At 41.7% G+C, this 51,152-nt stretch overlaps 2 protein-coding genes and 1 pseudogene across 6 annotated transcripts; 1 reads left to right on the top strand and 2 right to left on the bottom strand.

Moving 5' to 3' along the window:
* Positions 1–20,938: 20,938 nt before the first annotated feature.
* On the bottom strand, positions 20,939–22,225 carry LOC308624317 (translation machinery-associated protein 7-like; annotated as a pseudogene). Its single transcript has 3 exons — positions 22,150–22,225; positions 21,364–21,440; positions 20,939–21,135 (listed from the first exon to the last, which is right to left on the bottom strand). The product of its transcript is annotated as a translation machinery-associated protein 7-like (transcript).
* Positions 22,226–24,851: 2,626 nt separating this feature from the next.
* ZNF311 (zinc finger protein 311) lies at positions 24,852–37,708 on the bottom strand. 4 transcript variants are annotated; one of them, XM_081245905.1, is made up of 7 exons: positions 36,106–37,708; positions 35,726–35,801; positions 32,185–32,276; positions 31,719–31,845; positions 30,979–31,083; positions 27,041–28,345; positions 24,852–24,960 (listed from the first exon to the last, which is right to left on the bottom strand). In XM_081245905.1, exons 1-7 carry the CDS (start codon positions 36,154–36,156, stop codon positions 24,911–24,913), a joined length of 1,806 nt encoding a protein of 601 aa, XP_081102031.1. In that variant the 5' UTR covers positions 36,157–37,708; the 3' UTR covers positions 24,852–24,910. The 4 variants fall into 4 exon arrangements, with proteins under 4 accessions (XP_081102031.1, XP_081102029.1, XP_081102030.1 ...); XM_081245903.1 differs by lacking the exon at positions 24,852–24,960 and having other exon boundaries at positions 26,081–28,345; XM_081245904.1 differs by lacking the exon at positions 24,852–24,960 and having other exon boundaries at positions 26,081–28,345; positions 36,148–37,708.
* A 5,241-nt stretch (positions 37,709–42,949) lies between these two features.
* On the top strand, positions 42,950–47,700 carry LOC308623492 (olfactory receptor 2H1-like). Its single transcript, XM_081245958.1, is given in 7 exon segments — positions 42,950–43,159; positions 43,795–44,106; positions 44,438–44,614; positions 46,018–46,119; positions 46,200–46,336; positions 46,339–47,002; positions 47,004–47,700. Coding segments are annotated over 3 exon segments (933 nt in total). The 5' UTR covers positions 42,950–43,159; positions 43,795–44,106; positions 44,438–44,614; positions 46,018–46,119; positions 46,200–46,218; the 3' UTR covers positions 47,155–47,700.
* The last annotated feature ends 3,452 nt before the right edge of the window (positions 47,701–51,152 follow it).

The following is a 51,152-nucleotide window of genomic DNA, read 5'->3' as shown; positions in this document are numbered from 1 at the left end:
TAAGAGGAACCAGAAGGAGATGGGAAGGCAGGAGAAGAGAAGAGGAACTGTTTTCTGAATTTTGCTATTCCAGTCAGGGTTGCTCCAACAATGGTAGTTGATTCCAACCACCATTCTCTTTGTGCTCTTCCTCAGAGGCCCAACCCCTATCCTTTTTTCCCCTCCGCCCTAGAAGGTGGTAACTACTTTCCATAGTTATTATCTCTGGGTTACCACAGTGTTCTCAGTTGAAATACCTGGTGTTGTTTCTGAACTAGACCTTGACTGATACACAGGGGCTAGTGATACCACACTGTACACAACAGAAATTGCTCCTGATCTCATGGAGTTTACTATGTTTGAGTGGGACATGGCAGACTGCAAATTTGAATTTTTAACAGCAACCTCAGGAGATCAGATCTGAATGCAATCAGCTGAACAAGTTTTTGGAATCCCTCTGCACATATCCAGTTATCTCATGTTGACTATTGCGGGGAAGGTCACTTCCACCCAAGATTCTCCTTTTTTTGTCTGATCACTCACGGCTTGCCTGCTGATCAGAACTGGCAGCAGTACCCTCAGGTATCCACAAGTCAGATCAAGAACAGAGCAAACACTCCATGCTTTCCAGAGAATTCTCAAAATATTCAAAGTGCCCTTTCTTATTCTGCTTTATTGCTGCCTTTCCAAGTAAAGGGTTTATTAAGGCAATGCCCTACTGAGAGAAATGAATTGTTTTGACACCTCTTCCTCTCTAGGTGCCCAGGAAGAGCCTGGGCCCAAGTCTTCTGCTTCTTTCCAAATGTTCCCAGTCTCTGCACCATTCCCCAACACTGCCACATAGTCAGTAGGCCAAGTCTACATGGCTACACAGTAACCTAATTTGTGTTTTCCTATCATCTCTTGCCTCACACTGACACATTCTTTACATGAAACCAACATAATCTTTTTGAAATCATCTCTGACCACGTTGTTCCTCTCTGCTTAAAATCCCCAGTGACTTTATATTGCTGCAAGGATGAAGTCTGTACTCTGCACTCCTAGCCATAACCTCTGAGCCTGTCTGTCTCTCATCTGTCCCTGCCTTTCTGTTTACCCTGCCCCCCCACCTCCATCAGTATTGTCCCAAGATATCTGCACTCAAGCACCTCAGGCCTTCTTTAAGTTCTCTGAAAGTATTCTGCTTTTTTGTTCTTCCTAAAATGCTGGAGCCATGTGTTTGTCTAATCTATTACTATGAAGCTGTTGGTTCTCAGTTTAAACATCATGTCCTGGGAAAAGTCTTCTCTTACCCCCTAGAAGAGGTCACCTCCCTTTATAATCCACTGTCTTGGAGATATGGGGTGGGGGACACCTATAGCTTGCATACGTTTATCTTAATTTCCTACCTCTATGCTCCCTTTATCCCTACTTAAGTCTACTATCATTTTCCATTTTATCTTATTACAGTGAAGTTGTGTAGACCACCTCAAATCTATTTTGAATAGTGGCATGAATAAATACATAAGTTAGAAATGTACTATGTACCATTGTGGTAAACCCAACCTTTGAGGAAGAAATTTCTGTTGCAGGATTTAAGGGAGGAAAGTGGATGAGAGATTAAGTAATTTGTCTAAGGTGGCACAACCAACCAATTAAATATGATGTTCTAATTCATCTATTTTATAATAAAAATAATAATGATGATAACACCTAACTTTCATTGAAATGTTAGCATGTCCCAGACATTATTCCAAAAGTTTACTTGTATTATCTCATTTAATTTGGAAACTCTGGTCATGAGATTATACTTGTTTGTTTCTCTACACACCTCAGTAACCTGTACTTTTTCCTAAGAGCATTTATCACAATGGTTGTTTAAAATTTATGGTGTAATTCATTGTTTAAAAGGCTGACTCTCCCTTCTAAACGGTAAACTCCATGAAGGCTGAGGTGGTGGCTTTCCACTGCTGTAAACCAGGGGCAAAGCAGAGCTCCTTGCTCAGAATAAGTTCTCAAAACCTAGTTGTTAAGAGCTTTTTCTGTTAGGCATTCTTAAGGTCTGGGGGGAGACTGGAACACAAATTGTGAAGATGAAGGACAAGACGGTCCAGGTGATTACATCTCTAGTAACATACAACTTTTAGAAGTAATTGTTTATATTACTCAAATATGAGCGTTATCTTTTTCTTATGACCTGGGGACAGAAGTAGTTGTGAGCCATATTCAAAGAGGCAAGAATGGAATTAGGAATAAAGAAAAGGAACATGAGCAGAATTGGAACTTTGTCCGTGTACTTTTCTTCCCATTAGGATGTACAGGAAAAAAATTGTGACGAAAGAGGCCCGGGTAGCTCAGTCGGTAGAGCATCAGACTTTTAATCTGAGGGTCCAGGGTTCAAGTCCCTGTTCGGGCGTCACTTTCAATTTTTACCATCCAGTTCTGACTCCACCCTTGCAAAGCATGCATCTCTTTACACGGTATGTGTAAGTGACTCAGGCAAATGCAAACGCCGAGGTGACTAGATGGGACCTTTACTGTAAGATGAAGGAAGCTAGCATTTAAGGAGAGCCTTAGAGTACATGGCTTTGTACCAGAACCAAATAATTTCCTAAGAGTGAAGTAAGAGTTGGTAAATGAGTGGCTGAGGAGGCTTTTCTGGACATCAAATCTCCATAAAGGTAACAAGAATATCTAACCAATGATAATGTAACCTTATTTAGAAATATACTATGATCAGAATTCCATCTCTTCCCAGGGGCAGCCAACCCACAGCTTGGCTTGGCTTTTTGGTGGTGAATGCACCAGACCATCATTACCTAATATCATAGCCATTAATATTTTATTACTTCCTTACTCTGATTATAGGTTCACAGAGCAATCTTCTAATGTTCTTTGCTTTCCACTATAGAGTTTATTTTACAAGGGAAAGAATATGCTGATCAACCATCAGTATGGCTATAATATGTTCATACTCTGGCTTGGAACGTTTCTGACATTTGGTTATTGCGAGTCAGTTCTGTAAGCCTGAAAAAATCTGGGTGAATTAAAAAATAGTTTCTGATTCTACAAAGAGGAGGAACAGATTCAGAATAGTGACTCCAACAAGAATCAAGATTCTCTAAGGAACTGCCTGAACAGCCAGACAATCCAGCTATTTGGCCTCTCTACAATCCTTAACTGCACCTCTTAAACTGTAGCAGATGTAGGCTCCTGGAATCAGAGGCTGAGGGTCTAGAAGACACTGTTAAGATGTTCCTTAGTATATACCTTTTTCATTCTGCACCAGAATGAACTGTTGAGAGGACTATCCTGAAATACACGTCCAGATATGTAGCAGGAGCAGCCTAAGTATTGCCCTCTCTTTTTCCAGCACGGACTGGGCCAGAGAAGTATGCCTGCAGGATGAACTTCAGTAGGTGTGACTCCTATGGGGATTACTGCAAAAATCCAAATTTGAGATGTTGATCGCCTGGAGTAATATAGTGGTAGGGAATATGGCAAAAAAAAAAAAAAAAACCCAAAACAAAAACAAAGTAACGTTTAATATGCTAATTAATTCACTGACTTATTTGACAAGTGTTTATTGTTTGTCAGATACTGTGCTAGGCACTGGAAATACAGGAGTGGATAAAACAGACATACTTCTTAGGACACAAGCCACTGAATTTAAGCCTCACCCCCACCCCCATCCAGTATGATCTCATGTAAATTTAACTAATTACATCTTCAAAGACTCTATTTCCAAATAAGGTCGCATTCTGAGGTTCTGGGTGGGCATACATTTTTGTGGAACAATATTCAGTGTAGTACAGATGGGAAACCAGTTAGGACCAGATTAGATAGGGAGGCCAGGGCAAGGAGATGGCATGTATATATGAAGAGGAAACAAGAAGACTTACTGAGAAAACTGAATGTCAGATTTTCATATATCTGTCCATTCATTTTTTTCCCCAATAAATTAGATTGTGCCAATAGGATACTGTTCCAAGAAGAAATAGCAATCAGAGGAACTTGGTCAAGAGGTTGTCCACTGGAAGGAGATGAAGATAACAAGTCATTATACATAAACAACATGTTTCTATATTTTTGCACCTACCAATCAGGAGGAAGAGAGCTTAGCCTTAAGCTCTTTGACCAGCACACAACTGGCTCAGACGCTAGGAGGTTGACTTTTGCCAAACGAAGGCGGTAACAGTTTGACAAAGGGCGAAGGCAAAAACCAAACTGCCCCCTCTGAGGTTCGAACTCAGGACCTTCAGATTATGAGACTGACGCGCTGCCTACTGCGCTAAGGAGGCAGATGGCCGAAGTTTCGCATCAAATATCTTTAACACTGGAATTTACCTTGCTTAAACTTCGGTCTTGCTCTATATAGTCCCTTTACTTTAAAATCTGAAAATGAAATGCTCTCCTGCAACGTCTTAAAAGTGCAACAACTTCTATAACCTGAATCAGATGAGGAAAGTCGTTGTCGATGCCACTGCCTTTGCTCTCCTCGTTCTGAACTGATGACCCTCACCTCTCACAACAGAAGGAGAGTTTCCTTAACTTCTTGCCCAGATACCTGCACTTAACCTACACCGGCGTGCGTCCCTGTGGTCTCTAGGGAAGAGGAAAACGGCCCGCTTCCTCTCTCACTCTCCCTCTCTCCTTCCATACCCGATTCTTCTCATCAGTACTTTAAACACGTTAAAGTGTTTACTACCTTAAAAAACAAAACACTTCCTTTGACTCGGCGCCTCTGTCTCAGGCTGTCGCTCTATTTCGTTTATGCCCCTTCGCAGGCAAATTTCCCATAAAGCAGTCTGTCCTCATTTTAAGAAAACACCTCCCCAAGTCCCATCAGTTTCTTAACAGACTACAGTCAGCCCGACCACTGCTCCGTCCCGAAGAAGTCCAAAGGGGGTTTCTGGACATATGGGACTTGATGCTTTAAAGAATAAGGTGTCCCTGGTGCAAACTCTTGGGAATCTGCTGGTATGAGAGAGCTGTAGTTACAGAAACAGGAACAGGTGAAAAGCTTGGTTTACCCAGTCTCTTGGTTTGCCCCGGGAATGTCTCGGGAAAGCCCCACCTCCTGGGAAACCTCTTCCTGGGCTGAGAAAAGTCAGGGTTTCAGAGATGGGTTGCGGACGGCTGGGCAAAGTCCCAAAAAAACCCTATGACAGCTTTACCTCTGCTGACACCCCCCGCCCCGCCCCTGGAGGGCTGAGAGGAACACTGATTTTATTGCCAAATGGAGGCGGCACATATTATTCGACTTCTGTAGTTGCAATCTCTGTTTTTCCCCTGGCCGCTGATGAGGGCAACCGGAATTTTTGGTTCGCAATAATGGGCAGTCCAGTGTTGCATCCGTCTGAGTGCTGTAACTTAAATACGTGAAATAGGTGTTTTGTAGTTGTGAGCGTTAACAGTTTGGCTCTGCCTGTAGATTAACCGTTGTGCTTTTTATCGAAATAATGTTTGCTTAATTTTTAACATTGTGGATATTTCGACCATATGTCCTGAGTCTAGATAATGAAAATGAGAACAAACGACTACCATGTGAATGCCAGCATGACCCAGACCTCACCGAAAAAGTCTAAATGGCAGATGGAAGAACACATATAACTGGATTAGGGAGGTAAATTACCAAAACAGAGTACTGCACAATATGTAGAAAAGGATTTGGATTTGGGCATAGTGGAGAGGGAGGTGTGACAGTACAAGGGGAGACTGAATCTCCCAAGTCTGGGTTAAGACGGGCGAGAACTTTCGAATCAGAGGTTTTTCTTCGTCTCTAAATGACGCCAATGTTCAGTCAAAAATACTGTTGGGTATAATACTTGAAAAGAACTCGCATTCTCTTTTTCCTTATTCAAAGGTTGCATCCCGAGGGCAAACAAAAAGGGAAATTTCGATACCATGTATTGGCCTCTTGTACTGTGAAGCCGATTCTGTCGGATGACCTTGTCCTCTACAATATAACAACTTCAAATGATGTGTCAAGTTAGGCAACCAAAAAATGTTTCCCCTAGCTCCTACGACTTTAATTTGAAACATGGTGTCGAAAAATCGTCTTCTTGATTTGTATGTAGATTTAATAAAACCACTAGATACATAAAACAGAAGATTGTTGATATTTTGTTTAAAGACAAACTAGGCCGTGCTCATCTATCTGCACATTTGGCAACAGTGCAAATGTAAATTTTGGCAAATTCCATTTAGCCTTAGCAAAGAAAATAAAAAGATCTTATCTGCTAAATGTCCTGCACTCCTTGTACACATACATTGCTTTAAAAGATTGTGGTTTGCTTACTCATGATATTGAGGCTTTCATGGTTTTTTGAGGCTTATGGTCAGGTTTTACTTTCTTCAAAATGTGCAGAAGCACTTACTGAGATTTTTTTACTTCACAGAAATGGAATGAGACAGCCTCTTTAGGCATGTGCCTACAAGGTGGCTATTACTGTTGCTGGCCATAGAAAATACTCTAAAATATTGGCCTGCTGTAAAATCTTTATTTTCAAAGTGTGGGGTAAAAAGAATGTCCTTATCTAATTTGGAAATACTTTGAGGATGGGAATGGAGAAAAGTACTATGGTAAAACAGAAATGTATATATGCTCTTTCTCCAATATTGTTTGATGTTATGTAGATTGGGATAAAAACTCATACACTAAAAAAATGATTTATTTTGGGGAAAATATGACTGCTTCAGAACAAAATAATAATCATAATAACAACTATAATAATAATTAATAATACTACCAGAAAGGGACAGCCAAGTAGTCAAGTTAAACAGGACTTTCTTAACTTATTTGCTGAAAGTATAACTTATTTGGAATCCAAGTTTTATTCCACAAGTTTAAACTACTGCTGTGCTTTTTATCAAGATGAGAACCGGGCAAGGAGCAGGTTTGGGGGATGGGTAGGAAATCAAGAGATCTTTGAACATGTTAAGTTTGCGATGCCTTTTAGACATTCAGTGGAGATGTCAGTCATGTAATTTGATCTGCTCAATGGAGAGATGGGATTGAAAGTTTAAGTCTGGGACTTCCCAGGGTATACATGGTATTTAAAGCCAGGTGATCAGGTGAGCTCAGTTAGGGAGAGGGTGTATGTAGGGAATACATGAGGACTCAGGTCAGGACCCTAGAGAACTCCAAAATTTAGAGACTGGGAAGAGGAGGAAATAAAGAAGGAACTACATTTAAGTGGAAAACAAACAAACAAACAAACAGACAAACAAACAAAAAAAACAAGAGAGAGTGGTGTTCCAGAAATCAAGTGAATGTGTTTCCATAAAGAGAGGATATCAGCTGGGCCAAGTGTTACTGAGAAGCTGAGCAAATTGAATGCTGAGAGTTGACCATTGGATTTTGCAAGATGGAGGTTGCTGAGACTCGACAAGGGAGTTTCAGTGGAGTTAGAGGGGATAAAGATTTGGTTTAGAGTCGGTTAAATGGAGGAGCACAGTTGGGGGTATGCTCTATCCATTCAGCTATTCAGATTCAGGTTTGGAGAAAGTGGTGGTGTGTTTGATTTGACCTAGGGTGGGGAGTGGGGCACAGGAGATGAAGGTTATACAAGCTAGTAATGCTGGCAATTAATCATGAAATCTAAGCTGTGGAAAGAGGGAAGTAAAGACGTGAGGAGGAAGGGGATACATTTTCTCCTGTTTTTCTCCCCATTCTCCTATCCCCATCCTCCTCAGTTTCTGAGATCTCTAAATTCTGAGTCAATTCTCTTCAAGTATGAGAAGATTCTCATTAAAATATCCTCATCAGCTCTGTAGCCTTCGTTTCATTCAACTCCATCCAGTCTTGCTGACCTTGAGGGCTTCAAAATATTTTAGCATGCAATAGCATCTCTTCATCTACGTGAACAACTGTGTTAAAGCACCAGACTCAAGGCCTGTCATTCTCATTGTTTTCTCCCTGGTTTTCAAATCCCACTTCTCCGTAAGAAAAGTATCACCTTGGCAAAGACCTGCTTCTCCTCCAACAGCAGGTGAATAGCATCATCACATCTGCATCCTTTTTAATCCCTTCATCTCTTTTACTCACATTCTACCAGCTTCCAAGTCCTGTGAATTCTACCTCCTTGGTACTTCCTGAATCAGTCTCCTTTATTCCATACCAGATTACTACCATTGTTTTACTTTTTCTTTCTCCTCATCATCCCTCCGTGTCTTTCCTCTGCTACTGCAGTGGCCTCCAATCTGGTTTCTGGGCTTCTAACCTTGCTTGTCTCCCATTGTTTGTCTACACAGGGCTGTCATACACAGATGCCCTATGAAAGACACTTGTGAAGAAGGTAAATAGGAGCTGAAGTCTGACCTGAGTTCTGAGAGTCAAGCCATGAGCCTTGGATAGAGGTGGCATTTTCCTTTTTTTGTACTTTATCAGCCCCGAGGGTTGCCTTTCTGTTATTCATCCACCAACATGAGTCGTTATTACATAATTTGCACAAAGGCACTCTGTGTGCTAGCTGAGGCCCCACTTCTGCAGTACAGTCAGGACAAGCTTGCAAAAAATACCAGTTACACTGGCCTTTCTGTTCAGAAGGGCACTTCTTTGTCTTTCCAAAGCCTTTGAGGTAAAGTTCAAAGTCATTGAAGATACAGCTCGTAATGTGTTCTCATTATCTACTAATATGTAACAGAATTCCAAAGCACAGTGACATGTGGTACACAGAATAATGGACATTCCAAAAGATTCTCTAATCCCTGGAAACTGTGAATGTTTCCTTACATGGTAAAAGGGACTTCACAGATGTGATTAAGATTGAGGACCATGAGATGGGGAGATGACCCTAATCACAAGAGTCCTTAAAAGTGGCAGAGGAAGCAGAAGAGTAGGTAAAGGGATGTGATTTGAGGACTTGACCCATCATTCATGGCTTTGAAGAACCAAGGAATGTAGCGGTCTTTAGAAGCCAGGAGTGGCCATTAGCTCAAGCCAGCAGAAAACAGAGACTTCAGTCATACAACTACAAAGAAACAAACTCTATAAACAGTGTGAAGCGGGAAACAGATTCTCCCCTAGAGCCTCCAGAAAGGCATGCAGGCTGTGAATACCTTGCTTTCAGCATGGTGAGACCATACCCATCACTTCTTCTTTTTTTTTTTTTTTTTTTTTTTGCGGTACGCGGGCCTCTCACTGTTGTGGCCTCTCCCGTTGCGGAGCACAGGCTCCAGACGCGCAGGCTCAGCGGCCATGGCTCACGGGCCTAGCCGCTCCGCGGCACGTGGCATCCTCCTGGACAGGGGCACGAACACCTGTCCCCTACATCGGCAGGCGGACTCTCAACCACTGCGCCACCAGGGAAGCCCCTGTCACTTCTGACCTGAAAAATTCTGAGATAATAAATTTGTGTTTTTTTAAAGCCACTAAGGTTGCTGTGATAGCAATAGAAAACCATTTTGTTGTCTCTCTTGATTCTGTGGGTTCACTGGGCTCACCTGGGCAATTTTGCTCCGTGTGGTGTCAGCAAGAACTCCAGACCTCTGAGGACCTGATTGGGCTGAGCTCTCCAAGATGGCTTGCTCACGTGATTGGTGGTGGCAGTTAGTGTTTGTGACCTGCTAGGAGCTCTACTGAGGCTGTTGTCCAGAGTGCCTGGCTGTGACCTTCCCATGTGGCTTGGACTTCTCACAGTATAGTGACTGGGTTCTGAGAGAGAGAGCTTCCCAGACTGAGCATTCCAAGGAACCCAGTCAGAAGCTGCCAGGGTTCTTATGACTCAGGCAGGCCTGGAACTGGCAAAGTGTCACTTCAATGAAATTCTACTTGGTCAGCCAAGATTCACTGTGGGAACGTGCTACACAAAGGTGTGATTACTGAGAGACCTGCTACACTGGGGTCAGTTCTGGGAGACTAGCTACCACACAAGGTAACTCTTTTTTCATCTGTAGCTTCATCTTAATCTTATTCCTCTTGGCCCATGCACCGTTGATACTCTGCTCATGCCTAATGGAACTAGGAACTAGGGATTTTCACACCTTTTCAGCTTTGCACCTGTTGATGCTTCATGGAGAGAATCTTCCCATGCCCTATAAAACTGACACAAGTCCAACATCTGGGGTTTCCCCCACACCACCAAGCAATTCTTTACACCAGCTGGGTGTGCTACAGTTCAACTCAGTTCTGACACTACCTACCCAGAGGTGGCATCAGATTTTACCACTTAAGGGCTCAGCTCCACAAGACTGCCCACAGACCCCAAACATGAGTCCAGGTCGTCAGCTGTGCATCTGATCGACTGACTAGAGATGGGAACTTTCACAGACTCCACTCCTTGGGTTCAATTAATTTGCTAGAGCAGCTCACAGAGCTCAGAGAAACATCTTATGTACTAGATTACTGGTTTATTGTAAGAGGCTATCACTCAGGAACAGCTAGATGGAAGAGATGCAAAGGGCAAGGTATGGGTAAAGGGGGGATGGAATTTCCATGTCTTCTCTGAGCTGGTCACTGTCCCCACATCTCCAAGTATTCACCAGCCCAGAAACTCTTCAAACCCTGTCCTTTTTGGGTTTTATGGAGGCTTCATTGTATAGGCACAATTCATTAAACTTAGGCCATCGGTAATTTAACTTAATCTCCAGCTCCTCTCCCCTCCCAGGAGGTAGGAGGTGGGACTGAAAATTTTCAACCCTCCAATCACATGGTTAGTGCCCCTGGCAACCTGTGCCCGTCCTTAGGAGACCTCTGGGGCTTTCCCAAAGTCTCCTCATTAACATAACAAAAGGCACCTTTAGGGCTCTCAACAATTAGGAAAGTCTCAGTGTTTTAGGAACTGTGTGCCAGAAGTGTGAGGAAGACCAAATAATATTTATTATAAATCACAACGATCACATCTTCCTTACCTGCCTAATTATAGCTCATCTTTAAGACACTTTTCCGCTATCATCTCCTCCAGTAAACCATCCCCATCTTAGGTTAGGTGCCCGTAATGATGATTTTCTCTACACAACATCCTGCCCTTACATCTATGGAAGAATACGAGTGTGTCTTAATTCTCACTGATTTACTTGTCTGTATTTTTTAAAAATCAGGCCGTAAGCTCCTCAGAAGAGTGCATTTTGTACTCTCCGATTCCCCAGACGGACCTAGTATAGATGGCACAAAGCAGGGTCTCAGTAAATGTTGGCTGACAGAGTAGTAATTGAACAATTCTCTGCATATATTTATTACTTACCACAAAACGAAAATGCACCCAACATGACATTGTACAAATGTCCTGATTTCAACCATGCACAAAATTATGTATGCATGAGGGCGGGAACTAAAAAGGAAGAAGGGAAATGCCCATCATCAGTTGGGAAGGCAGAACTGTGGGTATCTTTTTATTTTTCTCTTTAATGTTCTAATATCATAACGCTGCCACTGTTAAAATAAATGAAAATGTGTAGACATCTGGTTCCAAAGCGTCAACAGCCTTGTCACTTGCAGCACCGCTGATTGGCTTAACCTGGTAGTTTCTTAGAAATGCAGACTCTCAGACCTCACCCCAGACCTACAGCATTAGAACCTGCATTTTAGCGAACCACACCCCCCCCCGCCCGTGATTTTGTATGCGCATTGAAGTTTGCGAAGAACACAACCCTCAATACAGCCCTTCACCCTTTCCTTTATTAAATTTACGGCCATTTGTTTAACAGATCTTTTTGCAAAGATCCCGAGGACAACACGATAAACCGAGGTTATTCACATCTCTGCCAGGGCTTTCTGCGTCTCCTGAGCTCGGTTCTATCAACCCCTTCTAGCAATCTAGAGTGGGTAGTGGGCTGCGCACAGGGGAGTCGCCGCGCGGGTCGCGCCGTGCAGCACGGCAGGGCCGCCGGCCTCAGCCTCCAGGCCCGCCGGCCTCAGCCTCCAGGCCCGCGGCGCCGCATCTCTCCGCGCCGGGCACGGTGGCGCGCGCCTGTAATCCCAGCTTCCCGGGAGGCTGAGGTCGGCGGATCGTGGGTTCCCGGGGGTTCGGGACTACCGCGCTGTGTAGAGCGGGCGTCCGCACCGGGCCTGGCACCAACATGGGGCTCCCGGGGGAGCCCGGGGGTACCAGGTTGTCTAAGGAGGGGGGGACCCGGCCCAGGCCGGACACGGAGCAGGTCAAACTCCCCGTGCTGGGCGGCGGTGGGACCGCGCCTGCGAGCAGTGCCTGCAGTTCTGCCCGGACATCCGACGAGACCCGGTCTCTTTTGTTTAATCTTCCCTGGATTCTCTTTTTGAAGAATCGTTTTTCCCCAGCATTATTTTTGCACACAGCAGACCACCTAACTTTACGGAGTACACGGAGCGGCGTACATACTACTGTTAAAAGATAAACCGAGGCATATTAAAAATTTTGATTTTACTTGAGCAAAAATCGATTCCAATCGAGCAGCATCCAATCTAGCAGGTAGGAAGGAGCTCCAAGGAGCTGTACAAAATGAAAGACTTTAGCAGGCAGGAGGGAGCTGGAACAAGGAAGTTATACTAGGCAAAAAAGCTGGTTGGCTACTTCTAGGTTACTTTCCTTTAGGGGATGGCAGGAGTCTATCAGGCAGATAACATAACTAGTAGTGCTGATCAGGTGATTCCTGATTGAATGGTTTTAGATTACATTTCTAGGGGGCAGAGGCCCTAGTTAGATCTAGGTTTGGTGACAATGAGACAGCATAAATGACTCCATTTGGGGCCTGTCTTTTTTTTTTTTTTTTTTTTAACACGACTGTATACTTTATCTTTAGGTTTTGCACACAGGGGAAGGGTGGTGTAGTCAGTCCACACTGGAAGAAGCTCTTCTTAGTGACTTATTATCCTGGGGATTTCTCCACCCTGCAATCAGCCTTTCCCAAAACCATAAGACTGTACTGCATTTCGTAAATACTGCTGCATTATGTTGCATTGCATGATAATTGTATAATCCAAGACAGATTTGCCACAGGTCTGAACTTCCAAGTTTTTTCAGGAACTTCTCACTCAAAAACCTGTACACAAATGTTCTTCCTGGATTGGACAAAAGACCTAAAGAGACATTTCATCAAAGCAGATACACGGATGGCAAATAAGCACATGAAAAGGTTTTCAACATCATTAGCCACTGAGGAAATGCAAATTACAGCCACAATGAGATGTCACTGTATACCTATCAGAAAGGCTAAACTAAAACTAATAACAATGCCAAGTGTTGATGAGGCTATATACATTGCTGGTGGGAATGTAAAATGGTGCAGCCACTCTGGGAAACACTTTGGCAGTTTCTTTAAAAACTAAACATGCAAGTACCATGCCACCCAGAAGTTGCACTCCTGGACATTTAACCCAGAGAAATGAAGACTGATGTTTACACCAAAACCTATCCTCAAATATTTATAGCAGATTTATTCATAATAGTAAAAAGCTGGAAACAACCCAAGTGTCCTTTAATGGAGAATGTTCAAACTGTGGTGAGCTCATACCACAGAACAGTATTCAGTAATAAAAAGGAATGAACTATTGAAGCACTCAACAACCTGGATGAATTTCCAAAGAATTACAGTGAGTGCAAAAAGCCAATCCCAATAGGTTACATACTATATGTTTCCATTTATATAACATTGTTGAAATTACAAAATTATAGAAATGGACAACAGATTAGTGGCGGCCAGATGTTGGGGGGGGCAGGAGGAAAGTGGGTGTGGCTATAAAAGGGCAACATGAGGATCCTAGTGGTGATGGAAATGTTCTGTATCTTGACTTTAACAATATCAATACCCTGCTCCTGATATTGCATTATAGTTTTGCAAGATGTCACCATTGGGGGCAACTCAGTAAAGGGTACATGAGATATTTCTGTATTATTTCTTATAATTGCAGGTGAATCTACAATTATGTATAATTTTAAAATTGAATTAAAAAAAGACAGAGGTCAGGACACTGAGACGCAGCCATTTCTAAAGAGTCCTTAGAAGTGGGGGAGAGGGAAGATGGAAACAGAGCAGCTGGAGAGTACAGAGAAGAAAACGTCCAAGGAAGACTGATTCATGAAGGATGAGTTGTCAATAGTTTGTGTCCTGCACAGAATTAAGTTTAGGGCCAAAAAAAGAGACAAAGCATTAGAAACTTGGGAAGTTGATGGTAATGGTTTCCTAGGTTTGGAAGGCAGACCTCAGCTGACAAGCAACTGATGAGGCAAGGAAGTGGAGGCAAATACTGTTCCTGTAACAAGTTTGGTGGTGGTTGGAAGGAAAGATTCTGGGGAAGAAGCACGAGGGCCGGACAGGAGGGCATGTGTTCTCTTTTTTGTTGTCTGAAGATGGACATGCAGGCATTCTGTAGTTTGAAGAGAGGCAGGTAAGAGGGAGAGAGATCAAAGACATGAGGGCAGAATGGAATTGGGAGAAGGGTCAAAAGCTCAGATGGCATATCTATTAGCCTTGGAAATGAGGGAAAATTTTCCTCTGAGTAGGAAGGAAGAGGTTGGGATATGTGAAGAACTACCAAATTAGGAGGTAGGGAAAAAGAGAGCTACAGGAATATCATGACTCTCTTGTCTCCTTCAAGGCTCAGGCTCAGTTTACCACGCACCCCGCACGCCGCCCCTCCACCGCCCTTCCAGCCAGGAGCCACCTCTTCAATTCAACTCAGATGACTTCATTTTCCAGGAACATTTCCTTCAGTTCTCCTGCCTTGCCTCTCTCTTTCTCTTCAGAGTTGCATAGGAGTCCACTTAATAAATATTTATTGAAGGAACATGACGTCGAGAATAAAATGCAGTTGGTATTCCTCATATTAAACTTCTCTTTTCCATATCTATCTGGATGACCTGTCTCCTTTGCATTAGAAGCTGGCAAAGAATAAGATTAGGGGGAAAGGGAGATCATGAAGTAGAAATGAACAGGAGAAAGAGGAGTACTTTGGGGTCTCTTGACTTTGGCTTACGGTTGTTGGAATAATTCCATGGGAATGAAGAAGGGATAGGTTTGAAGAAAGAGGAACATAGCATAAGTGGAACAGAGCCCGAACCAAGAAAGAAGATACACACTAAATATTACAAAGAAGGGAAAGTAGTTTTCCTTCTGCACGTTTGGATCTACCTCTTTTATTTTGTGAGATGTAGAAGCCCATCCCTAGGCTACTCTGACTAGAAGAATCGTTTTATTGCACAACCCTCTGTCTTCCTTCATGAATTTGAGAAAAAAGTTGCCTAGTATTTCGGTATGCTGTTGTTAAGAGTCCGTTCACTCAGTATTTTAATGTAGCTCCGAAAAGAAACTTGCCGAAACCCGGGATCGAACCAGGGACCTTTAGATCTTCAGTCTAACGCTCTCCCAACTGAGCTATTTCGGCTCCGCCCACTCGTTCTTCAAGCAGTATCTTATGACTTTATCCTCTGTCTTTTTATTCACTAAATATAAATAATTTGATAAACATCATCATAAACACTTTGAGGAAACCAAAGATAAATTTAAAAACGGTTTTCATCTTCGAATGGCTCACCAATTTGTGAGGAGAAAGATAAGACAGTTACAAATTAATGTCATAAGAACTGCCGTAACGACTTAGTTAAATCTACAATTTATTCCTGAGTAAATCCACACGTCTGGAGCAGGGAAGGAGACTCTATGCAGCTACGTGGCCCCGATTACTCCTTCTTGGGCATTGCCACATCTTCTCCTTGTCCAGATTTTATTGGTTGGTGCGGAACAGGAGGTTCATGTATGAAACGAATGTGATCTTGCATTGCCTTATTGAATATTCAGAAAAGGAGTGACGCATGCGTACTATGGAGCATTAGCCTTGTAGGTTTATTTTGAGAGCTTTTTGTCAGCTTCCCTGGTGGTCTAGTGGTTAGGATTCGGCGCTCTCACCGCCGCGGCCCGGGTTCGATTCCCGGTCAGGGAAAAGCTCCTTTTTCCTCACCTACTCGGCTTTCGCGAAACTAAGGGGGAAACTTGTAAATAAGACTAAAAGTTGAAATGTATACAAGTTAACTTTTAATTTTCATACGAGGCATTTTCTGCCTAGAAACTCTGCAACGTTTTTGATATTCCAACCGCAAAATCACAAGTGATGTAAGTTTCAGTTATTTACAAAATTTTGTTAATGAGCACGTTACCTGACATTGACCAAAAAGCTCGCCACTATCCTGAATGCTTCAAATTTTTAATTATTCAGTTGGATGGTCCAGTGAGCAGGAAATTTTGGAGGCAACTGATTAGCTTTAGGAGTTGGCTGAGATTAGCATAACACTTTGTAAAGAGAGTTACGAATGAAGATGAGAGGGAAGAAATCGGGAAGTTATTTCCTGGAAGTTTGCCTTGGCTGGTTGTGGGCGAGTTTCTGAATTCCCGAGAGCGTCTGGAATTGTGAAACGCACTCTCTCCGGCGGGTTTTCTAGTTTCACTGATCCAGCTGGGAGAAGGGGGATCGGCCTAGAAATACTGACACGGTAACTTAATCTTGGATCAAGGCGGTCTCCGGACTGCCTGATCTCCCCAGCGCCTCCACCTGTTTTCCGCTCTGAATTTACAATTTGTCTGGGGTTTCCTAAGAGAGGAAATAGGGGAAGGCCATATTATTAAAGGAAAACTGCTGTCAAAAAACTAAGAAACAGGCAAACGATGTATTCAGCATCTCTGAATGGGCACCTGAGAAATTTACTGACAGCTACTTGAGAAAAAGCAGATTCTGTTATCCTTCTGACTTTTGACAAGGTTTGATGCCTTTGTGATAATTCGCTCCTGTCTGACAGTATTGGGGCACGAATCTTTGTTACTTAGTTTGTCTAAATAGCAGCCACAGAAGTATTGCTTATTATTTCCTTCTCATTTCTTATAAAAGTTCGATGCACATATGAACTCTCCACAAACTTCCAAACAAAGATCATGGTGACCCTGATCTTACTCTACCAACAGATGGGGACACGATGTTTTTATGATCATGTTAAATGAAGCAGTAATACTCTTTTTCTAACTAATTGCACATTCCCTGCTCTCACCCAACCCCCATATATAAATTCACAAATTCCAAAACCTCTTTGAGATGGGACACTCCTTTGTCATCTTGCCAATACTCTCCTTGAGTTAATACACTTTGACGCCTATGTAAGATCAATTTGTCTAAGAAATTTTGTTTTGCCATAAGTATAAAAGTGGTATAGTTTGTCAAATTTCTGTATATACTGAAGCTGTTCTGTTTCTTTCTGCTTAGTGTTTCACAGGAAATCAACCCTAGAGGGCTGATGGCAATCACTCCTGAACAACAGCCTCTTTTAATGATGTCGTATTTTGTCTCCTCTATATGCAGCAAGAATCCTTTGCTTCATTTAGTTTTATATGTCTGTTTTTAGGGAGGAGTCTGGGTAGAACCCCTGAATGTGTTTAATGGTTTTCTAAATTTTAAAACTATCTTACATAAACCTAATTGGATTAGAGACAAAGGATTCTTCTTTGAAAGTGATGTGACTTCTTTTTTTATGCTTCTGTTATGAGCTATTTCTTATTCTCCATGGGGGGGAATCTCTAATCTGTATTTTAGCACAGTAGGTTCTGTGCTCATGATACTGCTACCTAATTACTTGTCAACTCAGAGAGAAAATGGCAAAAATATAACAAAACCAAAATCCACATAAGTACAAGAGGAAGGAGGGAGAACTTTAATGACTATAAGAAAAAGGACAACAGTTGGGGGTCAGTAAATCAATCTTAAGGGCCAAGGTAGGTTTGCACTACACTAGTCCCTATGGAAGATGAAAAATGAGCAAGACACGCTCCTATCTCTCAATTAACATCCCTAAACCCCAGTTTCCCCATCTGTAAAAAGGGAATAAAAAATCTACCTCATAGATTTGCTATGGGGAGTAATGCACAAAAACTGCTCAGCCATACTATTAGCCTAATCCATATGATTTTATTGTTATTATTATTTTTATTACATTTGTGGTGCTTAGGATGAGTGGAGGAGACATATTGTGAACAAGTTTTCCACTGGGCAGAAAGAGTAATCTGCTAAGAAAAAAAAGTGTGGAAAATCACGGTGGTGTGTGTGTGTGTGTGTGAGAGAGAGAGACAGAGACAGAGAGAGAGAGAGAGATTCGGAGGCAGGGTGGAGAACTGACTTATTTAAAGTGGACTTTGAAGAATGAGCAAGATTTCTGTGAGGGAATGAGGAGGAGACCGGCATTCCAGGACAAGGGATCAGGGGAAGCAAAGCGCGGAATTGTGAAAGCGCCTGGATCGTTCAGGACTTTGAAATCCGACCTCTTTGAATTCTGAACTAAAATTTGGAAAATCTCTGCTACTGATGGGATGGCATACGTTTTCAATGTCAAGCTTTCTGGCCATACCCAGTGAAGCTAGAATTACACTTCTGTGTATGTTCCGATGGCAATTGCTGACAAACCCACGTCCTAAAGGTGCATAGTTGCCACCCAGAAATTTTCTCAAGTCGGTCGGTCCTGAGGAACTAATTTTAAATGCTTTACAATCAGTTTAGTCTCTAAAGAGAAGATCATCAGAGTTCCCTGTTCGACTTCTAGGAACCTGTGAGGGTGGTTCCAAATCTCACTCTGACGCCCGGCCTACCCAGCTGTCGGACTGAAGCTGTGGGTTCCCCAAGACTGAACTAGAACCAGCGAGAGAGGCAGTCCTCCCCGCTTCCTAGAGAGTACACACTGAGCTGACAGTTGGATAGAGGGTACTAGAAAGTGCCTCTCTAGGGAACAGGAAGAGGGAAATATTTGTATACCGTTTAAATTCTTTGTTCTGTGTGGCGTAGGCCTTTAGTCCTTGCAGGGGTTGTCTCCTGAGGAGCACGATTGGGCTCATTATTTCTCGGAATGTTAGAATCATAGATCCGGAAACGGTCAGGTAGCGGCAGCTGACGGGGGCCTCCCCACCATCACCCGGAGCGGACCGTGGGGGCTTTGGGAGAAGCCCTCCTCTTCTTTTCATTCTCCTTCTCCTTTTTCTCCTTTCTTCCACTTTTCACCCCTGGCTCCTTCAGGAATCTGTGCCTTCCCTCCGGGAGCGAGCCTGTGGGGTGGGGAAGGGGTTGCAGGTGCAATCCCGACCCCAGCCGCCCTCCACCCAAACTTTTCCTTGTTGTGCTTCTCGCCAGGCTTGTCTCACTCCAGCCCCCAGCTCCACCGCATTCCTCCGCGTATTCCTCCAATCAGGCCTTTCCAAAACTACACTAAGTTAGCTCCTTCAACCAAGTGTGAACCCAGCCCTCCTTCATTCACAACACTGAGTTGTAATAACTAGATGAATGTTTGCTTTCCCTGGTAGCTCTGAGGGTGAGGACAGCAATGGTCAAGTGTTTCTGCTGAATATTCAGTGCACAGCTTAGTGCCCAGGTACCCAGTAGGCACTTGGTCAATACTTGTTGAATGAATGAGTGGACTCCTGATGCCCACTCCTTGATATAGTCACTTTATCTCAATTTATTTCTTCATTTTTCTGTTTCTCCGTCTTCGTTTATCATGTAGGAATGTGAGCACTAGAAAGAAAATTGGTCTCTGAATTGATGCCTTCGATGGATCAAGATGACGCGGATGAAGCATTGAACCAGTTAGCACCTAGTGGGAGGGTACCATTCTGTGTCTCTGAGGGTTAAAGTTGTCACAAAATGGTCAGTTTCCATCAAACTCTGTCCATCTTGCCCTCAGAGATCCAGAACTGGTGGGAGTACATAGTCTCATAGTGGGGAGGAGACGACTGCTGTTGTGAGGGACTGAGAGAACCAGGGAGAGGCTCAGAATGACACAGCGGGTGAGAAAAGAGGCTCCTAGCTTGAGATATATGGAGAAACTGGGGAAAGTGAGGCTTTAGCAAGAGTAGGGGTAACTATGTTGCTCCTACTCTCTTGAGAATCCTTTTTCTTAGTGATTTTCCTAAGGTAATCTCCTTAGGAAATAACACTGGTAATTGCTAAAGTATTGCAGCTAAGGATAATGAGATACTACTAAATCAATTTTTTACTTTTTATTTTCTTAGAAAGAGAAGGCCATAGAAGACAAAGCAGAGAGAGAGATTTGTAGATGCCTACTTTGAAGATTGGAGAGATGTGGCCACAAACCAAGGAATGCCAGCAGCCACCTGAAGTTGAAAGAGTCAAGGAAACAGATTTTTCCCTAGAGCCTCCAGAGGAAGGTTGACTCTGAGGACACCTTGGTCTGGGAGGTGATACAGATTGGACTTCTGGCCTCCAGAATTGTGAGAGAATAAATTTCTGTTGTTTTTAAGTCACACAGTTTGTGCTAATTTGTTACAGTAGGCACAGGAAATGAACACCCATGCACTATGCAATAAACTCCATATGAGCAACTCTAGTATAGGAATTTGTAAGAAAGCCTAGTTTTCATTGGAATAGTGGATAAATACACTATCAGCATTGACTTTCTTGGAGATGAATGCCAAAACAAACAGAAACTCCAGCGTTAGCTAACTTTCTCTATCGAGATATTATTTTTGACATAATCCGCACAATGTGTTCTTGTTTTATGACACCCTTGTCTGAGCCAAAACTTTTAGGTCAGGGAGACCCACGCCCCACCGTCTGCCCTAAGAAGAGAAATGCAGACAGCAACTTTATCAATGTATTGCATTATATTATGACAGCAACTATGTATATATTATTTTGCCATTTCAAATGAGTTGATTTAATTCCAGGTGGAACAGAATTCAGGGTAGAACAAAGACTTAACACACTTTGGCAACTATACTCCAGTAAAAAATTTTTTAACAACAACAAAAAAAAGAGAACACACTTTGGCAGGATTCTGGGCTGGGTTTATGCAGATCTCATAGCTAAGGCAGAAATGGCTGAGAAGAACTAAAGACAAGATGAGCCACTGTATGATATATATATATTTTTTTTACAAAAGTTTATTCTTAAATGTACAGTAGGTTCCAAGACAACGCTTCATTCTAGCTATAGGTGGCAACAGATGTTATGGCAGGGAATCCAGATGTTTAAACAGGAATGGAATTAAGGATCATCGTAGCCTCAGACACAAGGAACAGCTTACTTTTTGCCAGACCTCTTAATTCCACCTGGGGCCAGGGGGCTTTCCCCGCGGCCTTCGCTTTCAGCTCCTCGAGTTTCTTCTGCTCCTCCTCTTGTTTCTGCTTGAATGCCTTATCTTCCTCGTCCACCTCTTTAGCTTGCTTCTTGGGCTGCTTCAGGGGCTGCTTCTTGCCACCTTCGCGGCCCGACCACAACTATATTTTTAAATGATTCGAATCTAGGCGTTTCAAAATGAACCGCCCAACGCCTTTGGTCCTGGGGGCACTTCTGCAGAGACCGTGGTCCTCCTGAGCACTGTGCTCCCTGCTCCTTTCGTCGGGTTGCCTTTCTTTCCTAGAGTACCCTCGGGAGGAGCCCAAACCACTCCCGGACTCACTCAGCTGTGTCGCGGCTCGGGCTGGACATCCCCATCCACGGTGGACCTGAAACCCACCCGGGCCCCGCGGCCCAAAGGGGCGGGAGTCTCGGATGCCCTGGTTTCCTCCCGCCCTACTCCCAGCTGTGGGGAAGCAGGGTGTCAGGGGTCAGGATGGGTGGTGGCTGAACACCAGGCAGAAGTTCTATGGAAGTATTAGTGGGAAGAACGCCAGGAAAGGGTCCTGGGTGGGAAACGTGTGTGGGAGTCGGAAAGGGGAGGACTTTCACTCCTAGGGGAAGTGTGGAAAAGGGAGCAAGCCGGAAGTGGTAGCGTGGCCGAGCGGTCTAAGGCGCTGGATTAAGGCTCCAGTCTCTTCGGGGGCGTGGGTTCGAATCCCACCGCTGCCAAGCATGTTTTTCTTTCCTGGTATTAGACGTCCTTTCTTCATGCCCAATGTGGACAGTTCTAACATACTACAAAGTCGGTCCCTATCTTCCCCTCTTTTGATTTCTGTTTACCCAGGGGCCATAGATAACTGCCCTAGAACAATGCTCAACCGAAAATAACCGCTCAAATAATCTATTTGTCCATTTGAGCAGCCAGTATATTCTAGGCACAGTTCTAGGCCCTGCGGATGCAGCAATCAAGTAACACGAACAAAAAGTGCTTTTATGCATACAGTCTTTATTACAAACAAATGAATAGATGTCAGATTCCTGGGAAAGCCCTTGTAATTCAATACAAATCCTTCCAGTTCCTCCGAAGGAATAATTTATGTTCAAAATAATCACTGTTCTTCCTCCAGCCTCTCTGCAGCGCACTTTGTGTCTGGAACCCTAGTTATTCAGACCTGAGAAGAGGCTCTGGAAAGCGCCAGCGCCTCGTCCCGCAGCTGCCAGACACATCGCACCAGCGCTAGGTGCCATCGTCCCTCTGGGCGCTTTCGAGTTCAGCTGCATCCAACACCTCTGTGGCTTGGGGTGGGTGCTCTCTTTGCTCTGAGCAGATCCTCTTGTCTCTTTCTCATCCTCCAGGACTTAGCTTGGAAATTGTTTCCGCCCGATCTCCCCCTCTCCCTCCTGCCAGCTCCAAGTTCCTTGCCTTCATGGAACTTAACGTGTAGTGAGGTTCATGTAATAGATAAGTTATTGCCCAAATATGGTTGAGTCTCTACCAAAAAATAAAATAAAATAGTTCTCTATGTGAGGACTTTGAATGAAGTTCCCGATTTAAGAAAATTTGTCAACCTAGTAGGTATCTCACAGCATATCATGGTGGTCAAAACTCCTTAATTACTGAGATTGGACACTTTTTCTGTTTGGTCATCATCGTTTTTCAGTTTTCTGTGAAATACTTCATGCTTTTTGCCTATTTCTGGGTTGTCCTTTGCTTACTGACTCATAAGAGTGTTTATATTAAGTTGAAACATGTTAAATTGCCACTATTCAACCTCTTTGGCAATTCATGGGATTCAACATAAAATATTTTAGATAATAATTTGCCAAGTATATTTGTTCCAAGTATCTTTTTTCATTTCATGAGAAAATTGTATTTTCACTTTCCTTATGGTGATTTTGAAAAAATAATTCTTCATTTTAATCTAGTTGAATTTATCAGAAAATTAAATTACTTTCCTTAAAATTAACCTTTTTTTTGGTGTCTTGCTTGAGAAATCTTTTCTTGACCTGAGGGCATACAAATATTTTCCAAAACTTACTTGTAAAAGACAAAATTTTACCTTTTATAGTCTTGGGTATTCTTGGCCAAGAATTACATATATATATTTTAAAATTAAACTTTTAATTTTATATTGGAGCATAGTTGATTAACAATCTTGTGATGGTTTCTGGTGTACAGCAAAGTGATTCAGTTATACATTTTTCCATTTAGGTTGTTACATAATACTGAGCAGAGTTCCCTGTGCTACATAGTAGGTCCTTGTTATCCATTTTAAATATAGCAGTGTGTACATGTCAATCCCAAACTCCCTAACTATCCCTTTCCCCCACTCTTCCTGCCTTGGCCAAGAATTATATTGCATTTCAACATAAATTTTATAATCAATTTGTCAATTATCATAAAACTCACCCTTGGGATTTTTTACTTAGGTTGCAATGAATGTATAGATCAATTTTGGGGAGAAATAACATCTTTATAACACTGAGCCAATCCATGAAGAAGTATGGTCTTAGACAAAAATAGCCAAGCCAGTCTTGAAAAATAATAACAAAGCAGTAGGATTTACCCTACCAGATGTCAAGATACTTTAAACCTATAGTAATTAAGCAGTTTTGCATTGGTGTAGGGCTAGACAACAGACCAATGGAACAAAGGCCAAGATGTCTAGACTCCACTCTCACCAACCCATCTTCAATATGATCATTGTCTTCCTGTTGCTATAATCCTGACACCAGCTTTAAAAGCTCTCAATTAACTCTCAATCCCATAGTAAGAAACCCTAAATTGGACTCCAGGAATCTTATGATATTTCCTGAACATTTAGAATGAACATTGTGAAAAGGCAATGAAGAAATTTCAGATATTTTACCTGGTGGAAAGAGAAGCTTTTGTCTTGAAATTTTTGAAGGACTACCTTGTGAGCAATGGGTTAATCTTACTCTGCAATTATCCCAGGGCATGGAACTACAGTCCATGGGTAGGAGCTAAGACATTTCTGTACATTTGTGGTTCTAATTCTGAAATCTGATTTTATCACCCTTTTAAAAACTGAGTGAAATGGGCATTCTTTACTTCTTCTGTATAGGTAAAGAGAAAACAATCTCATGGTATCAATGTTCATGGTGAAATTTTTCTGTCCTTGCATTTAGAATTAATTAGGTTTAAAAAAGTGAGTTTTATCTGGTGATTTTTCTAAGAAACAACTAAATCAACATCTTTTGTTTTGGTAACTTCACAATTAGAACTACAAGCATCTTAGGGTTTCAAGAAACACTAACATGTTTGATTATTCAACTATGCATCAGATCTTTGAATTCCTTCTACATTATGCCTGTCTACCAAACTTACAACTGTATAGCAGAGTCTATTCCACCTTAGGATTCCTTCTAAATGACTTTTTCCACAGGTAAAATATCTGAAACTCCTTCAGTGTTTTTTTTCATAATGTTCACTTTAAGTGTCCAGGAAGTATCAGAAGATTCCTGGAGTTCAAGATAGTAATTTGGGATTTCTTACTGCAGGACTGAGAGTCAGTTGGGAGTTTTAAAAGCAGCTGTACACCTAAAACAACCAAAATACTGCAAATCAACTATACTTCAATAAAAATAAATAACATTTTTTAAAAAGCAGGTGTCAAGATCATAGGAATATTTTAGGGAGACAATGGTCATGTTGAAGATGGACTGGTGAGGATGAAGTTTAAAAGTGTTCTATTTGGGCTCAGTACAGAGGCTTCTCCACTTTCACAGAGGGATATCAGGCTTGCCACCCCCTCCAGTTACCTGGTGTCTGAAGAACATGACTCTCTGATCAATAACACAAAACATCAACACTCCAGGACTGTCCAGAGTTTAAAATGGAATTGAAACCTTGCCAGATTCTGTCAAAAGACTGACGGAAGAAGTGACTTGAAAGGATGCACTGGAGGGTTCTCATGATGGGCTAAGGATTTTGAGTCCAAAATCCAAATGAACCTCATGGCCTGTGGGTAAAAAAAACATCCTGACATGTGTATACATTTTCCAAAAGCATATACATGCTGTTGTAATTAACAAAACCTCAGATTTTCTAGGAGAACATGACAACATTTTGCCATCAAGCATTAAAGTACAACTACTTGTAGTGTGTGTATGTATGGGGGAGAGAGTGTTGGTAAAATTTACTGATCATCAAATAAGGGGTCCTTGCAGTCAAAAAAGATTGGAAAAGCACTGCCAATTCTCCAGACATATCCTAAACTCTGTCCTTAAGTCACGTTATATCATCCAAAAGCCACATATACAGAGTGTCATCCTCCACAGAGACAATTTTAGGGTCATATCCTAAATGTTTTCATCTTGGTTTTCTTCAACAAACTATATAAGAAATGGCCATATAAAGGACATGCTCTAATTTCCTGTAGAAACTGAACATAAGAAACAATGTTTAATCTGTCTTTTGTATAATGAGCCATGTAATTCCCTTTGGAATTTGTTACTAGAAAATTGTGTATCTTGGACTCCTTGTCCATATTAGATAATGTGTAACCATTTCCCAAGATGTTTTCTGTGAAACAAGAGTCCATGAAGGTGCTCCTCCAAACAGAATTCTTTCCTCCATCACTTTGGGAAAGCAATGCTTCTTACAGTTCCTTTGTTTAAGACTCAGAAAGGACATTAGCATAGTATAAACCCTGAGAAGTCTTTAAGGGAATAAAAACCTCCACCTAGCCAGCATTTCTCAAACTTATTATTTTTTAAAAACATTAGCTTGTAAAACACTTTTGACAAATGCTGGGGAACCCACTGCTCATCTCTTTACCAGTCAGGGAACTTTGAACTAAATTTAATTCTCAGTTATGGTCATTATGTTAATTAAGTTGACACACATTTGCATCCTCTTCTAGGATTTTCAATTTCTATTTTAACAGCCTTATTGCATGTGGGTATTTAATTTAATTCTGTCTGCAGTAAGGACCTATAACATTTGCAAGAGAAAGGATAGATGTTAGACACTGAAAGGCTTGAAAAGATATAAATTTACTCATCTATTTGAAAGAGCATTTCATATGTCATGCAAACAGATATAGCAAATATTTAAGAAATCAACATCTTGCAGATCTTTTAGTGTATTTATAACAAAGTGGGTCAGGCTTCATGCTTTTTCCATACGTACACTGCTGCTTGAGCAGTGTATACCTGACTTCTACTTATCTGTAATTTCAAAATCTGCCCTTGCCCTGCCTCCGTTCCCCCACTGAATCTCAGCAATTCTGATCCATTAAGGAGAAGTACCATTCAGGCTTTAAGTTAAAGCAAAACTTGCTAAAGATGATCAATGTTTATCAATTAAAAAAATGTTCTGTGCTGAACTGACGTATAGCTTCATATCCAAGAGATGTGGTGCAGGATAATGGAAATTGCTCAGGTAAGTCTAAGCATTCAGTGGGCGTTTGTTCAGAATTTACTAGCTAAGTGATCTACAGCAGGTTTCTTCATCTTTTTATGCCTCAATTTCCTAATCGCATAGGGATGTTGTACGGATTAAATGATTAAAAATTGTAAAGAATAATGCCTGGCATGTGTCAAACACTAGTATTTAATATTACAGTACTATTATTGATAGACAAAGCCTTGGAAGTGAATGTGCTCACTGAAGAGACACTGAATAGGAAGGTCAAGGACAAAGGCTTGGTGGGGTCTCACAATTAGGGGGTCAGGGAACCAGGAAGAACCAATACAGGAGACAAGAGGGACCAGTGTAAGAAGTAGAAGGAGAAATGAGAAAGTGTAAACACCAGAATCACTACCCTCAAGTGTTGGTGGTCAAAATATTGATGAATGAAAAGGTCTGAGAACCGGTTACTGGAGAGAGGGATTTCCCATTCTCATCAAGTTTGTGGGTTCCCCACACTCTATGTTTTCTCTTCTTATGTCCAGTAAGATTTGAGCTCACTCTGAAAGCTTTTCCACACTCCTCACATTCATAAGGTTTCTCCCCAGTATGAACTCGCTTGTGTCCAATCAGAGCTGAGCTCTGACGGAAAGACGTGCCACACTCACTGCAGGTATATGGTTTCTCACCAGTGTGGATTCTTCTGTGCTGCCTCAGGACTGAACTATGATGAAAGGCCTTTCCACACACCTCACATCTGTAAGGCTTCTCTCCGGTGTGGATTCTTTGATGATTGGTCAAGTTTGATTTCCCACTGAAAGCTCTACCACACTCTGAACATTTATACGGTTTCTCTCCAGTGTGGATTCTCTGATGGATGGTAAGGCAGTGCCGATCCTGGAAAGTTTTCCCACAATCCCCACATCGATAGGGCTTCTCCCCAGTGTGTTCTCGTTCATGAGCCCTGCGCTTACAGTTATGACGAAAGGCTTTCCCACACTCCTTACACTTGTAAGGCTTCTCTTCAGTGTGGATTCTTCTATGTTTGGTGAGCTCTGCCTTGCTGCTGAAGGCTTTTCCACACTGAGGGCACCCACAGTGTTTCTCCTGAGTGTGGATTCTTGTGTGTTTGCTTCGGTCTGAGCTCCGGCTGAAGGCCCTCCCACACTCACTGCACTCATAAGGTCGCTCCCCAGTGTGGATTCTTGTGTGTTTGATGAGGTCTGAACTCCCGCTGAAGGCCTTCCCGCATTCCTCACACTCATAGGGTTTCTCCCCAGTGTGGCTTCTGCCATGGATGATAAGGGAATGCTTAAACTGAAAGGCCTTCCCACAGCCACTGCACTCATAAGGCTTCTCCCCAGTGTGGATGATCTGATGCATCCTGAGACGGTTCCTGGTCTTGAAGGCCTTCCCACAGTCACTGCATTGGTGAGGCTTCTCCCCACTGTGCGTTTTTTTGTGTCGGCAAAGGGCTGACCTACTGTTGAAGGCCTTCCCACACTGGCTACAGTTAAAGGGTTTCTCCCCTGTGTGGATTATCTGGTGCATAGAAAGCTGATTTTTGGTCTTGAATGCTTTCCCACACTCATTACACACATAGGGTTTCTCGCAAGAGTGAATTCGCTCATGGAGAATTAAGTCAGAATGCCAGCTGAAGTTTTTGCCACACCTGGCACATTCATGGAGTTTCTTTTCTGTAAGAACTCTATATGGAATACATTTTGAGTTTTTTCTAAGTACCTTCTGGTTCTTTCCTTTCTTGAAGGTCACTTTCTCACAGCGTTCTTTCTCTTCTCTCAGTTTCTCCCTCATAGGCATTTCCCATTGATTCTCTAATTTGACACCTTGTACACAAACTTCTCCAACCTCTGGATCCTGGGAAACAACTTTTAGGAGACTTTTAAATTTCACCCAGCAGACTTCTCCATTTTCAAAAACCGCCTGTTCTGAACTTGCCTTCTCATTCTCAGGCCGTGTCTTGGCAGCTGATACTTAAACAAGAAAATAAAAATGTCAGATGTTCAGAGGAAAGGAAATAAGTGGGCTGGAAGAGGTGAAGCAATGGTTAAGCTGTTGGAAGAGTAACTGACTTTCCCATGCTTGAAAAATTGCTAACATTATGGCAAGGTCAAAATAGGCTGAACTACTGAAAAGTACTAAGATATTTAAAACTGAGTAAACTTTACAAAAATCCTTCCAAATCTACTCATGTTCTAGAATCTCCTAGTTTAGTGAATGACAACTTCATTCACCTAGTCACCTAAGACAGGACACCGGAAATCATCTTCAACTTCCATATATACTCACTAACATTGTATAAATGTTACCTGTGAAGGGAGCTGCAAAGCGGGGGCTGAAGTGCCAGCGCAGCCTCCTTTTTAGGGGTCTGTCTGCTTTGCTCCTGAGAGTGGGCCCTGGAGAGCCATATTTCTGTGGTGTAACTCCACCGATATGGGTAGGGCAAATTAGATCTGGGCAAGACCTGACCCAAACCAGGACAGATTCTCTCTTCATGAACTTTGGAATCATGATGTGAAAGCAGGTAAGGCCAGGCTCTGAAGAGAGCTAGAGCTTTAGCACTTAAATTTGAGAACCAGTGGTGGTGGGATGGTATGTCGTGTAGGGGAGAAAATGCTCTGCCATCGGGACTGAGAAGCAGAGAAGATCCATCTGCCAAGAAAGGAGAATGAAGCAGACCCACAGAGTAGCAGAGAAGACAGCTGGAGAGTGGGGCCTGATGGCATTCCAATCCCTTCTTGAGCCTCATGTATACCTGCCCTTAAGTCCCCTGACACACCCTGAATAATAAATTATTTTTCTTTTGGTTAAGCTAGCTGGAGTTACTTTTTACAGTTGGTAACCAGAGTCCAAATCAATCTCTTATTATCTCTTAACTCTATCCCATCTCCTTCACTTCTACTGCCAGTGCATTCTCACCAGCTAACTTTAATAACCCTCAAATGTCCTTTAGTCTGCCTCCCCTCTAATCCATCCTCTACACTGCTTCCAGATTATTCCTTCTAAAAATCAAATCTAATCACATCACTCCTTAGCTTTAAACACTTCAATGGCACTCCATAGTTAACCAGACAGAAAGGAAGTAAAGTGTACAGTCAAGAGCCCCAGCTCACTGTCTGGGTTCAAATCTTAGTTCTGACACCTAATACCTGTGCAAACTTGGGAGGATGTTGTAACTTCTCTCAGTTGCTATATCTATAAAATGGGATCTAGATTATCCACAATAATTAAATGAGTCAATGTATGCAAAGCACTTCCAACACCAAAATAAGTACTTAATCAATCTTAGCTGTTATTACAAGAATAAAGTTAAAGGTCTGCAGTTTATCAAAAGCTCATCCAATTATGATCTTGCCCCTGTCTACTGCTCCTGTACTTTCCCCACTGGCTACTCCAAGTCCTTGGCTCTGGTCACACTGAACTATTCACAGTTCACATTCTTTTACTCCTCAATACTTTCCTACTTGTTATTCCCCTCTGCCCCTCCTTCAACTAAATGACCTCACTTATCCTACATAACTTAATTCAGTTGTCATTCCTTCTGCAGTCTTCTGGTCCTCAGGTCAGATTTAGGTGCTTCTCCTCTATGTTTGTATATACCAGGTACATATCCCTATCTGCATATGCCAAGAACTCCCACCATACTGTCCTATATAATTACTTATTTACTTACCTGCCTTCCCCACTAGAAAATAAGCTTCCGTAAGTCAGGGCTCGCCCATATCTTATCTGATTGCATATCTCTAGAACCTTTTATAGTACCTGGCATTTAATAGTTGCTCAATAAATGTTTTTTAGATGGAAGGAAGGGAGGAAGGAAGAGTAGGCATTGTGGACACAGCAGCTGGAGTTGGCCTAGAAACAAAGGACAAGGTTTTTTTTGAATGACAAATACAGAAAATAGTTTGAATGAAGAGCTGGTAATATTTCATGACTGACTAGATAAGAGGTTCAGGGAATGGAAAGACAAAGTAAGAAAGAGGTAGAACCAGATATAGAAATAGGGAGAGCTTAATGAAGAGACAGCCTTGGAGGGGGAGATGAATTTGACTTTAGATAGGTTGCTTTCCAGATGACAATGGGATATTCAAATAAAAACCAGGAGTTAGAAACATGAGACTGCTGCCCAGGAAAGAGGTAAAGGTTAGCATTATCAATGTGGCAGGCATCTGCATCAGAGCTAAGAGCTGAAGCCATGAAAGAAACTAACTAACTTCACAATAAGAGAGAATAGAAAAGGCAAGGGTCAAAGGCTCAGGTCTCCAAATGGGGGAAGGTCCTAAAAAAAAAAAAAAAAGAAAACAACTGGAGGCAGAAAGGCAATGCTCTCTGAGCACTGGAGTAAATGATACACAGAGGGGAGATGAATTGTCTGAGCCTTTTTGGAGGACTAAATTGCAAAAAGCCTATATTAGATAGGTTGCAAACAGCCAATTAGATGACAGAATAATTATCCAAACAGTTTGTTTGTTTTCTCTGCCTTAAGATTTCCTAAATAGATTTCCTTCTGGGCCCTTCAGGATGGATGACCCACCACTAAGAACATTCTATAACCATTTTGTCACATGGAACACAGAAGGGGACTGACAGCTTCTCTGGCACTCACCCGGGTAGGAGCAGCTCAGGAACTCCCTGTCCTGTCGATCCTGAACACGGAGCTCTGCCTCTTGCTCCAGATGGGAGATCAAAGGAGGTTTAGGAAATGGAAATCCTGGTTGTAGAGAAGGAAGAAGACAGTGTGTAGAGCAACAGAGAACTGTCCTAACGCTTACCTTGACCCCTCTGTTTGCATATGGAAACAGGAAAGAAATGTCCATTTGGGTAGAGAAAAGGGTTTATTCAGGGGTCTGGTAACATGTAAATGAACAGGTCTAGGAAATTGCTCAGAAAAGTCAATACTCAGAAGGGCAAAGAAGGAGATTCTGGGAAATAGTCGGTTGGTTGTATTTTCCCTGTTCTTTTTAGGAGGATGGGAGTCTGTAGAGGGAGGTTAATCTGTTTTCAGCCACTAGGAAGGAGTTCATGACTAGGAGCTGAATACAGAGCATTTAATGGAAAATGAGAGGCCTGAGGAGGTGAGAATCCAGGGAGAACAGAGGTTAAGTGTCTCCTTTTTACCCAGGGAGAGTTTCATTGCAAAGAATCAGAAAACAACAACTAGGTTAGCCAGAAAATTATCTTGCTATGTAACAGGGGCAACTCAAAACTAATTTGGGGGAAGATATTGATGATATGGAATGAGAGCTCTGATTTTCAATATGAGACCCCATAAACATCAATAAATAAAGCAATTAAAAGAAAAAGAAAGGGAGAAAGTACTAAGCCAAGTGCAGGGAAAGTCCTTACCAAGTGATACCACGTTCCCATAATTTTCCAACATCACATCTTTATAGAGGTGCCTTTGAGCATGGGTCAGACACTGCCACTCCTCATTACTGAAGTTCACAGCTACATCCTCAAATGTCACTGCCTCCTGAAACAATATGTCCCTGCTGTTCTGGAGAAAACTCCACAGTTCCCTCAGGAAACAGAGGCAGAAGAAAGGAATTTGTAGGGAGGTTTACAGAAGTGAAAGGCTGTTACTGTTTCATGTATATTTGGGGATGAGGTGAAAGGTAGCATCAGCTTTCAATAGCAAAAAATAACGAAAGAGGAAACAATCCACAAATGGTTTGTCACCCAACAAAGTATCCCTTATGAGAGGGAGCACCTGGACTTGGGAGGTGCATAGCCAGGGAAGGCAGTGAAAATAAGGCCACATTTAGGAGGCAGTGACATATTTCCAGGAGGGAAGGAAGGGGCCTTAGCTCACGTGAGGCTGGCTCATCAGTGTGATTTTTGCTCCTGGCAGGTTTCCTTGGCTTCCATCTTCGGCAAAGGCAGGACAATGAGGAGATGGCAGAGCTGAGAGAAGAGAAATAAGCCAAGAGTCAATTCAGCACAGTGTTGAAACCCTCTGCTTTCATCCTCTCCTCCCCAAATGTAGAAGCTTCCGAAGCTCTAATCTAGGGATTAAGTCTACTGCATTACAGTATCCTCCTTCCCCATTATTCCTCTAGTCTCAGTTTCCAGTTTGGGGTATCAGGCCCTGGCCAGCAGCCAAGCCGACTGTAAGTGCATTCTTCTTCTCTCTCACCTACTACACCTTTTTCTCTGGTGTCTCTTCATCCTAGAATACCTTACACCCTCCCCAAAAGGCCCAAATCACTGACTCCCAGCTTATACGATAACCTGGCTTTCTATATTAGAACACTGAAGTCATTTTGTCCAAAAAGACTTGGGGTGGAGGTGGAGGGAAACGAATGAAAGAGAGGTATGGATCAGAAATATCCAGGGATAGGCCCAAACCTTTTTTCTTTAGGTAACTTAATGGCTGGTCAAACTCAAGTTAGTTTACTAGAAAAAATTTTTCCCTTGCTCTTCTTAGAGAAAATCACTTTCTCCCTTTGATTCTGAGTCTCTTTCCTGTTAATTCCCTAGTATTAAGTGATTCCACTTCCCCCCAACTGCCCTCCCAGTATAGCATAGCACACACAGCTTTTAAAATGCAAAAGAAACTTTCTCAGAGTGTACATGTGACTAGGTATAATTCATATGGATTGGGCAAGAAGTATAGTTTCACATTACTGATTAATGGGGCCCTGTTTTATTCCTTGCAATCCAGCTCAGCCTCTCTGTTGCTTCAGTGTTTATGGTGGTTTATCTTTCTTGATAGTCATCAACATATTCCCAAGTCCAAGACCATTCCTTTCTGGTCTGAAATCATCTACTGGTAAGTCTCTAGGATAACCCCTTGGCCTCAGGACCCCAAAACTATCATTTCAATTTTACCAAAACCTCAATTTAGGAGTAAACTGGCTTCTTTCCACAGAAATAGGCCAAGAAGACTTTTCTTTGGTCTAGGCCACCCTTAGAAAGCTTTTGACCAAGAACAGGCCTGTGTTCAATCATTGTGGGTTCCATACAGTTTTCCCACTATCTCCTCTGAAAGCCTGTTACTTTATAACTCTTTGTCTCAAAAAGTTCCCAAACCACCTGGAAGGCACAGAGCTCACAGGAGATACATGTTTTGCTCTCAAATGTTCCATAACAGTTTTTTTCCTTATAACATCAATAAACTTAAACCTCCTAATTGGGTTTTTTTCAATCAATACTTTATAATGAACATTTTCAAATATACAGAAAAGTTGAAAGAATTGTAGAGGAAACATCCATATATTCACCACTTACATTCTACAATTAACATTTTGCAATATTTGCTTTATCACATATCTGTCCATCTAACTATCCCTGTCTCTGTCCATAAATTCATTTTATATTTTGTTGCATTTCAAAGTAAGTTGAAGACATCAGCATACTTCACCCCTAACACTTTATGATACATATCATTAACTAGAGTTCAATATTTGTTTACATTCCTGCTTTTGAAGTAAAATTTACATACTGTAAAATGTACAAGCCTTAAATTTTTGACAAAGCACACCCTATTTAACCCAAACTTTCCTCCATATACATCCAGTTGGATTTTTACCATATCTTCTTCATAAATTAGGAAAGTTTTGTTACCTTGTCATGGCTTTTTCCCCCCTAAGTGTTCATTACATTAAAAACTGTTTTTAATTGTGGTAAAAAACATATAATATGAAATTTACCATTTTAACCATTTTTAAGTGTACAGTTCAATAGTGTTAAAAATTTTCACAATGTTGCATAATAGATCTCCAGAACTTTTTCATCTTGCAAAACTGAAACTCTATACCCATTAAACAACAACTCCTTATTTTTCCCTCTCCCAAGCCCCTGCTAAGTAACTACTGCAGTGATTTTTTTTCCTAGCTTCACTGAGGCTTGTGGGATCCTAGTTCCCCAAGCAAACCTGGCCACGGCAGCGAAAGTCCTAACCACTGGACCGCCAGGGAATTCCCCCCACTGTAGTGATTCTTAAACTTTATTTTTTAGCCTCAGAATTTGAAAGGTCAGTTTCTGCCCTCAAGTTAAAAATGAACTTGGGGGAATTCCCTAGCGGGAATTCACATGTGGGAGAGAGTGAAAGCTCTGGTCTCTTCCTTTTCTGAGGACACTAATCTCATCACTGGGTCCCCACCCTTATGACTTCATCTAAACATGATTACTTCCCAAAGGCCTCACCTCTAAATATCACTCTGGGGGGTGGGTTAGAGCTTCAACATACAAGTTTTGAGGGTACACAAACATTCAGCCCATAACAAAACTATTTGTTAAAGCAGTGTATAGATATTATCCAGGGTGAGATTAACTCATTTACATTTTATGTTAAGTGATTGTAAACCTTATGGCCCTGAAAATCACCTATAGGAAGAGAATTCAAGATCTTTTGAGAAAAAGAGGACTTGGATACTCAGGTCAGATGTGAACCATAAAATTATATATATTTTAAAAAATGAAATAAAATGAACAACAAAGTTAAGCAATATTCATTATTTTCTACCTCTCCGAAATTTGTGACAAATATGTTCTATATTATTAATTTTCATTTATGATTACCTATACAGTGGAAATTTCAAGATTTCTCTTCTGGAAGTTCCAATAATATGCTTAGAAATTCATTTTACGTTTTTTTTCTTTGTAGGTAATATATACTAAAAGCCTATTTTTGGGGTGTCCAGGGGCCTAGTCCTCTAAAAGTTTGTGCCTTTCAGGGTCTGATTTTATGACTCCAGAACTGTTAAATACCATCAGCAACTTCTATACAAATCTTATCCACTTTTCTCTTCATATATGCCACCAAAGAACATTTTTAAAGCCCAGCCCCACATTTCCCCATCTTCCTTTATTCTTCTCAAAGCTTCATGAAAATACTTTGCTCCTTCTTTTGCCATGGCTTTATCTTCTATTTCCCAGGTATACCTATACTATAATTTAAAAATCTCAGGGTTAACACATGTACAGAAATAAAATTACCTACACTCAAATTTTACATGTTGGTAAAATTGTGGTTGGGAGGAGTTACTGTATTATACCACAAGTTTTATATGTGCAAATATTCATGTACACATATGTAAGCTACTTACCATACATAAAGTTGTACATATAATAAGCGAATGAATACATTCAATATATTTCATAAATTGCTTTGAAGAATCTTTTTTTATGAATCTTTATTTTTTACAAATTTGGTTTAAGATGAGGGCAGAAACCTAATAATGTAGCTCCTCTCAATACCGAGCCAAGCCTAGTATAGAAATAACAGATTTCCTATAAATACTCAATAATGAGCATATTTCCAGGCCCCAGGAAGCATCTCCCACTTAGTCTGTGTCCCTGCCCCATTTTCAGCTGTCATAAATCCTGCCACAATACCCTGTGTGCATTACCTCTTTCCTGCAGGAGCTTGGTATCATGGATACAAAGCTGGTTTGATGGTCCTGGAGTCTCATCTGATACCACCACCTATTGCAAGGAAAAGAATACATTTGGAGAGGTTATGGAGGGATGGAAAATGTATGGGAAGCTGCAACCAACTGTGAAGTTCTGTTCATGGAAATCAACTCCCAGAACTACCAAGACGAGTGAGAAAATCAGGGACTCAGTCCTTGATATACCTTATGAAAAACAGAAATGGCATCCAATTGTCCTATAACGTAAAATGATCACCAGGCCATCCAGGAATAAAAGTATTTTGAAGGAGAAAACTTCCACAAGGTCAATCCAGGCCCACCACACTCCCACTGCTTTCCTCCTTTCTTGGACTCACTTCTTCCTCCTTGTGATATACTGCAGACACTCCTCTTTTTACCTGCTGCATCTTTTTACCCGTCTTTCTTTTCCAGTCTTCTAACACTGTCCCAGTTTCTTCTCTGCTGGTTGGATCCAGCTCCCAAAGTCAATCGTGGCTTTGTCTGGACAACCAGTTTTGAAGTGGCTCCAGTGGATACCAGCCTCCTTTCAGGGATTTAAGCTTTGGTGGTGCCAGCCAAAGGGCCTCTCCTGACCCACAGGGCAGCTGCTTTCTGGCTTGATGTGTCAAATACTGCCCTGGATTTGGGGTTCATCAGCAGTACTAAGCTAGTGGTGACCCCATACCTTATTTTCCCGCATATTCGATGAAGGGAGGAGAAAAGAGAGGAATGTGACCAAAGCAAAAAGAAGGAATCACTGAGAATCTGAGGTATCTATGGGAGATGAGGGAGCAGGGGAAGACAAACTGAAAATGATAATATATCCAGAATACAACCTCCACTGCCACTATCTTGTCCCAAGCCACCATTGTCTGCATTGCCCTACAATATTACGTTAGCCATCCAGCTGGTCTCCTGTTTCTATCCTTGCCTTCCGCCTGCCTCTTCTCAATACAACAGAGTAGGCCATTTAAAACTTAAGTTGGATTATTTCATCTCTCTGCTTAAAACCCCTCAATGGGTCCATCTTACTCAAAATAAAGAGTAGCATAAAAGGCCCTAAAGAATGTGCCTTTTGAATCTCTGTTGTTCATTCAAAATAAAAGCTTAAGCCCTTACAATGGCATATAAGTCTATAGGGTGTGCTATTACCTCTCCTACTATTCTCCCCCTCATTCAACACTCTTCAGTCACACAGAACTTTCTCTTCCTTTTTAGGCACATTTCCATTTTAGGGCCTTTGTACTGGCTGTCCCCTCCACCTCAAGCTACACTCACGATGAATAATCTTGCTTCCTTCAACTGTTTGCTTGTACGTAATCCTCCCAAGGAAACCTACTCTAGGTCCCCTATTTAAAATTACAGCCTACCCTCTCCTTCCAATCCTGACATGCCTTACCTTCCTATATAGCACTTTATCACTTTCCAACATGGTGCATAAGTTACTTATATTCTTTCTTTGTTTATTGTAGATCTCCCCTTCACTAAAATGTAGGCTCCCAGGCTTTTGAGGGCAGGGATTTTTGTCTATTTTGTTCACTGCTGTATTCCCAACTTCTAAAACAGTGCCTGCACCAGTAGGCGCTCAGCTAGAAATTGGCTGAATGAATGAATGTACGAATGGATGCTGGGGAGGAAAGTAAATGAAAAACAAAAGGGGGCGGGGGAGGTAAGAGGCTGCTGAGAGCAAGAAGAGCGGGAGGGAGTTAGGAATGCAGGAGTAAAAGGCCCTTGTTTGGCAGGAACCCGCGGCGGACCCCAGCTCCCGGCGGACCGGGCTCCAAAGGCCCGCCCCGTCCCCGCCAGCCGTCCCGGGCCCCAGGGTGTATTTAAGTGAACCAGGTAGTGGTGCCAGGATCCTCCCAGCCGCACCTCGGCGGGTTCGGAGACCCCAGTGGCAGCTTGGGAGCCCCTCGGCTAAAGTCCCGTCCCACGCTGGCTGAAGACACAGGCCCTCCTGCCGACATTCTCCTCTAAAAATGAGAAATCTATTCTAGCTCCACTTCCTAGTCCTTCAATAATCATTTCCGGTGACTTTCTAGGAAACCTCAACTCGCTGGTCGAGGAATTTCCCTAGAAAGCCTCCGTAGACTCCAAACGTGTTATTTCATGTTCTTCAGAATGCATCTCTTAAAACAGAACCACAATGTCATTATCCCACCTAACAAAATTAATTCCTGGGTACCATCTAATACTGAGTCCATATTAAAATCTCCCAAATATATAAAATACTCTGGTTTTTTGAATCAAGATCTAAAGTCTACATACTTTATTTGGTTATTTCTCTTAATCCTCTTTTAATTTAGATCTAGAATAGCTCCTCCATCTTTCACTTTTCCCCGCACTGAGTAAATTGGGTCATTTGTCCTGAATGTTCCACATGCTGGCTTTGTCTGTTTGCATCCTCATTTAATTTGTTTCTCTAGCCTTGTATTTGTTAACTAGATGTTAGTTCTAAAGGTTTAGAGTTTGGTTTACCTTTATGGGTAAGCATTCTTACGTGGTGCTACGTACTTCTTTTTGCTTTATATCAGGAGGCATATAATGTCTGATTATTTCACTCTTTGTGATGCTAAGATTGATCAATGAATCAGCACTTGCTAGTGGGATCCCTCCATGTAAAGCTCCTCATCAACCTTTCATCTGGTGGTTTCATCCACTGATGATCTTTGCCTGAATCAACCATTTTATTGCAGAACTGGGATTTTCTAATTCAATATTTTTTTCACATTTATGAGTTGGAATTCCTTTTTAAACAAGGATTTTATCTCATTAACCTATCAATTCAGGGTTATTTGGTTATCCTGAAATGTCAGTTCAAACAGGAAAGACAAAATAAATGTTTACTTTTCTATTTAATTGCTAATTTTCAGGGTAAAAAGTTGTGCCCTAGGTGCCAGGCCACTGATACATTAGCCTTTCTTCAAAATGGCCATCAATGAGCACTGCCTTCGAGTATTCATACTCTTGTGTATCTCCTTCCTACATTTTACCAGTGTTGGTTTGTGTGACCAATTGAGTATGGCAGAAATGATGTTATGTTACTTCTAATATTAGGTAATAAAAGAAACTGTGGCACCCCAGTGTTCATTGAAGCACTGTTTACAATAGCCAAGACATGGAAGCAACCCAAATATCCATCAACAGAAGAATGCATAAAGAAGATGTGGTACATATATACAATGGAATATTACTCAGCCATAAAAAAGAATGAAATTGTGCCATTTGCAGAGACGTGGATGGACCTAGAGACTGTCATACAGAGTGAAGTAAGTCAGAAAACCAGATATCGTATATTAATGCACATATGTGGAATCTAGAAAAATGGTACAGACAAACCTATGTGCAAAGCAGAAATAGAGACACAGACGTATGGACATCAAGGGGGGAAAGGAGGGGTGGGATGAATTGGGAGATTGGGATTGACATATCTACACTATTGATACTATGTATAAACTAGATAACTAATGACAACCTACTGTATAGCACAGGGAACTCTACTCAATGCTCTGTGGTGACCTAAATGGGAAGGAAATCCAAAAAAGAGGTGATATATATATATATACACAGTTGATTCGCTTTGTTGTACAGCAGAAACTAACACAACATTGTAAAGCAACTGTATCCCAATAAAAAAAAAGAAAAGAAAAAGAAACTGTGGCTTCTATCTTGGTCTCTCTTTTTTTCCCTTTCTCTCAGATCACTCACTCTAGGGGAAGCCAGCTGCCAGGCTGAAAAGTGAGACCCAGGTGGTGAGGAACTAAAGCCTCCTGCCAACAGCCATACGAGTGAGTCTAGAAGTGGATCCATCAGCTCCCTGTCAAGCCTTCAGGTGACTGCAGCCTGGGTCAACATCTTGGCTGCAACCTTAAGACAGAACTAGAACCAACCCCTAAACTGCTCTCAGATTCCTGACCTGTAGAGACTGTGAGAGAATATTCAATATTTGATTCTAAATTTGGGGATAATTTATTATGCAGCAATTGGTAACTAATATTTTTTGTTGTTTTCTCTTTTTGAGCATCATTAACTCATGGATTTTTTAAAAATATTCAAGGAATCTTAATCAATTGCATTTTTTTTTCTTTTTCTTCTTGATGTTCAAATGATTCCATCTTTGGCCAGAGGGAGTCCCTTTATTTTGTTTCCTGTGTCCTTTTCATCTAACTCTAAGAGTCTTTGATGGTTTTCTTGCCTTCTGGCAGCACAAGATATTTCAGGCTCATTTTGTATATTTCCTGCTCCAGACCTGGAATCAGCCATTTCTCCAAGGAGTCTTGGTTCCTTTCAGAGGGTAGAGTGATTGCATAGCTTTGTGAACGGTCATAACTTCTTTTAAAGCTTATCAAAATGAAATAAAATTAATTATGGGATTGAATCCAGGCTAAACCACTTGGTACCTGTGTGCATGAGAACCTAAGCAAGGTATACATCGTGCCCCAGTTTCCCCAACTGTAAAATAGGTCCAGGGTGAATACCTAAGTTTCAGAGTTGTTATGAGGATTAAATGAGACAATATACAGAAATCATTTAACACATCACCTGGCACCAAATTTCATCATTAGAATAATAGAATTGCAAGTCTGAAAGGTACCGCAGTGATGACCAAGTACAATTCGTTCATTTCACACTTGAGAAACCTGAGGCCCAAGAGATTAAAATTTTGTCTAAAACTACAAAGGAGGATAAAATTAGAAGAGAAACTAATGACTCCAGATTCTTGGATCTCATACTTGGGCTATTTTGATAAAAAGCAGTCTCTCCAGCCCGATCAGGGCTTTTATTTATTCAAAAACAAAAGAGGTTAGAAAGTACTAGGCACATTAGTTATAAAATGGTATTATGGAAAGTTCATCAATTTTATGTTCTGAAGACCTGATTCCTGGCTCTGCCACTCACTAGCTTGATATTTTGGTCAAGTCATTTAACTCCTTTGCATCTCAATTGCTGCATCTGTAAAACAGTAACAATAAATCCTTTAATCTCAGCTCATTGTGAGAGTGAAAATACAATATATGGTATATGAAAGTGCCTGGCTCATAATAATTGCTAAATAATGATCATTATATAAAAAAAAATTCCTTCAATCCTCCAATTTAATACAAATGTATCCTTCTCCTCTAAAGGAAATTGGGTTCTGATTAGACTGATCCCTAAGTCCCTAATTCTGAAACTGAGTTCAGTGAATACTGCACAAAGGCACTGAGCAAGACGCTGCAGGAAAGATGCTATGCATGGTCACCCATCTTCAGACTGTAGTCTTTCTTCCTGATATCAATCTACTTAACAGTACTAACGTCCAGTACACATGTACTCACAGGGTATATTTATGAGAGACTTTGCTATAACCTTTGCTGATATGAAGATACTTTACTTCCACAGCAGATCCTTAGTATATGACTTTAATAATCTAGTCCAATTGAGATATAATTTATTTACATTTTTCTTGGTTAAACCCAATCTCATAAAATCTCCTAAATAATGTCCTAAAATAATTAATGCTGGAATTTTGCCAGGGATCCATGTCAAGCTTTTCAGCCTAATTCCACGGTTAATCTTTTTTCAGTTTTTGAATATTTGGATATTTGCCAGTCTTAGGCATGACTCACACTCCTTAAAAATGGCCTCCAGGGGCCCTGTGGCTAATCTGCCTGAAATTCAGGATCCTTCAAGCAATTTTATCTGGGTATGAAGATTTGCACTCATTAAGGCAAGTAGTTACTCTTTTACTATCTCCTGGTATGTCCTGAAATTTAATTTCCTCATATTAATGTTTGTCCTACGATTCCCAATTTGAAGGTCATGATCCTTGATGGAGAAACAGAGGCCTGATTGGTGTTAAGTAATTCTATGGCCCCTCTGCTGTCTGTTGAAATTACCAAATTCATTTCCAGGGGCTTTTTAAAAAAAATAACAAACATTTCAGGCATACAAAACAATAATAAAAGAAACACTTAACATCTATCTTAAGATATAAATATTACAGATATAATTATATCCACTTGTCTACTCCTCTCCAATTCCTCTCCTCTTGCTTCTCAGGTTAACTACTATCTTGATATTGATGCTATTATTCCGATGCATGTTTATATATTTTTAGTACATATGTGGGGAGCCATAAACATTTTATAGTATAATTTACGTTTCCCTAATTTTATACAAATAGTTTGTCTCTGTACATATTTAAGTTTGAAAGGCTTGATTTGATTTAGGTTCAATATTTTTGGCAAGAATGCTTCATAGAGGTTACTATGTACTTTGTACATACTCAACTTCATGGTTTTGAGATATATCCTTAATGAAAAATGTATCCTTAGCTCATTTATCTTATCTGTCACAGGTATTTTTCATTTTCCTTCCAACAGTCTTGTTCATTATTCTGATTATTTTTTCAGTTCAACTCAGAACTTTAGCAAGTATTTGTTTTTTGTCTTTGAGTTTATGGATTTCATTTTGTTTATATTGGCTGTCTTTTTGAAATAATTTTCTTGGAGTTTCCCCTTCTAAAAAGATTATGTCCCATAATTTTATGCTAGCCAGTTCATATTCTAGTGTAGGAAAGAATAATCTAAAAAGTATTTGCCACTTCCTCAAATTTTTAAATATATCTTTTGTGCTTAACTTAATTACTTAAGTAATTAACATAATTACTTAATTACTTCTCTTCAAGTTTCTACTGCTAATCATTATACTGAAATATACTGAAAATATATTATAGAAAAATACAATACTTTAGAAATATAATATTTTGGAAAATACAGCATACATTACTTATAATGCATGCTTGTGGGTTTTCATAATCCCCAAATTATAAGATATTTAAATGTATGTGATACATAGTTCTCTTTTAAATAAAGCTACTGATCACAGGCAAATCCTGATATTAGTCAACGATGCTTTGCAGCAATATTTTTTCAGAATCGTTTCAATTCATTCATTTAACAAGAATTTCTTCAGCAACTGTTATAAAAGCTTGGAATACAGGAATGAACAAAACAGTTAAAGATCTCTGCGTGGTGGAGCTTACGTTCACGTAATTCTGATTAACTCGTGCTTCCATTTTCTTTCGTTGTTTTCCCTCTTCACACGCTGAAGAAGATCAATTTCATATTCAAGCTCATCTGTTCTCCATGTGGCAACAGGTCCAAACTAGCAAGCAGGGACCGGAACCGTCCAGCATCTCAGGGTTTGTAGTGCTGGACCAAAGAGAAGAGTCCTCCGGGGGTCCTAGAAGGGCGAGCCGCGCGTTACCATGGAGACCGCGGAATGGAAAGGTTCTGTCTGCACTTTGGAGTTCAGCCCCTCGTCTCTGAGGTGCGGGTGGGGATTTTTGGACCTCACCTGAGGAGGCCTTTGCGCTCCTTCGGCCCCACCGCGATGAAGGCAGGACCCGCAGGGTCGGCGGAGAAGGTGAGTTTGCGGGGCAGGTCTGTGAGGCCCTGTCCGGGGTTCTGGCGGGAGCCCCTCGCTGGCCTTCTGGGGGGGGCGGGGCCTGCGGTGGGAGGTAGGATGGGATGGGTTGGGACGTAGGAGGACCCGCCTGCTGAAGCATATTTTATCTTTACCTCTTCTAATCTGTTTTTCTCTCCTTCTCCTTCTCCTTCTTTAGGCCATCCTTTAATATTACAATTAAAGTTTTTTTATTTGGCAAACTGGTGAATATAGCGCTTATTCTGGGTCAGGCCTTGTCCTAAGTGTAGTATACATATTGATATTCATTCGTTTAATTCTCAAACAACCCAATGAGGTAGGTACTATCACTACCCCAATTTTTAGATAGGCAACTTGAAGCCTAGGTATGCTAAAAGCTTACCCACAGTCGCATAGCTGGTAAGGTGAGGAGAGGAAACCCAAACGATATGGTGTTCTTATAGTCTTTTCTCATGAATTCTGAAACTCTCATCAGAGCTTTAACTTCCTTCCTCTTTGCAAGTTTCTTTCCCCGTCGGGCTGCTTGGTTTTGTGATTTTTGTTGATGTGGTACTACTCCCATTCATGACTTTCCCTCCCTCCCTCTCTCTTTTTTTCCTGCCCTTTTCTTTCAGGCCAGTAACCTAAAATGCAGAGTGGAGCCACTGAACTTCACTGGTATCTAAAGCCATACTGCCAACAGACAAAAAATGCAGAGCAGCTCCTGCCCCTTGGCTCAAAATGTCAGTCACTGGGAGAAGGCAGTTACTTCTGATGGGTGTTCACAGGGATTTGGCCCCCTTGAGGAGACCTGTTCTGAGCAGCAGGCCCTAGAAGTCCTACCTGGAGAGAGACGGGACTGGATGTGGGTACATGATTCACCTAGCAGAGAGAAGGTCACAGTAGTGATGGGAGATGAAGAGCGAGATCTGGATGGAGAAGAATGGGTAAGAGGAGGCAGTGTTTCTACTGGCCAGGGAAGAAAAACAATGAATGATGTGGTTTTCTTAAGGGCTAAAGAAAATAGTGGCTAAGTGCCTCAATTGAGTTTCTTCCTTAACCTCTTTGTTATTGACTGTATTGATAGTCTTTAAAGTTGCATGCTTTTTTAGGAAAGACTGTGCGTATCCTCTGTCTTTTTCTAAAATGGAACGAGAATTGGATTTTCCCTTCTCTGTAGTCCAGAGAGATTGCTCTTTCATATCTTTCCTAGGATTTTAATTTTAACATGTAAATAATCCCTTTTTCTTTTCCCTTTGATGACATTCCTACATCTAGGTTCCATCCAGTGCCCAGGAAGGGCAGAGCTTGGCATGTGAGAAGATTTTGGCATCAGCTTTCAATGCACGAGTTATTCAACATTGGCCCATAGTCATCCAGCCTGAAAATGTCATTCTTTTTTCTTGGGTCCTTCAAAAGGGAGGTGGGGAGCTAGCAGTCATTCCTGCTTATAAGGTGAGTTCTGGTGGAAAAGGAGCCAGAGCATATCTTTGAAATGATGGTACCAAGAACTGATTTTTAGTTGTTATACATATGAATATTAAAAAAAAATAGACCTAAATGAACATTGGGCTGTATTATACCTGATATATCTATGGGAGGAGAGGCCAGCTCTCAGTATTATAAGGCCAGCTTTCCTTGTCAGCCCCTTGTACATCTGGAGCAGATGCTAAACAATTCATTCATTTATTTATTCATGCATTTAATTCATGCATTCATTCATACAACATTTGTTGAATATATTTTAAGTGCCAGATAATTATTCTGGGCAGTAGAGATTAAAAAGTTAAAAGTTTAATCTCTTTTTAAGAGATTAAAAAGTGATGTCTTGATAAAGTTTATATAGGAGTCTTTGGAACCACTCTTACAACTTTTCTGTAAATTTAAACTTATTTTAAAATAAAAAGTTTTTAATCATATGTGAATGAAACTAACCAAGCATTGTACAAAACCAAAACTCTGTTTAATGCCCCAAATGGTGTATTTTCACTACTCAGTACGGTGTATTTTCACTACTAATTTCATCTTATATGAAAAGGTAGCATTTCATGTCCAAGCCTCAGTTCTTATGGAACTTTTGCTGTTATAGAACCGGACAATAATCATTTTTTGACTGACACTATATTTGTTTTTATTTTCCACATTACACGTAATGGAAAGTTGAAGAAATCTCGACAGACCACATTTCACTCGCTGGTGAAATCCCCTGCAAATGTGTAAAGTAGACAGAACATGAATGATTCTAGGAAACTCATGCCCATCACTAGAAAGCAAGATTAATTCTACAGAAATATTTGTAATCAGAAAATTCACTCAACACATGTTTCTTTGTAATTCCATCCATACATAATAAAGGGAAATTTCAATAGTAGCACAGTGCTCAGAATATAATAAGTACTTGGGGACTTCCTTGGTGGCGCAGTGGTTAAGAAATCGCCTGCCAATGCAGGGCACACGGGTTTGAGCCCTGGTCCGGGAAGATCCCACATGCCACAGAGCAACTAAGCCTGTGAGCCACAACTACTGAGCCCGCATGCTGCAACTACTGAAGTCTGCACATCTAGAACCCATACTCTGCAACAAGAGAAGCCAGCACAATGAGAAGCCCTTGCACTGCAACGAAGAGTAGCCCCTGCTCGCCGCAACTAGAGAAAGCCCGCGTGCAGAAACGAAGACCCAACACAGCCAAAAATAAAAAAAAAATTTTTTAAGAATATAATAAGTACTCAATAATTGTTTGCTGAATTAATTAATCCATATTTTATATCAGCTTTCTTTGCCTTCAGCCAGTAAGTCTGAGGTACGTGTAAAGCTTCTTCTGTCTCTCAGCACATTCATGGTTTCCTCCATTCTACTAGACAATGTTTGACCTGGAGACACAGGGGAAGAGAAGGGGCTGCTGGATGTTGATGTACCTGGGAAAGCTGGGTGAAAGGAATGGGAAGAGAAACGTCCACCTGGTAAGACCTGACAAGTACCCAGGGTGAGTTTTTATAAGACAGATGGGAACGCACTGCTCAGACACCTCTCGTCCCTCTAGGTCTGGACAGGAATAGGCCATGGTCAACCACAGCTCCCTGGTGGACTTCCTCCTTCTGGGCTTCTCTGAACACCCAGGGCTTGAAAGAATCCTCTTCGTGGTTGTCTTGATTTCTTACCTCCTGACTCTAGTGGGCACATACTCATCATCCTGCTGTCCATGCTGGACCCCAGGCTCCACTCCCCAATGTACTTTTTCCTCTCCAACCTCTCCTTCCTGGACCTCTGCATCACTAAAACTTTCGTTCCCCAGATGCTGGTCAACCTCTGGGGCCCAAAGAAGACCATCAGCTTCCTTGGCTGCTCTGTCCAGCTCTTCATCTTCCTGTTTCTGGGGACCACTGAGTGTGTCCTCCTAATAGTGATGGCCTTTGACCGCTACGTGGCTGTCTGCCAGCCCCTCCACTATACCGCCGTCATCCACCCCCGCCTGTGCCGGCAGCTGGCAGCTGTGGCCTGGGTAATGGGTCTGGTGCAATCAGTAGTCCAGACACCACCCACCCTCCACCTGCCCTTCTGCCCCCATCGGCAAATAGATGACTTTGTATGTGAAATCCCTTCTCTAATTCAACTCTCTTGTGGAGGCACCACCTACAATGAAATTCAGTTAGCTGTGTCCAGTGTCATCTTCCTGGTCATGCCACTCACCTTCATTCTTATCTCTTATGGTGCCATTGCCTGGGCAGTGCTGAGGACTAACTCCGCCATAGCATGGAGAAAGGCTTTGGGGACCTGCTCCTCCCATCTCACTGTGGTCACCATCTTCTACAGTTTAGTCATTTCCGTTTACCTCCAGCCCAAATCCCTATGCCCAGAAGAGGGGCAAGTTCTTTGGTCTCTTCTATTCAGTGGGCACTCCTTCACTTAACCCTCTCACATACACCCTGAGGAACAAGAAGGTAAAGAGAGCACTCAGGAGGCTGCTGGGGAAGGACGAGGACTCCAGGGAGAGCTGAGCGAGAACTGCTTGATGTGCGTGAAAAGTGAGAGCAACTTCTTCATGGTTTTGTCAGGAAGTCTGTGTTCCCCTCACCTCTGCTCTCCTCACATCCATCATGTCACAGAAATGGATGACAGCCACGTGTGTGTGCATGCATGCAAGTGTGAGTGAGAGTGTGTGTGTGTGTGACAGAGAGAGAGACAGAGACACAGAGATTGAAAATGTGCTAAGGGGAAGTACTTATCTCCATATGAAACATATGAACCAAATTTAATATTTTCTGTATTTTGTATTTCATACATTTCACTTCCATGGTGATCTCCCCAATTTTATCATTTCTATTTCCAACTCACCTCCTTGGCACATCATCACTATTTCTTTACCTCCACTTCTAATTTCTACCATAGTTTCTTTACTTCTCCCTCGGGTTTTTTCCCACTTCCTTAAGTGTCTGTTTTGCATTGTTGTTCTATTTTATCCCCCAAATGACAGCAAGGAAGGGGGGAAGTTGAAGTCCAGGGGTTCAGAAACTCGCCCAAGGACATGCAGTGTTAGGACTAAAACCCAGGCCTGGTGACTTCCATCAGGCAACTTCTCAAATACACACTGTTGCTTTCATACCGTTGTCAAATATTTCAGTATCCTTAGGCTGGAATTCAGAACAGAGCCTTAGTAGAAAGCTTACCTTCTTCAGTTCTAGTGTTTCATCTTCTACAGCACCCACAAATAGAAAACAGCTCAGACAGAGAGGGAGACCTCAAAATGTTTATGCCGGCAGGACAGTTTTAACAATGTGGGCTTTGGTGCCATCGACTGGCAGTATATAGTATTACAACTGGCATTCCAGACTCCTGACCTAAGACCTCTCTAAGGTCATCAGGTTTGTACTCTTGCTCAGAAAGATGATAATTATCATATTGTTATTATTAGGTATTTATATAGTGATTATGATATTCCAGGTACCATTTAAAGTAATTTTCACACATTGACTCATTTAATCTCTATTACAACACTATGAAACAGGTAATATCGCCATCCTTTTTCAGATGCAGAAACTGAGACAGAATTTAGTAGCAGCTTAACAATTTCAGGCCTTTGGACCCAGGAGGGCTGGTTCAAGTCTCCAGGCTCTTAACCCTGTGCTTGAATACAAATAGTGTCTTCCCAGCACGGGTGAGAAGTCTCATATCTTTCAGTAAACTTGGAGGAAATCATCCCAGTCTAGAAATATGTCTAATTTATTAGACCCCCCCCCCAGCTGAAGGAGGTTTGCTTCCCTGGAATAAGAGTTTATCAGATGCTCCAAAGCATCCCCTGAGAACAAGAAACAATAGCTGCCTGGAGGAAGTTTTGGTACAGTTCATGTAGTGTGTTCCTGGCTTAACTCCCCCACTGGATTTCAGACTCATAGAAGCAAGGACCAGAATGTTGCAGAAAATTGGCCCCCGATTAGTTCTATATATGAATGAATGAGTGAGTGAGTGAATGAATGTCTCCAAAAAATGTGTAAAATTTCCTGGGGTCCTAATCTCACAGACGCTGTCTCCCAGCTTTCCCCATGGCAGTGGCAACAATACCAAATTCTCTCAGATACATGCTGATGAAATAAGAAAAAGGGAAATCCTAGTTTTATTCTAGTCCCAACACAAAATGGCTTTGATTCAACATCTACTCTGGCATCAGCACAAAACAGCAGCATTAACACTATTTTAATCCTAATCTTCATTTTAGCCATTCATGTACTAATCTTCTTGCCTCCTTGACCTCCTAATTTGATTGTATCCTATACTAAATGTAGATCCCCTATTTTATATTTAATAATCCTAATCTCAACCCCACAAGAGATGCTAACCCTAGTTCTACTTTTCAAATCACTTATGTAATACATTTTTGTCATGATCACCTCTATCCTCTTTCTCTCACTGGGACCTGGAAACCTCTACTTTTTTGGCCTGTTTATCAGCTCCCTGTGTCCAGAGGCCCTAATGTTCTCATACAGTAAAATCCTTTCTAGACAGACTCTAGGGGAAATACAACAGAGAATTAAATGAAGCAGTGTAAACAATCTGTTTTAATGAAAACTGATTTGTTGAATAAGTGGATTAACAGAGGTTTTAGGACTAACATCTTATTTTGAATGCATTCCATCTGTGTGGACAGTTATCTACTGGATACCCTAGGGGAAAACCCAGCACAAGCTTACTCAGTCACAACCCTCAAAGTGTCCAAAGCAGATCAAGATGGTCAGAGACACAATTCCAGCATAAGTAACCACTACACAACTGAGTTGGGGGCAAGTACGAGGCCAAAGGCATAGAGAATGAAAGAATAAAGTGTACGAGTATTGGGTGGTGTGGGCATCAGAGAATTCTTCCCTGAGGTTTAAAACACAGCAGAGGGAACAATATTAATATGAAATATTTGCTGATTTACTGTGTGGAAAGAGCTGGCATACATATGTTGTGCATTAAGATGGGAAGATGTGGGGGAAGGAGTTACACCAGGGAGCCAAATGGTTTAAGGAGAAAATATGGATTATTTTAGAAATATAGAGAGGCTACTGAATTGGATACAAGTGGAAAAGGGGATCCCTTGCAGATGATTAAAGACTACAGGATTTAGGTCCTGTGCATGTGGGCACTTCCCTATCCAATACGGCACATGAGTTGGAAGCACTTAAGGGGACATTATTCAAGAACCTCAGGGTGTAATCACCAGTTCACTTCTGAAGGGCTCACTGAACCATGAATAGATCCTGAAGCACAGGGCCCAGCTTCTGTTTCCCCTGTGCAGAATTAGTCACTCATGCCTGAGGGGTACCAGGATATGCCACCCCAAAATATGTCTCTTTGGCATATGGATTATTTTAAGCTAAAAGCCCATTGAGAACCAGCAGCTGCAAGAAAACCTCTAAAACAGGGCACAAGTTTTCTTTTTGTAAATTTACTTTTATAAAGGTGTCTCCCTCTCCTGTACCAGGAAGAGGAGGACTCTTAACAAATCTTATCTAAGGAGAAGGCACAGACTTAAATCTGCATAACAAACCTTACTAAACAATCCCTATTTACCACACTTTTCCTGATCACTTTCCCAAAGCTGGCCTCCACTACCCAGAAGCCCAAAACCCCTTAACCCCTTTTCCTTTGTTTAGCTCAAAATGGTATATAAGCCCCAGTTCTAGCCACCCCTCCGAGTTCCTCAGCACTGAGTATTCCCAAGCATATTCGCGATGCACATGTTAATAAACTTCAGTTTTTCTCTTCTTAATGTGTCTTTTGCTGGTCTCCACTTGCAAGGCCCCAGCTAAATAAAGAACCTAAGATGGGTTGGGGGAAAAGATTATTTGTCCTCCCCTCCACCCCCGAGAACACTCTGTGCGCTGCTTAGTGTTACTGCCCCTCGGCTCCCTCTGCCCACGACGTCGCAGTTCCGGCACAGCGCCCCCTCGCGGAAGCCTCCGTGCGGTTCACGGCAGCAACACAGGTCTCGTCTCCCACGACCGTCTCTAGTGTTTCCTTCCTGGCTCCAGGGGCCGCTTAAGTGGATGCCTCATTGGTTAAGTATTTTGAATATCACCCCTGTTTGGGGGGGAAAGCTGTCTGATATGAAGCCCACCCTCCGATTCCCCTCGGGTTAATGGACCCTGAAGTACAAAGTAACAGAATTCCCAAAAACCGGAGAGAATAAACTCTATCCACAGTGTCCTAAAATTACAATGGACCGTGGGAGGAACCACAATTGGCAGAAACGGCTAGGTGTGGGACTACCGCTGGCCTTGAAGCATCCAGAAGAAATCAAAGACCTGGGAAGAGGCTGAAAGTCAGCAAATAGACAAGACTGGGTGATGGACCTGCGAGGATAGACAGCAGAGGATAGACAGCAGCGTGCGAGGTGCAGTGAACGCTCGCTTTGGAGTAGGCAGACCAGATGCGGTGGATCATTCTTTCCAAAGAAGGTTGCAGCAACATATTTATTGCATCCCACGTGTTCTTTTCACAGTGGGACTGATGCTCC

This window comes from Mesoplodon bidens, assembly GCF_964165515.1.
Source record: "Mesoplodon bidens genome assembly, chromosome: 10".
In the NCBI taxonomy this organism is placed as follows: domain Eukaryota; kingdom Metazoa; phylum Chordata; class Mammalia; order Artiodactyla; family Ziphiidae; genus Mesoplodon; species Mesoplodon bidens.
This window is presented reverse-complemented; position numbering and strand designations above follow the sequence as displayed.

Coding starts and splice junctions, on each gene's coding strand:
- ZNF311 (XM_081245903.1), bottom strand. CDS start 36,156: ATGCAGCAGGTAAAAAGAGGAGTGTCTGCAGTATATCACAAGGAGGAA. Junction 32,277..35,725: donor CAAGCTCCTGCAGGAAAGAG/GTAATGCACACA, acceptor CTCTTCTCTCAG/CTCTGCCATCTCCTCATTGT. Junction 28,346..30,978: donor CCTGAGCTGCTCCTACCCGG/GTGAGTGCCAGA, acceptor TTCTTGTTTAAG/TATCAGCTGCCAAGACACGG.